At 41.5% G+C, this 71,154-nt stretch overlaps 4 protein-coding genes across 9 annotated transcripts; 2 read left to right on the top strand and 2 right to left on the bottom strand.

The window, feature by feature from the left end:
* The first annotated feature begins 8,272 nt into the window (after positions 1-8,272).
* On the top strand, positions 8,273-8,794 carry LOC128735056 (NPC intracellular cholesterol transporter 2 homolog a-like). The gene is made up of 2 exons (XM_053829530.1): positions 8,273-8,342; positions 8,403-8,794. Exons 1-2 carry the CDS (start codon positions 8,273-8,275, stop codon positions 8,792-8,794), a joined length of 462 nt encoding a protein of 153 aa, XP_053685505.1.
* Positions 8,795-15,593: 6,799 nt separating this feature from the next.
* Positions 15,594-19,512, bottom strand: LOC128745285 (putative cyclin-dependent serine/threonine-protein kinase DDB_G0272797/DDB_G0274007). 5 transcript variants are annotated; one of them, XM_053842338.1, is made up of 6 exons: positions 19,405-19,512; positions 19,131-19,240; positions 18,959-19,045; positions 18,726-18,895; positions 18,516-18,664; positions 15,594-15,957 (listed from the first exon to the last, which is right to left on the bottom strand). In XM_053842338.1, the coding sequence occupies exons 2-6, from the start codon at positions 19,215-19,217 to the stop codon at positions 15,767-15,769; spliced, it is 684 nt and encodes a 227-aa protein (XP_053698313.1). In that variant the 5' UTR covers positions 19,218-19,240; positions 19,405-19,512; the 3' UTR covers positions 15,594-15,766. The 5 variants fall into 5 exon arrangements, with proteins under 5 accessions (XP_053698313.1, XP_053698296.1, XP_053698328.1 ...); XM_053842321.1 differs by lacking the exon at positions 19,405-19,512 and having other exon boundaries at positions 19,131-19,398; XM_053842353.1 differs by lacking the exons at positions 15,594-15,957; positions 19,405-19,512 and adding an exon at positions 16,020-16,304 and having other exon boundaries at positions 19,131-19,398.
* Positions 19,513-37,348: 17,836 nt separating this feature from the next.
* On the top strand, positions 37,349-58,129 carry LOC128745818 (protein TRC8 homolog). 2 transcript variants are annotated; one of them, XM_053842953.1, is made up of 8 exons: positions 37,349-38,128; positions 48,942-49,218; positions 49,283-49,972; positions 50,040-50,181; positions 50,243-50,417; positions 50,806-50,987; positions 56,456-56,629; positions 56,691-58,129. In XM_053842953.1, the coding sequence occupies exons 1-8, from the start codon at positions 37,777-37,779 to the stop codon at positions 57,096-57,098; spliced, it is 2,400 nt and encodes a 799-aa protein (XP_053698928.1). In that variant the 5' UTR covers positions 37,349-37,776; the 3' UTR covers positions 57,099-58,129. The 2 variants fall into 2 exon arrangements, with proteins under 2 accessions (XP_053698928.1, XP_053698891.1); XM_053842916.1 differs by having other exon boundaries at positions 50,791-50,987.
* Positions 58,130-63,683: 5,554 nt separating this feature from the next.
* On the bottom strand, positions 63,684-65,480 carry LOC128735041 (uncharacterized). The gene is made up of 3 exons (XM_053829506.1): positions 65,477-65,480; positions 64,806-64,912; positions 63,684-64,727 (listed from the first exon to the last, which is right to left on the bottom strand). Exons 1-3 carry the CDS (start codon positions 65,478-65,480, stop codon positions 63,684-63,686), a joined length of 1,155 nt encoding a protein of 384 aa, XP_053685481.1.
* Positions 65,481-71,154: the final 5,674 nt, after the last annotated feature.

Below are 71,154 nucleotides of genomic sequence, written 5' to 3'. Positions count from 1 at the left end.
TTTCTTTTCTTTTTTGAGGTAAATTTACATTGACATTGGTTTATTCTGGTTCTAAATAACCATGGAGCTATATATTGCCAGTTGAACTGAGAATTTCATTAGATTAAAACTTTTAGTTTTAGTTGATAAGCTATACCTCTTTTGACGATACCAATCATCGGGATACGAGCAGCCTTATGGAAGATCAGGTAATTAACCTTATCAGGAGCTTAGGTCGTATGCTGACAATAATTATTATGGGCACTGACCACTGACTTTTGGCACGAGAAATACCTTTGTCAAACTGAACGACTTCGCAAGACGCAAGGATTAAAGAACCATTATTTTCGGTAAAAAAATACTCATACTCTGTCTTTAATTTCTTGAATATCCCACACTTTCCAGGTCTTACTCACTTGGTCTAACCATCGAGCACGCTGCGACTGGTATCAAATGATTCGGCATCCTCACAAGATGTTCCGCCTATTGCACTCTTCCAGCTTTAACAACTTTCTGGATTTTGGGTCCGCCGAAGAGCTGCGCTAGCTCGTGGTTCATGCTTCTCCTTCATACACTGTTCTCACATACACCGCCACGCTTGGTTCCTCCTGTTAACAGGTAGGACCTCGTTTTAGACGTATTCACCTTTAATCCAACCTTCACTGCTTTACGTTTCAGTATGTTATATTGCTCTGCAACCTCCCGGAACAGCCTTCCCATAATGTCCACGTCTTCAGGAGAAAAGAAACACCATCGCGTTGTCGATGGTTGTGTGCACTGTCACCATCCATCGTGGCCTCAATCTGTCTTGTCAGCTTCCCGGGAAAGCCGTTTTCGTCTATAATTTTCACGGTCGATAGTATCGTGGCGGCCTTGGGCATTATGAAGATATATCAAAATTAAATTACAGTACTCGTGCGCTAATTGCACGTCCTCCAATCGTACTGTCTTTTAAGGGGGCATAGCACTTTTTATACCATATTTTTTGCCTTATTTCAAATATTTTTTTCTCGATAACACGAAAAGCGAATCGATTCGGGTTTACTGCGTGCTACATATTGCACTTTATACTAATATTTGCAGTTTTGTTTGCATATGTGAACCTCTTCCCCTCTCCCTTACGGCTCCTTGAACATGATCATTCGAAAAAAAAACATGATTTGCGGTACCATGGATTGGCGCTGTGAGGCTTATCCGAATTGAAAAATTCCAAAACGACATGAAAGAATATTAAATTACCTCGTGTTTGACCCATCCTTAAAATCGCTTCCCTTAAAATTCGAACGCATAACAAAATGGCGGACATTCAAACATAAAAGTAAGGTTTTTAGCCGAAAAAAATTGATTTTAAACATTTCTAAAAAATACAAAAATTGTAATATCGAAAAAAGGATGGGTTAAACACTAGATAATTTTGTTGGCTTTGAAACAAAAAACCCGAATTAATCCACCTAGCGGCGTGACCTAGCCTTTCTACTGCCACAATAATAATTATTTAATTTCTCAGGAACATCTATAATTAACTTGACTATATTTTTAAATATCCGTTCCGTATTCCACAAAGTCCTTATTTGCCAGTAAAATTCACAACGTATTGCGAAGAATAATTATATTTTCTTTCCTTGGGTGCGTAAATACTTGTAAGCGTCATTTATGTTATTTGATGAATACCTTATTTAGTTTTATAATCGGTCGGCCTTAACTTTCGGGTTTCAGAGCCACATACGAAACTTGTTTTGAACTGACAATATGAAATATGTGTTCATAGCAGATTTTTTGATATTTTTTTTGAGTGGTTTTAGCCCAAAGGGTAGATTTTTTTTTTTTGATATTTTGATATTAATACCATGCGTTCAAAAATTAGCATCTTTGAAAAACAAGAGTTCAGAAAAATTATTATTATACTTCGCTTTTGAAGAAAAAGGATATCTACAACAAAATGATTAATCTCAAAATTTTACTATTAGTTTGCTTGGCTTCAATTTTGCAATATATCTGAATTAGAAAAAATAACTGAATAGAGCATTAGATATGAAAAAGAGAAATTGAACTTTTTCTTAGCTGGCGCTCCTTCAGATAATTATTTTTGCATGAAAATCAAAACTTAAGCTTCTTTTGAATGTACTTTCATGAAAAGATAGTCATTAGCTTGATCGCATCGTTTTTACAATGTTAGAGGGTTAGGAAAACAAGATGAGGTCGAAAAATAGTGCAAAAACTGCGCCATAAACATGCTTGAGAATCAGAAATATGATCGATATGATTTCCAGTGCTTGTCATTTTTGATTTATTTATTAAAACATGATACATGGCATAAGACATCTGTCCTTTAAAATGTCACTAACGAAAACAAATCTTACAAAGTTACTACCGTGCAACGTTTACTTCCTATTTTTCATATAACATTTCTAAGCTCTGGTATCTATGGATTGAAAAGAGCATATATTGATGCGCAAAATTTGTTTGAAATTTGTATAAATTTATTTGGAAAAATCAACTCACTAGTATTTTTAATCCTATATACCACTATACCTACATGCTTAAATTAACTGCTCTTCTTCGCCTTTGGCTTTTCTTGTTCAATTGTGAGTAACAACAAGTGAAGAGAATGACACTTGAAATTTGAAATAAAATAAAAGAAAAAACTTTTCGATTGAATCCCACTATTTAATATTTATTTGCGACAGATACGTAGTTCGCCTACGACGTGCAGGCTTCATCAGTGTTTTATTTCAAAGCGTATACGTATCTGTCGCGAATAAAAATTAAATAGTGGAATTTAGTCGGTAAAAGTTTTTTTCTTTTCTTTTATTTCAGAGTTCGTATTCCACTTCAAAAACTTCAGACTATTGACATGTTTCTCACTTTTCTTGAATTTCATTGCAAATTGTCATCACATACACATACTTACATACATACATACATACATACATACATACATACATACATATATACATACATAAATACATACATACATACATACATACATACATACATACATACATACATACATACATACATACATACATACATACATACATACATACATACATACATACATACATACATACATACATACATACATACATACATACATACATCGCACACATTGAATACAATCAACATTTGATTGATACGTTTTGATTTCACACGTTTTAACGGTTTTATATACGGTGCTTAAGTGTTAAAGTTTAAATAACTTTTGAATGAACCGTCCGATTTTAAATAACTCGGTTTCGTTTGATAGATCTCAGTAGTAATTTTCAAATAATAATAAAATGTGTGATGTTTTTCATTGAATTAATTCTTAAATGTTACAAAAATATGTTTTAAATACTATGTTTTCACATTTCTTTATGTCACTTTCAAACTACAAGTCCAATCATCATGAAATTTGGAAGTTAAGGGTTTGAAAGGCTCCTCTTTCATATGCAATCAATTTTGTTCAAATCGGTTAAGGGATCTATGAGATAATGAAGTCCCATATTTTTCGTATTTTTATACATAACTTTTGAACTAAAAGTCCGATCAGTATGAAATTCAATAGCGACCAATGGGACACCTAGACCTTTCATTTGACACTAAGAACATTAAAATCGGTCCAGCCATCTCCGAGAAAAGTGAGTGAGATTAAAAGCGTTACATACACACACACACACACACACACACATACATACACACACACAGAAAATGCTCAGTTTTCGAAACTGAGTCGAATGGTATATAACATTCGGCCCGCAGGACCTTCTTTCCATTTCCGGTTTTCCAAGTGATTTCTATACCTTTATACTATATATTTATATAGTAGAAAGGCAAAAAGAATCATGAGAACTGCTTCAGCCGTTCTTGAGATAATTATGGTACCGACTTTCAAAACCTGGTTTCGAGAAAAACGACGTGAAGTTTTTATTCGCCGTGTAATCGCTCCAGACATGCGCGGTACAAATAGCTGTAACTTTCTTAATTTTTGGAATTCATCGACATGACTTGAAACACATATGGTCAAAATGTTAATCTTTCGAAATAATCAATAAAAAAAAGTTCGATTTTTTTAAATTGAAAAAGTACTATGCCCCCTTAATTGCACATCCGCTAGTTGCACGATCGTGCAATTAAAAAACAGTTATCTGTCAAACTACACGTGGTTGCCTAGGTGGTTGCCATAAACAAAAATGCAGCGTGGCCGAATAAAAACTCTCTCTGCATTACGTAGATATATTACAAACAAATTAATACAAATTTTGCTAAACTTCGACGAATTGGACACCTATTCATTAAGCTTTTGGTTCGTTTGTAAAGATTTAAATGTTTTTCTCAAAATCTAGTGCACTTGTGAATGCCTCTGAAGAGTTCTTTACGGTGATAACGCAGTGTTTCCCACCCGGGACACTTTTTTTTGGTTAAAAAATTCTGTGTCTCCCAATTTCGCTATAACTTTTTTGTTTCAAGCAAAAAATATATGCTGTCTTTAGCAAAAACATGCGTAAGTCTTCAAACTTTCAAATGCTTTAAAAAGTTTTGGAATTAAATATTCCGTTCAAAAGCTATGACCAAAAAACAAAAGCTGTTTCATAACCGGGGACATTGCCCTAATCAAATTTTGATGAATTGGATACGTATCCAGCTTTCCACGAGCGGTAATGGCGGCTAATGTATACAAAGCTCTGAAGGGTACAGTTTGGTTTTGACATTCAATGCAGCCACACTTACTGCGGTTACTATGGAAGCCACTACGACTGTTTGTTGAAATGTAAACATTGTTTAATTTTCGCAGACCAGCCGAAGAGGAATTTAATGTAAGGTAAGCGAATTTTTGTGCTTTGTGGCTATCATTTTCTGATACAGTGGTATTCCGATTATATCTACAGCTGGTTTAATCTACATTCGATTTTAGGTACCCCCGATTTTGTCTACCATTTCTACCTCTTTTTTGAATTGTCATTTCAACCATGCGGCATGAAAATTTGGAAGATTTCATGAATTTATGCATAACAGGAAATATTTATTTGTATTTTATAGTTTACTATATGGCATCTGTGGTATGTAATTATACACAGAATGGGAATAATAATGCTGAAGTCAAATACGCAAAGTAAATTTCGTTCATTTTGTAACGCATATTTTTAATATTTCATAACGATCCTTTGTGAGATTTTTTTTCGCTAGGAGCTATGGTTATCACCTTTCTTTCCTTAAAAATCCTAATCTTTTGAACCATTGAACCGATTTTAATAATTTTACTACCGAATAAAAGGAGTTTTTTAGAAAAAAATACGCTGAAAGTTTTTTATGACTGCAACAACATTTTTGTAGGAGCCTTGAAACTCTTAAAATCACTTAAAACATTTAAAATATTAGTTTTTTATTTGTTCACTATACTTTCAATGTTTACATACGATATCAAATATCGTGGCAAGCTAGTTGTTTACAAACGATATCAAATATCGTAAAAATATAAGATATGTGACATTGTCAGTTTTTGAGATACTCTTTTTTTAAGAAATAAAGATGCGAAAATGCAATGGACTCGCGTGGCATTTTTTTTAAGACGTATTTCTTTGTCAAAAACCCCTTTTAGTACAAGTAAAAACAAAAACCATGCGTCTCCATTGTATTCTCGACACTTTATGAAAACTTAGAGTTTCTTTGGTCTACACACCATGGAAACATAAAAAGTGAACGTTTTCAATGTTTTTGCGATAATAAAAAAAAGTTTGGGCCAGTCCAATATTTTTTTCTGAAAAGCTCATTGAAATACTTTCCATTTGGTTTTAACATCATTTAAATCGGTTCAATGGATCAAAAAAACTTTTTTTTAAGAAAGAAAGGTGGAAAAATGGTAACTTTTGGGACCACACTAACTCAGAAAAGGGAACCCTAAGTACCAAATAAAAATACGGATCTAAAATTTACTGTAAAGGAATAAGTACACAAAATTTGAATAAAATCGGAGCAATTTTGAATTTCGAGATGTTCATAATATGGCCTAGTTGACATGCATTATGGCTAATGGTTGATATGAATAAATGAGCCCTATGCACAAAATTACGCTGAAATAATACGTAATTGAAGAAAATGATCAATATTAACAATATTTTTGGTTTATTTAAATTATTTTGGAGCAACTTATTTTTCCCCAAATTTGCCTACTTTCCAAATATATCCGCCAACAATTTTCGGATGGGTAGATAAAATCGGTAGACCACGGTATAACCTTTGCATTGGGTCAATGTGACAATATTTCTGCGAAGAATAGCAACAAAGTTGAGCTTTCGATCAACTAAATTCCTTTTCGTCTGCGAAAACTAAACAATGTTTACATTTTAACAAACAGTCGTATGGGCTTACATAGTAACCGCAATAAGTACGCCTACATTGAATGCCAAAACTGAACTGTACCCTTCAGAAAGTTGTACCTACTAGCCGCCATTACCGTGGAAAGCTGGATTCATTGAGTTTTCAGTTCGCTTGTGTAGCAGATATAGTAGGGCATTAGTTTATATAAGAGTGACATTAAAAAATATATAATTAGCAGATTAGGTAAAATGGATCATTAACATTCGAGCAGTTCACGAATAACCGTTGTCTTGAATAAATGGCTACAATAACCAGAAGTGGGATGATACTCAGTAAACGCGTCGGACGATCAAGGATGTAGAATTTTTTTTAAGGAGCGAAAGATTGCTGGCAATTCCGGAGTTCAAGCCTGCAAAGATAACTACTGTAAAATGGATCCAGAAAATCGACCGAGTGCAAGAAATTTATAATTGGGAAATCAAAGAAGTTCTTCACTACGCAGCACGGCAGCAGTGGACTTTGGAGCAAAATTACCAGTTTAAATATATAAGCAATAGATTTTATGAAACAATCAGAGTCGTTGGTGCGACTCTTGGAACTATCGAAAGCAAGACTAGTGCTGTTGGAGCAGGAACTAGTAAAATCGCCGCCACTGTTGGAGCAGTTAAATCCGTCGTTATAGCAATTAAAACAACGGAGATGATTTTTTTGTGATGAAACCAGAGCCGTTGGTGCGACTACCGTCATGACTGTTGGAGCAGCGTCCAGTGGAATTACCACAACTGTATGAGCAGTTGGATGTGATTCAACAAATAAGATTGTGAATTGTGGAGCTTTTAGTATGGCAGGACGGAATGTTGGTGAGCTTCCACAGAAAAGTTAATGGAGGCCTATGAAGAAGATGTTCACTTATTTTTTCTTCACACCGATGAAAACACAGGATAATGATGTATGATATATAATGTACATCGAGGAAGATGTAGTTTGTCACGATGGCCGAACTGTAGCAGATATAGTAGACATAACGTAGAGCATTAGTTTATATAAGAGTGACATTAACTGTAAAATGGATCATTAGCATTCGAACAGTTCACGAATAAACGTTGTCTTGAACGTTGTTTTTTCCAAAATTTAGTACATGTATGAGCGCATGTGAAGTGTTTTGTAGAGTGATAGCGAACCATGTTTAAAAATAAATATTGGTAACCATCGTGCAATTAAAAACAAAATACACTAGTTGGATCACCTCATTCGTGTAATTAGCGAACGAGTGCTACACATTTCTTCAACTAAAAACCCTGACGTTGCGTTAATCTGTCGCTTAAATTCTGCTCTATTCAAACTTTCCATCTATAGTTATATACTATATATTACGAAAAAAATTCAAAAATACTTGCCAGTTCTGTATACTCTTCACCAGAATAGGAAAATAATATGTCGAGATAGTTTGCTTCAATTTATTCTTGCAAAACAACAAAGTAAGTAATTAAGCTAAACCCAGCAAAGAATCCATGAACATATTTTTCTCTTCCAAGATTTATAATCTTGGAACAACATTGTTGAATTTACGAGTAGAGCAAAATTAATACATATTAGATTAATATAAATTAATAATTGATAATGTTTATGTTGGGTAACGCAATTCATTTTTTGAATTTCTTTCATCGAAGACGCTCATTGATTAATTGTCGCCTTTAAAAAGCATCATCTTACTAACATGTCACAATTTTGCAGTGACATCTATAGCAGTAAGTCATGTGGCACGTGTGACACAAAAATCACCCCATGCATTGCATAGTCAAAATGACAATCTTATCGATGCAATAGCAAATCATTTCTAGCGGGCTTGCTCATGGGTATACTTTATGATACTCAAATCGAGATACGCAAGGGCATCCTGCCACTGTATAAAAGCGAAAAAAATTTCAAAATAATTGTAGTATGAATTTTGTTCTGATCGTTGCTACATCTGGAATCTTTCAGCCTAATAAATAAAATGTACCAGTTTCTGCTTATTGCTGCCCTGGTGCCTGCACTTGTATTAGGCCAAACCCCAGTTCGACAGTGTGAGTACCGTGTCCTTATAAAGCTTGCCATTTGAAAACTATAAACCCTTATACATATAGGTCCCAACGGTGCTAGTCTCCCGGCTACGGTTGACATTAACGGATGCACCGGAACTCCTTGCCCAATTCAGAATAATTCTCCGATTCTCGCTCATGGCTGGGATATTGTCAGTCATGTGGACACCCCAACCTTGACGGCTTACATCAGCGTTCGTTTGCTTGGACTGGAGATTCCGTTCCCGATGCCGGAAGAACTGATTGATGCCTGCCAGGCCGGAACTCCGCCTGGTACCTGCCCATTGTCGGTAGGTCAGAGCTTTGACTACACTCTAGATCATCCCGGCATGGAGCTGCCCGTGGTTGGAGCTACAGTTCAAGTAGAGGTCGGGCTAACTGCTGCCGATGGTACCGATGTTACCTGTGTGGCGTTCGATGCACAGATCTTACCCTAAGCACGACTGACCTATGGATATGGCACCCAATAAATTATTAAACTTTCAAATCTACGTATTAAGGAAATGATATTGCTCAAATTCAGGTGACAATTTTGACAAGTAGACATCCTAAATGAAAATCAAATTTACAATAACTGTAATAACATGCGGTGAATGGAACAATGAATGTTACTTCTGTTTGTCTGTGCTATAGGAGTGACTTCACTCTGCCAAGAAGCTTTACCGGAGTTATATAAAGAACATACGAGCCAGCAAACATCAGTTTTTCAACGGACTCTGAAAATTTTTAAGCACATATGAAATCCTAATTTGAAGTCCACGGATATTTTGGTAGTATAAGCTCGTAGTCTGACGGTCTAACGCATGGAGCTTACTACAACTTCAGGTAACAAATAACACTATCGAAATGATATATGCACGAGTACGAGCTAAAAGCATGGAACGGATCAACACATAAAAAAGTGCTTAACTTGCAAATTTGATCAAATTTCGAATAGGCCACAATCTCGGAGAGCTAAAGGTGGGTCGAAACCCAAACTTGTCTTCGCGATTACACGCTCGTTGGCGACTTGGTTGATTATCTATTTCGTTTGCAGTTTTCTGATCGTATTAATTTTTCTGTTGGCTGCGATTTCTAATGGGATTAAAGTAGTCAAGCCATTCTTCTGGTGAGTAAAGTGTGATTGTGGATGTGGAAATTAGATCAGAACTCAATATTACATTGCTGATAATTATAATCTAACGTCAATACACTAAGTGCAAATGCAAGAGAGGAAGAATCTATGATCTAGTTTGTTCACTTTGGCCACGTGAATATGATGGTGAGTATACAAAAATTGCGTTGCTTGAATGCCTTCAGTTCGAGAAATTGGAAAGAGGGATAAGTCCCAAAAACCTTAGAGCACTTTAGTTGGTTCCTGTAGTAAACTGCAATTCCTCCACCACGTCTGTATGATCTATCATTGCGCACAACACTGTACCCGGCGATACCAATACTCCGATCACTGATTTTCGTAGTAAGCCATGACTCAGTAACACACGCCACTTCTACTTTAGAATTAATAAGAACATTTCGAACTTCGTCCAGTTTTGTAGACTGACGCGCACATAAACTTTGGGCATTACCACAGAACAGAAGTGGAAGTTAACCCTCTAACGGGCAACACCATAAAACGATGCGATCAAGCTAATGACTATTTTATCATGAAAGTACCCACAAAAAAACCTTAAGTTCTGATTTTCATGCAAAAATAATTATCTGGAGGAGCGCCAGGCAAGAAAAAGTCCAATTTCTCTTTTTCTTTTTTCATGCCTAACGCTCTGCCCAGATATTTTTTCAATTCAGATATATTACAAAATTGAAATAATGCATGAAATTTACTCATAGAAACATTTTTTAGGTCAATCATTTTGTTCTAGATGTCCTTTTCCTTCAAAAGTAAAAAAGGGAATATTCGCGCATTAATTATTTTCGGAATTTTTCGGAATTTTTGTTTTTGAAAGTTGATAACTTTTGAAAGCATGGTCAGAATGTTATGATATTAGTATCAAAATGTCAAGAAATTTGTTCTGAACACATTTTGAAGTTTGCCTATTAAAAACAAATTTCGTATGCGGCTCTGGAGCTCCAAAGGCGAAGGCCGTCTACAGACGGTCTTACCCGTTAGAGGGTTAAAATCCAAACACGTACTTGCTACTTTCTGCAGATACTAGCGAACCTGGCAATGGCGAGTCACTTTTTTCCACGAAAATACCCGAACGTTTACGAATGCACACGAAGGCATATGAAAGCTGCAATGCGATTGGTAGCGAGCGTTCTGCTTATACTGCTGTTATTCACTTCTGTGCGAAACCCTTCCCAAAAGAAAAATAAAAGCAACAAAGATTCTGTTGACAGTTTTGATCACCGAATCGTTCGGACTTCCACTTCTGTGCTGTGGCGTTACCGTAACATATGTTTAGCTTGCCAAGGCTGGTAAACGGCTAAATAATGCGTACCGTCGGTGCCTTGTGCACGTGTAGGCATAAAATAGACCCTACAGTGGTCCATAGCCTCTTATTCAGCAACTCCTATTCCTACCGCCTCGTGGTACCAGCCGGGATACGAGCAACTTTGGTGGAGATCGGGTAACCAACCCCGGTGGAAGCCAAGGTCGTATGCTGACAGGAAAGGAGGGCTCTTTCGAGCTTCGTTGGCCTTCCGGCGAAACAGGGGGTTGGTGTAGCAGGCTTTGCGAGCCGTCACCACCAAAAACACTAAAGCACGGAACGAAGAACAAATATATTCTTACTGGAACAATCGCAATAGACCCACGCGACGGTAAAGGACTCGGGACGTGGAACTGCCGATCTCTCAACTTCCAAGGGAGCACTCGAGTGCTCTCCGACGTATTGAAGAGCCGCAAGTTCGACGTCGTAGCGCTGCAGGAGGTGTGCTGGAAGAGCTCAACGGTACGTACGTTCAGAGATGGACATACCATCTACCAGAGCTGCGGCAACACACACGAGCTGGGTACAGCTTACATAGTGATGGGCGAGATGCGGAAACGGGTGATTGGGTGGTGGCCAATCAATCCTCGAATGTGTAGGTTGAGAATTAAGGGCCGATTCTTCAACATAAGCATTATCAACGTGCACAGCCCTCACCTCAGAAGTACCGATGACGACAAGGATGAATTCTACGCGCAGTTGGAGAGTGAATACGACCGCTGCCCAAAACATGATATCAAGATCGTCATCGGGGATTTCAATGCTCAGGTCGGCCAGGAGGAGGAATACAAACCGGTGATTGGAAGGTTCAGTGCACACCAGCGAACCAATGAAATGGGCCTAAGACTTATCGACTTTGCCGCCTCCAAGAATATGGCCGTACGTAGTACCTTTTTCCAGCACAGAATCCACCATAAGTACACCTGGAGGTCACCAAATCGGACAGAATCACAGATCGACCACGTTTTGATCGACAGTCGGCACTTCTCAGACATTATCGACGTCAGATCCTATCGAAGCGCTAACGTTGACTCGGACCACTACCTAGTGATGGTTAAGATGCGCCCAAGACTCTCCGTTGTGAACAACATTCGGTACCGACGCCAGCCTCGGTTAGATCTCGCGCGGCTGAAGCAGCCAGACGTCGCCGCAAACTACGCGCATTCACTCGAAGCTGCGCTGCCGGAAGAGGACGAGCTGGACGAAGCCCCTCACGAGGACTGTTGGAACACTATCAAAACAGCCATCAGCAGTGTAGCGGAGAGCTCCATCGGGCATGTGGCCCGGAATCAGCGGAACGATTGGTTTGACGATGAATGTAGGAGGGTGATGGATGAGGAGAACGCTGCGCGGGCGGCCAAGATGCGCAGTGCCACACGTCAGAACGTGGAAAGACACAAACAGAAGAAGATGCAGCGAAACCGGAGAGAAAAAGCGAAACGGGAGAAAAAGCGCACCCTGGAAGAGCAGGAATATGCAGAGTTGGACCGGTTGCATCGTTCTCAGGAAACACGAAAGTTCTACCAGAAACTGAACGGATCCCGCAAAGGCTTTGTGCCGCGAGCCGAAATGTGTCGGGATAAGACTGGCAGTATTCTGACGGACGATCGTGAGGTGACGGATAGGTGGAAGCAGCACTTCGACGAACACCTGAATGGCGCCCAGGCGGAAAACCATGGCGGCGGGAAAAGCAATTTCGACGGTGCAGCAAACGGGGAAGAGGTGCCAGCCCCAACGATAGGCGAAGTTAAGGAGGCCATCATGCAGCTAAAGAACAACAAGTCTGCTGGAAAAGATGGCATCGGAGCGGGGCTTATTAAAATGGGACCAGAAAAGCTGGCCGTTTGTCTGCACCGACTAATTGTTAGAATTTGGGATACGGAACAGCTACCGGAGGAGTGGAAAGATGGGGTTATCTGCCCGAGCTACAAAAAGGGCGACAAGTTGGACTGTGAGAACTATCGAGCGATCACCGTTCTCAATGCCGCTTATAAAGTGCTGTCCCAAATCATTTTCCGCCGTTTACACCAATTGCGAATAGATTTGTGGGAACTTATCAAGCCGGCTTCGTCGAAGGTCGGTCTACAACGGATCAAATATTTACACTGCGGCAAATCCTCCAAAAGGGCCGTGAATACAGAGTTCCCACGCATCATTTATTCGTTGACTTCAAAGCCGCATATGATACCATCGACCGGAAAGAGCTATGGAAAATCATGGACGAGAACAGCTTCCCCAGGAAGCTCCTCAAACTGATTAAATCTACGTTGGATGGTACACAGTGCTGTGTTCGGATTTCGGGTGGATTGTCAAGTTCATTCGAATCACACAGAGGGATTCGTCAAGGTGATGGTCTTTCATGCCTGCTGTTCAACATAGCGCTACAAGGTGTTATGAACCGAGCGGATATCAACACGCGGGGCACGATATTCAACAAATCTAGTCAATTCGTCTGCTTTGCCGATGACATGGATATTATCGGCAGAACATCTGTGGCGGTGGCTGAACAGTACACCAGACTAAAGCGCGAAGCAGAAAAGATTGGGTTAAAGGTAAATACGTCTAAAACAAAGTACATGCTGGCCAGCGGAGCCGAGGCCGAACGACACCGCTTGGGCAGTAGTATATTGATCGACGGCGATGAGTTTGAGGTAGTCGATGAATTTGTCTACCTTGGCTCACTGGTAACGGCGGACAATGATACCAGCCGTGAGATTCGGAGGCGTATTATCAGCGGAAGTCGTGCTTACTATGGGCTCCACAAGCAATTGCGGTCCCCGTACAAAGTGCACCCTGTACAAGACGCTTATTAGACCGGTTGTTCTCTACGGGCATGAAACATGGACAATGCTCGAGGAGGACCTGTGGGTGCTCGGAGTTTTCGAACGACGAGTGCTAAGAACGATCTTCGGCGGCGTACAGGAGAACGGAGTATGGAGGCGGAGGATGAACCATGAACTCGCACAGCTCTATGACGAACCCGGTATTCAGAAGGTAGCTAAAGCTGGACGGATGCGATGGGCAGTTTAACCGCGTTTAACACTGCTCCCGATATGTTCGTCGAGGTGTCATTATGTACAGGCAACATTAAATATAATAGAGGAAGCAATTTTTAGAGGGCTGCATCATTATAGAGGTAAACAACCCAATTTGACAATTTTAACCCTCAATTGATCAACCGAAAGCTCAATGAACCGGGCACAGTACACTGGTCCAGAGCCTTTTTTGGTGCGCATTAGCTTTGAGCGGGAAAATTTGGTTTTAGATTTATGGAACCTTTGGGAGAGTTTCTTAAAATTAAAAGTTCTATCGTCCAACGGAATTCAAATTTTGATTAAACCCCCTGAAAGTGCAATAAAAAATTTATTTTTCTCAAGTTTCAATATAACACATTGATGTGTTCTGCAATGTTTTACAGCATATTATTACAAGAAATTTTGCTGAAGACAGTAACATTCTATCTCTTCAGCAAAGATAGAAAAATCCTATTTCTCATAAATGAAAAGTCGTTAAAATCAGTTTTTCTATTTTAGCTGTTTTTGTAGTTGTTGTATGATTTTTTCCTGTTTTACAAAGTTGTACAAATAGTAAAAATACACAACATGGCTGAATATAGTATACCTCTATCTTTGCTTGTTTAGGGACTATAGAACTTTTACTATAAAAATACCCTAATTTTGACTCCGAATTACTCGCAGGAAGGTAACATTTTATTCAGAAACTCTCCCCAAAGAATCAGAATAGTTTCAAGCAGGCTGAAAAGTTTTACAAATCATGTTTAAAAGCCCGAAAGGTAAACAAAATTTATAGGCTGACAAAATCGGAATAAAAACCTGATAAAATCGGGGGTAGACAAAATCGGAATCGGAAATCAAACATATGAGCCACTTCGTTGAAACGGTTACGGAAACGAAAACGCGTAAAAAACCGCGTAAATTCCAAAAATCGCGTAAATTCTAAAATTCGCGTAAAAATAGTCGCATAACAAACACACGTAATTAATCCTCAATCCATTACTGTGCTCTTCCGTTTTAAGCCTATTGGTGCTATTGTGTAGTCAAAAGTTATCGGCGCCCGTGACCAAGCGAATGAAATCACACAACATTTGTGGACGTTGGCTTCCATTCTGTGCATAGTGCAACATTCCACTAGCGTGTTGATGACTGTTTAAAGTGCACAGCAGTCAGTGATTTTGCTGAATTCATTTTCACACCTATATCGTTGATGAACAAAATGAATAGCAAAAGGCCTAATACACTGCCTTGGGGGAAAAATGTGCGAGATTTACTAGTCACATCCGTTGAGATTTTTGAAACAAACATCATAAACTGTGTTGACCTTTTGCTTCGAATTTGTTGGCTGCTAGCGTGGCGTGGTGACTACTTCTTGAGATTCAATAATCGTCGATCCCGAAAAAATTCCGCCGACCGTGCTTTTTATATCAACCATACTTTCAAAATTTCTAAAGCTTTTTTCTTGTCACCAAATTTATTGTGTTTTCGCTGTAAGAATTGTCTGCTAGACGTCGTCCAACATAAGCGAATTTTTTTGCTTGCGTCTGTCCGACGTCGCCCGGATAACTCTAGCTTAAATTGGCCACCTCAATGAAATGGACGATTCAAGCTTTTCGACTTCGTATTTTTTATATATTTCGGCCTACTGTGATTTTAGCTCCCTTTGACGTTTTCACAAATCACAGTTTGCTATGACCAAAATTCGATCAAGATCCAGCTTTGCTTTGAAAAACAGCCAATCAATAAATGGTTCATATTCTTTCGTTAAATTTATCTTTTACCTTATAACTCATTCTATTCAGTGATGTATTTTATTTTCATCTCAAACTTTATCTGATCTTCATAACAACCGAATCATTTAAAAATATCTTGAAAGTTTTATGCCACATCTAGCATTAACTACTCACATCGCTACGACAAAAAATCAGCCTTTCAATAAGTTTTCCTTCTCAAGGCCTCCTCCCACTCAGTTACCATCCTTAGCCGCCTGGGAGAGTTCGGCCTGCCGATACTCCATGTAGGTAATAAAACCATCATGGTCCTTATCCATCAGCTCCATGATGGGATCGATCAACGACTGCAGCGTGTCATCATCCTGCGGATGAGCTTCCGCTCGTTGCTCCCCTTCATTGTGATGTTCTTCACCTTCTTTGGCATCTGCAAGCATATAAATTAGCACAAAAAGTTTTTCCAATTTTGAACAATAACTCATGCCCTCTATCCATTAGTGATTTAGTTGATTTAGTGCGAAGTTTTTTTTATTAATACACAATTTCGTGCAACCCTAAAGTTAATTAGTCACTAGCGTGTTTCATGCATCAGTTTAGTTAAGAATTACGCCGACGAGCGGACATATTCGGCCCACTCGATGAATCCGTCGTCATTTTTGTCCATATTTCCCATCACGGCTTCCACGATGGTAGTTAACTGCTCGTCGCTGTACACATGAACCGGTTTTTCGGTGTGCTCTTCCGCCTTATTAGCAGTGCCTTTATGCTCACTCCCTGATTGCAATTGCAAGGAATGGAACCGAAAAGTGGGATAGAGTTAAAAATATACACAGGATGTGTTAAAAAAGACTTTGTTGGAAACTCCCATCACCAAAAAGCAGGACCGACTGTCCTTTTATTTTTTTTGTAAATTTACAATACTTTCAGCATACAAACACAACAATAACATAACAGTTTAGTGACGTCCTTCGGGAAAGTCGTCACGACGGTTCTCGTCAACATCGGAGCGATGATATTCGATATAGTCGATGAACCCGTCCTGATTGGCGTCCATTAGGTTAAGTGCGGAGGTGATGATATCTTCCAACTCTTGGTCACTGTACACACGGCCTGAAGACTTTTTCCCTTTCTTGTCGTCTGTTTTAGTAGATTCGAATGAACATTACACGCGGTTAGGATCGATTATGCACGCACGATTAGTTCGGTACGATGAACGCTCACACCTCACAGAATGAACCTAATTTGTTTAACCACAACCTCCGGTGCCATGGAAACACTTAACAACCATTATGTCATCACATGAATTAAACAGCGAAAATTGAGAATATATGTACAATGAACATTATCAACACTATGCAGTTGTTTGTATTTTTCTCTCCATCTAATTGTGCCGTCAAATAAATCCTATAATTTCATATCATATATGTAGTTACAAAAATACTCGCTCATACTCGCTCTAAGTCATATAAAACTTGTAGACCAACATAGGGAAAAAAATCTGGCCTCCTAGTTGAACGATGTTCCGAAAGAGATTCCACGATAAGTAGAGCTAATAATCTGGAGCTCCTCTTCGATTGGAGCCAAATTTTGTGCTGTAAAACTAAGCCTCGGAATGTTACGTCAGACAGAGCATGTTAAACATGCGTTAGTATGTGGTTTATGGCTCGGCTCGATTGTGTTGATTGTTGATCGGTTGATCGCGTGTACGGAAAAATGTAGTGTATAGAAAAATCAAATCCAGTTCTGTCGGTGACTGCACAGCTCCGGCGATCACTACTGTCGCGGAGGTTCCTGATTTGCTGCTTTGTTTTGCGCCCGCACGAATTCCGGATAGTCAATGAAACCGTCCCGATTGTGATCGTCCGAACTGAGAATCGGATCGATTAACGCGGACAGTTCATCATTGGAGAAGATTTTATCCTGGTGGGCGGGCTGACCGGGCTGTTCCTGGTTTTTACTTTCCTCTGTATTTCAGTTTCGCCAGCGAGAGCCGATTTCGGACAAAACGATCGCATATTTGGGAGGGAAACAGTCGAGAGGATGAAAGATTGTTGTTAATCTCTGCTGGATTAGGGTGGGTTGTACTAATGTGCTCGGGGTTCTTGTAGAATTGGTAGAAATAAATACAATGTCAAACTTGTTAAAGGTTACATTGATCAACATTGTTTCGGCTTTCGATTCAAAAAAAAAAAATAGAGAAAAGGATTGAAGCAGTGACACACGTATTTTGCTTGTGGGTTCGAAATATGGCACACTCAAACTAGCTCTAAACCCTTTTACTTTAGAAGCGCAGTATTTCAATTTATGTTTCATAGTAAAACGTTTTATGTACCACAGCTCAACACTAACTCGTTTTAAAGTCATGCAATATGATTAAGCGAAATACATTGCCTATATTTCAAATCAACAATATAGAAGATTGTGTTTCAGGAGACTCCTTAATCTCCTAAAGTGTGGAACCGACTATTTTATCCAAAACTATCTTTCCTGCTTGTGTTCTATAATTAGGCATATTGATAGGAAACGTGCACCCAAACCCTGTTCAATAAATCGACACCAAAAATGAGATTAGATAATTCTGCAACGTGTGCACGAACGATGGCATTTAAAACGCAATCAATGGGTACACGTTCGACGGTACTGAATTGCCAAAAAAAATGCTATTAGTCGTCTACCGGTTAAAACCACAACCTGTTTGATGAAAATTTTGTGTATGGTACAAGCTAATGAAACTATACTATTACCAATAATAATTTAAAAGTAAAATGCAATAACAGTTCTCACTGATGAAATCTTATCAGAAACCTTATGGGGTTATGGTTATGGTCAGCTCTAGTAGCAGTAGATAAGTCAACAACAAAAATGATGTGTAGGAGGGACAACGAACAGCACAAGTGAACGAAACGGGGTAGAACCAACAAGCACAATTAGCCATGTGGGGTAGGGAAAGTTGATGTTCAAAGTACCGGGAAAGTGTTCACTTACCGTGCCAATGGATTAGAGATTTGATAAGTTCACAGCCGTCCAGCTTGTTGTTGTTGTCCGCATCGTGCATCTTGAAATAGTGGAACTGCAGTTCCTGTTCGCTCATTTTGCTGGTATCGATCGGCACTTCCATGTGCTCGGCAATGTGTCTATTTGGCAAAATGAAACAACATTTATCATGACGCTTATCATTATCAGTCTTTTACTTACTGTTTTTCCTGCTGGAGGTTGTGCGTATTTAGCACTTGCTGGGGCTGGCCTCCTTGGTACTGGCCCTGACCGGGACGAGGTGGCTGTTGCTGATGCTGTTGGTACTGTGGCTGCACGGGAACCTGTTGTTGTTGGAATTGAGGTTGCTGTTGCTGAGGTGGTGGTTGTTGCTGTAGAAGAGGAAAACCATTAGAACTAAAACGTTACCTCAAAAAACATTGTAAGTTCGTTACGTAGTGTTGCTGCTGATGTTGTGGTGGTTGTTGATTGTTGTATTGAGGAGGTGGCGGGGGATGATACTGTCCTTGCTGTTGCTGTTGCTAGAATGGCAAGCGATGGATTTTGGAATTGTTTCATGTGAGCTTTGAATTGAAATTTTTTGAACAAATGGTGTTCAGTACTTACATACTGGTTAGGATTCACACCCGGAACAACCCGCTGGCCAAAAGCCACAACTACAAACAGCACCAAGGTTACCGCAACTCGTTTCATAATTATCCAGTTTGACCACTTTTCTTAAATATACGAAAGAACTTTCACTTTCCTGATTAAGTAATCGTCGCGGTTGGTTGGTTCAAGTCCTTGTACAAGGTTGGAATTTTAAACTTAACTTTGCGCAATACTCCAGGACGTGGAGCTAATCTTGTAGCACACTGCCGATAACACAAACAGTGCTTACCTGTAGAATGTATGTGAGGTCGCTTGCCATGCAAGCCCGACAAAATAATCCACGTATGTTTCTCGGTTCTGGACCGTCTGTCTTACTTTTGGCATTGACAACGCGTAATATTTACAGGTGCAAGAGAGGCGGCATTCGAAATGTCAAAAAATGGCACTTTAACGGATAGTAGGTTTTCGATCTAGAGTTGGCTTTTCGAATTCCTCCTGATGCGTTCACGTGCAGTGATGCGAGCTATTCCCACCAAGTTTACCCCAAGGAACGTTATTATTTATTGTCTCCGTGGTTGTATCCATCTCTTCACGGTTAGTGCCATTAATATATGTCAGTTATGTACATTATCGAATGCTTGTGTAAAGATATTCCCACTGTCTGTTCAGCAGATGCAGATGGGGCGAATCATAAGTATAGTGCTTATCGTGGTGCTTATGGCCTAGAAGATGGCGGGTTCATTTCCCGAAAAAACATGCATTTTTAATTAGTTTACTTATACGAATTAAAGTCATTCGAAATTAAAAAAATATCGCGTTCGACAATGTTCACGGCAAAATACAAATGACGAGTTCAATTTTTTTTAGTTTAAAAATAGATTTTTTTGGCTGCATAAAGGTTAATGTGACGTTGATTCAGCGACTGGAAAAGCATAGCAAAACTCTTGTTCTAAAAATAGAATTGACAGCATTACGCAAATTGAAAATAGATATGTTTTGGGGTCGTTTGATGGTTGTTTCGAACTTCAAATAATTCAACATATAGTGCAGAATGATCGAAATTCTTGCCTAAATTTGATAGTAGAAAAATTCACTTTACGAAGATTTGATGCAGCTATGTTTGTTTACCAAAAGCTGCGCTCATATCCAGTGATTCCGAAGTTTTGGAAAACGGAAATGAAAAATCACGAATTATATCAATGTAGCTAACAGGTTTCCACCATAACATTTGTTGTTTTTCGATTTTATCACACAACATTTGTTAAAAACCTAACAAACATTTTTGTTGAATAATAGCATATCAAGCGCTTGTTGCCCGGTAATTAGCTGTTCAATGGTTGAATAAGCTACTATTAAATAAAAATGTGTGTTGGGAATACAGTGGACCCCCGTTCGTTTGAACGATTCCTCATGCAAACTAACGGGGTTACTTTTTAATTTGAACAACTGGTAACCTGAAATATGCTGAAACCTGTGTGAACTGGCCGCCCTGATCTTTGTTATTGTTTTGGTGGTTTGTTTTAGTTGGCAGTTGCAAGTGCGAATATTGCATTTTCCGATCGGATTTCTCTCTTAATCGTTAGGAAAACGAAATGTGAAACCGATTAAACACGCTAGGTCAGTACACACGAATCGAACAAATGATATCAATGGGGGTCCACGGTATTTAGTCTGTAGTTATATTATCAGTTGCTTTTCTTTGTCAACTAATATCAATCATATTGTTTCTATGCTATTTTCTATTTTAACAGAATACCCCCGTTCGTTTGACCGTTTTTAATCTGAACACTTTTTAATTTTAACCCCGCTGGTTTGTACGATGTGCAAATTAAAAATGGTTCAAATATCATTCTCAACATGGCATCATTTGCCTTCGCAGACAACGCACATAAACACGATTTGTTTGTACTGATCTAGCGTGTTTAATCAAAGTTTAATCAGTTTCACGTTTCGTTTCCCAACGATTACGATAGAAATCCGATCGGAGAATAACATTCGCTGCTTGCAACTGCCAACTAAACGAGACTAAATCAAACCACCAAAACAATGACAAAGAGCAGGGTGGCCAGTTCATACAAGTTTCAGTATATTTAGGGTTGCTAGTAGTTCAAATTAAAAACGAACCCCATTAGTTTGCCTGAGGAATCTTTCAAACGAACGGGGGTTCACTGTATAACTATAGACCAAATCATCATACCGTCAATTGACAGATAGTGGCGCCCTTGTTTACATTTTGGAAAACTTTCTTTTCCGTTTATAGGGAATGTAGCGTGTATTTTAACATTTTACAGGCATAATGGCTTTTAAATTTAGTCCCAATGCTGTTTAAACTCGACTTAAACAACAAACCTGCCGTTTAAACAGCTGAAACTTTTTTGGATTCTACGGTCTGTTTGTAAACAAGGGCGCCAGTATCTGCCAGATGACGTCATCTTGATTTGGTCTATACTACAAAGTACTGCAATCGTTCTACAGTGGACTCCCGTTCGTTTGAACGATTCCCCATGCAAACTGATGGGATTAATTTTTAATTTAAACAACTGGCCACCCTGAATATGCTAAAACTTGTATGAACTGGCCGCGCTGCTCTTTGTTATTGTTTTGATGGTGGTTTAATGTATAGTTAGCAGTTGCGAGCAGCGAATAGAGCTTTCCTGTTATGTGTGTATTGGTGCTTGAAAATGAGGCAAACAACAACAGTAAACAAAAGAGATGCATTCCTTTGTCACCAAGGTACGGAATGAATTTCGTCTTCCGCTGGCTTAAATACCAGCAAATTTTCAAAATATGTGCTTGAATTTGGAACAGGATGGAAAATTTGACCGAAATATGTGCTCTGAAATGCGGCAAACGGAGAAACACAGCTAGTAATACTCCTAAACACGCAACTAAATACTCCTGAATATAAGATTAAGATATAATCAAATATTACAATCGTCTATACTGCTTTATAATTCACAGTCATGAATTGTATATGAAGACATGCACTACTGCAAAACAACTTATTGTTCACTTCGATTTGACATACTCTAATCATTATACAATTCCAATGTGAAATTGACATGAAAACGATTTAATGTGAACTTTCTATTACGAGTTTGTGTTATCTGGGCATCGACGACCTCTACGGTGATCTCCAAGAAAACCGGAAAGCCGTGTGTGATTTGCTAAGGAGAATGTAGCAGCGTGGGGTCATGTAGGAAATTCCAATTGGGCCAAGGTGGGCAGCGCTAAAGCTGAACAAACTGTGCCAGAAGTGTCTGGCGAAGCATTTTGGAGCGTACGCAGTAAAGTGAGCTTGCGGTGTGCTGATTTCAAATACCAGAAAGTAGAGAACTCCCGAACATTGGACTCCAGGGTCACTGCACCTAGGTAACCAATAAGCATTTCTAATGCAAGTTAAATGCAAGCCAATAAGCATTTAAGTTGCCTTAAATGCTATTTTGGCAATATAGGCAGCTACTTTACTGCTACTGTTTTACCTGACTCACTGCGAATATGCGTATTATTGAAATAAAACGTAACCATGCGTTTTATTCGTTTATAACGCATATTCAGTTAATATCGATAACAAACGATTTTTTATAAGTTGTGCTTTTGTTATTGCATTTAATTTGTAAAAAGTTGCATAAATAACAATTCAGTTTCACAATACAATTATTGCGTACTACTGGCACATGAAATATAATGTTTAAGTACGTTATTTTTAGTGATCAAAATTAACGATATTTTCGATACAAGGGCGATATTTTTCGAAACCTTTCGAACCAACACGATCCCGCGAATACAACGCATTTCGCAGTGAGTCAGGTAACACAGTAGCCCTGTTATAGTGCTGACAAGAAGAATTTAAATAGAATTGTGGATGCCAATTTACAACAGTTATGTGAGTTAAAAGGCTGATAAACAGCAACCTGTAGTATAAAATGCCAGGGATGCTAATAAACGATTGATTTACTGCTTATACTAATGCTTATTGGTTACTTGGGAAGATACAGTTGCCGAACAGTGCAATACTCACGTCAGCTACGAGTAGCGATGGAGATTTCCGGAGTGCGTGATCTGTGTCGTCGTCTCTGTCTGTGGAGCAAGGCGATCACGTAGAAAATGTATGAGAATATTTGACCTTGAAACTTCGTTAATTTCCACTCATCTGTGATTGAAAAAGAAAATTATAATAGAAACCATATACATAATTGCTACATCTGTTATATGAGTCGATCGGTATCTAAACCATGAAAATCCATTTATAATTGGCAGAGCTATTGACGTTCAAAATCTTTCATATTTTTGTTAAGGTAACTAGAATCTAAATTATTGAATGACACCCTGTGGTAAGACGTAGTTCTACGTCAAAGCAATACAATGCGTCTCCATTGGCACAATTTTATTTCTTTAACAAAAGGCTAAACAACTTTGCGAAGATAAGGGCGATTCGTTGCTTGCTGTTTTAACGTATTTTGATTTGATCTCCGGACAAAAGTTTGGAAGGAAGATGCGTACAATGTCATACCATTTCGTTGGTGTTTGAAATGATGTTAAATTAACTCAAATTTACTAACTATAAATTTATAAACAAAATTTTTATAAAAGCGTGCACCCTAGCCCTGAATACTTCAAATTTATTTTTCAGCCAGCTTTTCGTCAATTAGCTTTATCATTAGGTTACGTTTTTCGACTAGACAGTCGACAAACTCCTGCTGTATTTCGGTATTATTCTGGCACAAAAACAGTTCTGCTTCATCGTAAAGTTTTTCTCGGAAATCCCAATCTTTTTCCTCCTCGCCAACACTGGATTCGTATTCAGTGAGTTTTTGATGAAACTGCTTGAAGCTCTCTGTTTCCTGCAGCATCAACTGTCGTGTCTCCTGGTTCAAATTGTGACATTTCTCATCCAGATACTGCTGTGCTTCATCACTCAAGTCTAGATCACACGTGGAAAATCTCTGGTCTACCGCTAGTACTATGACAATCTACAATTTATAGGTAGAAGATAGTATTGTTTGAACCGATGCTTTATTGATTGTTGTCGAACTTCAAAAATTAGCACCATAATGCAATTCGTTTTAAATATCAACTTCATTGTAACGAAATATTCTTGTGCACGTTGATTCGTTAAAGAATGATTCACGACTGGCTATCCATTCGATTGGATTGGTTCAAGTACACTCGTGATAGTGTTACAGCCGTGTGGCTGTAAGAGGTTCAATTAGTGATGTATCGGATTAGTGATGTTTGCAACTGATAAGACTGATAAAGGTAGACTGTGATGAGTGAGTGATGATTGTTCTATATGGCTCATATCATTTTGCTTTCAATTAGCACCCGGCTGCGTATGTATAAATTGCAATTAGTATGCTCTGCTAAACTTAGTAATGTTTTAGCTGTTATTGCAAAGTTTCGACAGAGTAACTATTTTGATCTGGTTGCATCTCGGTGCTTGCTTGGAGAGTTCCATTGAAAAGATATTTTCTATTTTTTTTCCTGTCGTCTCTTTTTAACTCTTGTTTTTTTTATTTTTTTACAAATAAAACTAATTAGTTTTCTATGGCAGGAAGACTTTCTATGAATAATGGAAATCTGAATGAACTGGGAAATATCACATTGAGGAGATTGGACTGGTGGAATAGGTTTCCATTTAATAGTTTTGACCTGAAACTTCTTACGATTTAGGATCAGAGTACAGATTTATTTCTTGCAATCAAACGATACCAGTTAATTGTTTTTTGTCATACATTGCGTTATTTACGTTGCATTATAATATGTTGTATCGATGTACCATAAAACATCAACTATTGGTTGCACACAGACTCCGACTATGTTGCGGCAGAAAGCCGCATTATTATGTTCCCTTGTGGTTAGCTATTGTCCAATCAAAAAAGGCTATTGTCCGTTCGATCGAACGTGATACTCAAAAGCTATTCTTCTGAACGTAGAATAAATCTACCCAAGTAACAAGGGTAGCTGAATTGCAAGAGCGATTGCTGTTTACTGGCTGCTTTAAGGCGTTAAAAGATGCATAAAGTAAGCACTTAAATGGTGGTTGAGCAAGCGATGTTTAAACTACTTTAAGTTCTTCAAACCAGCCCTCTCAAAGTAAATAGGCTTAATAGCGGATTTTTCTACTAAACAATCCACTTCTAAACAGCCATAAACATCAATCCGTTTTACGGCTGCTTAAAAGTGTTAAAGTGTAGAGTAGAGGTTTTCATGAGGTTTTCACAGTTTTAAAATTACTTTAAGGCTGCTTAAAAGTGTTAAAATGGCTTTACAAACTACTATCAAGTTTTCAGTCGGTTCACAGCACACTTCGCAATTCGGCTGACAGCAAAAGTTTGTCAGTTATCGACATTATCGACTGCTTTCAGGTGTAACTCCCACTGTCTGTTCTGCAGATGCAGATGGTGCGGATCATTAGGCGTAGCAAGAAATCCTGTTTTCAGAAGCTATGCCGCGATGCGGATTCAAACCCCTGGGGCGGTGCATACCAGGTGGTGATGAAAAAGATGAAGGGATACATCCGCGCCGCAGGAAACCTGCCCCCAAAAGCTGAAAGTCATCGTGGGAGGGCTCTTTCCGCAACACGATCCAGTTTGGTGGCCTCCGACCCCGTACGGTCAATCGAATGATGGCCTCATTCCGGTCACGAATGAGGAACTCATCGTAATTGCCAGGGGTTTAAAAACGAAGAAAGCGCCTGGTCCTGACGGGATTCCAAATGAGGCACTCAACGTGGCGATCCAAGCATATCCCGATATGTTTAGAGAGACGCTTCAGAATTGCCTAGATGTATGCGAATTTCCAGACAAATGGAAAGTCCAAAGATTGGTACTGCTGCCAAAGCCGGGAAAACCACCTGGTGATCCCTCGTCGTACAGGTCAATTTGCCTATTGGACACGTTAGGCAAATTGCTAGAGCGGGTAATCCTAAACAGGCTGACGCCTCTTGTGGAAAGTGATGTCGGACTGGCAAGCTCGCAGTTTGGCTTCCGTAAGAAGAAGTCCACTGTAGACGCCATAAAGTCCGTGGTGGAGAGGGCCGAGAAGCCTATGAAACGGAAAAGGCTCGGCGACAGGTATTGTGCCATAGTTCAATCGATGTCAAAAACGCCTTTAACAGCGCTAACTGGGGTGCAATCGCGTTAGCGCTGCATAGAATGAGGGCTCCGGACCATCTATGCAAGTTGGTTAAAAGTTACTTCGAGAACCGGACGCTGTTGTACGACATGGCGGATGGGACGAAGAAGTACAAAGTGACAGCGGGTGTTCCACAGGGCTCGATTCTCGGCCCCACGCTCTGGAATGCCATGTACGATAGGGTGCTTTCTAGAGGAGGTGGAAATGCTGGCATCGGATGCCATAAGCATAATAGAGGGTTGGATGGCGGGCGTCAATCTACGATTAGCCCACCACAAGACGGATGCGGTGATGATCAGCAACCGCAAGTCGGCCTTAGAGGCCAAAATAATCGTTGGAGGACAGGTGATTGTCTCCAAACGAAGTGTGAAGTACCTGGGTGTTATGGCAGACAACAGGCTGAACTTCACCAGCCATGTGGATTATGGTAAAAATTAAGATTATGGTGGCTTGTGGTAAAGCGTCAACGGCGGTTACTGCGCTGTCCAAGATCATGCCGAACGGCTACGGTTCTAGCAGCAGTAAGAGACGCCTGATGACCAGCGTTGCCATGTCGGTGCTACGATACGGTGCACCGGCATGGGCCCCGGCTTTAGAGAGTAAACGCAATCAGGCATGTCTGAACAAGGTGTTCAGGCTGTTGGCATCACGCGTTGCGTGCGGCTACCGTACCATATCGTTGGATGTGTTTGGGGTTATTGCAGCCATGATTCCCATATGGATACTTCTAGGTGAGGACATCGAGTGCTATAGGCAGAGGAACGTCAGGGACGCTAGGGACAGAGTTAGGCTGGACTCTATTAGGCGTTGGCAGGCGGAATGGGATCGCACCGGTCATGGTAGGTGGACCCATAGGCTGATCCAGAACATATCGTCCTGGATCGGTAGAGGACATGGTGAAGTAAACATTTTCCTTACCCAGTTTCTGTCGGGACATGGATGCTTTAAGAAGTATCTACATACGCGTGGGTGGGTAGGCTCACCCTTTTGCCCCGTTTGCACGATAGCAAAGGAAACGGTGGAGCATGTGATGTTTCACTGCCCACGTTTCAAGACCACTCGGCGGGTGATGCTTGCGGTCGTTGGGGAAGACACCAACGCCGACAACATCGTGTAGAGAATGTGCGCTGAGCAGCGCGCATGGGGTGCCATCAGTAGGACGGCAACGGAGGTGATAACGGAGTTGCAATGGCTAGAACGCTTGCAACGACAGGGCCTGACATAGCTTAGCTAGGGTCAGTAATGGGCTGATTGGGCAGCCCAGGCCCTAGGTGAAGGGTAGTGGCGGTATGAAGTGACAAGGGTGTTGTGTGAACCCATATACGCAACGGATAAGTCGGAGTGCTCAGGCACGTTCTCCCTCCTGAAGTAAAACCTAACGGTAGTTCCGGGAGGGGTTCAGGAACGGGCAGTAGGAGAGTTTTTAGTAGGTAGGCACATGTTGGCACCTTGTGAATCCTATTCGGCACCGTGAAGGTGCTGTCTATGAAGATTTTCTCCCTGCATAAACAATACAAAAAAAAAGATGGGGCGGATCATACGGCGAGTGATTATAGACCAGAAGGTGACGGGTTCAATTCTCGAAAAAACATGCATTTTTATTTAGCTTACTTAGGGTAGATGATCCATTAGTTGCCCTACTAAGCACAATATAACTTCATTTTGCTTGTTTATTGAGGTATATGCACATATCTGTGGTATATGATTCAATTAATGCTTGTGGGATATAAATTTATCAAATACAAGGTATTTGTCACAAGGCAAGACAATTGCTTTCGTTGTACGAGAAGCTTTATAAAGAAAAAATGAATTTTCCGATTCAATTATATTGTACCAACAGTTGCGCTAATGTTTCCTTAATTAAGTTTGATGTTCCTTTAATTGTGGTATTCCATATACATTGCTAGGTTGCTAAGTGAAAAAACATCGTAGCAAAACTATAGATGAGCGCCTATAGTTGTGCGCTCCAACTGCGCGTTGGATTTTGGAAAATTGGCATTTTTGCAAATAATGCTTTAATTTTAAATTGTGTACCGCGTTCCATTTTTTTAAATTTAAAAATAGTTTTTTTTGGCTGCATAAAGATTGATGAGACATTGATTAAGCGACTGGAAAAGCATATTGCATAACTATTTCTCGTTTTAAAAAATAGAATTGGCAGCATTGTGCAAACTGGCTGTTTAAAAGTGCGCAAAATCCTCTATTAAGCTTAATTGCAGCTTTAAAAGCAGCTATCCAGGCGAACGCTATTATTTGTGTTCGTATTATGCGAACAATCTTTTTGACAACTCTGCATCCATCAAAACTGGGCACTTTTCTCCTGTATGGCAGAGTTGCTCTTTCTTTCGTTTACGCAAATGAAGGAGAGCAATAGTTTTGTTTACATTTCGCACATTTTTGCTCTCCTTCTGTGGCGTAAACCAGTGATGGCCAAACTGCGGCCCGCGGGCCGCATGTGGCCCTTTTAAATGATTCGTGCGTCCCACGAACTGATTTGAAAGATGGTGGACTTAGGAGAAAATTTTTTGATGACATAGGAGTCCCTCATTTAATCGTTATGCCTCGTGCATGTTGTGAATCTGAATGCTTTCCGGTTTAAATCTTATGGTGATTTCTAGAAAATGGTTTTTGTTGTTACCTATTTTACATTTTGTTATGCACAGGAATTGCCAGAGATTATTGCGGCCCGCGGCATTCATGGGCGATCTGATTTGGCCCGCACCATGCCTATGCCTGGGCACCACTGCACAGTGGTTCAAACAGCGAAATACGTGATCGTTTGATATAGCACCGAAACGTGAAGTTTTCCGCATATAGTGTCTTTAGGAACATTTCTTGGTATAACAAGCCCCTTCTTGTGAGAGAAGTCTTCGGGTGATTAATTCCCCTAAAAGTGAGATAAGAAATTTATTTTCTCGTACAATCGAGATACAGGGGTAGTATATTCGGCAAAGTTGTAAATATAAATACAAACAACTTTGTCAAAGACTCCATACTTGTATCTCTTCATGGAAATTGTCTATGAAGCGTTATTCATGGACAAACCCTTCAAAACAGTTTTTAAACCCTGACTTATTCTGGTCAACTTTTACGTGTTCATAGTGTTCTAGAAAGTTTATTTTTCTAAAATCAACGTAGAACATTATTATACGTGATTTTCTGAAGTTTCGGAGATATTGAGCTTTTTTGATTGAAAATAGTGCTCTTTGAGCTTAAATATTTCCCAAGGTGGCAAATGGTGGCAGATCAAACAACTCGTACTTAAAAGTACAACAAAAAGATGTGTTGCTTATTTTATTTTTTTTTTGAGGAAAGTTAATTGTTAACTGCTTGTCAATTCGTGTTTTCTAATTAAATAGTTATTTAGTCATTCCGAGAAAATTCGGTCTTCTGTGACTGTTGTTGAAATTCGGCCATTTGGATTTCGGTCATTCGTGATTCGACCATTTGTGTATCGGTCATTTGGTACCAGTCCATTATGAGTGCGATCTTTTGAAAAGACACCAATCGAAGGTATTGAACAAAATAGACTTAAGTAAGTTATTTGGAAGCTTTTCTCTTATTAATTGCGTCAAATAATTTTAAGTCTACATTCATTTTCGACTCGAAAATAGGCGAAAAAATGGCTGGCAACTTAACTTATTAGAAAAAGATTGTCAACATAAACAATATGGCGTTTATTGCATCCGAAGTACATTTTAAATGTTCTATAAACATGACTGTGATGGATTTTTAAAACAACTATAACTTTTGAGGATACAAACAGATACAGTCAATTGACACTTGCTTTTAAAGGTTTTTTGTTGTACTTTTAAGTATGAGTTGTTTGGTCTGCCACCATTTGCCACCTTGGGAAATATTTAAGCTCAAAGTAGTACTATTTTTCATAATGCTCAGTCTCCGAAACTGCAGAAAATTACTTATAATAATGTTCTACAAAAACGTTGATTTTGGCAAGATGAACAACTTTCTAGACATTTCCGTAGATCCCAACAAAACTCTACAGCCGGATGAATTAACAGAACTAATTCTTTCAGCTGCAAAGCGCAGCATTCCGCGGACATCCAATAAAACTGGCAAACGAGCGGTCCACTGGTGGAACAAAGAGGTAAGCGATGCCATTAAAGCTAGAAAAAAAGCTCTACGAAAATTTAAAAAAACGCCATCCGGACACCCACTTAAGGAGACAAGAGCGCAAATTTTCCGTGATTGTAGAAACGAATGTAGGTCTATCATCAAAACTGCTAAAAATGCAAGTTGGGAGGCTTTCCTTGACGGAATAGATAGCAGTATTTCGACATCGGAAACCTGGCGCAGAGTTAACGCCATGTCAGGGAAAAGGAGACAGACAGGAGCAACAATAAAAAAAGAAGATGGATCTTTTACCGATCACCCAGGGGAGATAGCCAATCTAATGGCTGACTATTTCCAAAAGTTGTCAGCTGACTCGGAATATAGTGAAAAATTCCTGAAAAAGAAACAGTGCATCGAATCTACTCCAATCACTGTTGCGGACGCACCTCTATCCTAAAACCAAGACTTTTGTATGGAAGAGCTTTTACACGCATTAGCCAGTGCAAAAGGAAACTCCTCTGGACCGGACGACATAGAATACCCTATGCTTCGCCATCTTCCCCTCTCCGGTAAAATCGCCCTGTTAAAGACCATTAACCAAGTATGGAGCAGCGGAAATTTTCCAGACTCATGGAGGAAAAGTATCGTTATCCCAATTCCTAAACCTGGAAAAAATTCCAGGACTGCGGCTGATTATCGACCAAATCACTAACAAGCTGTGTATGCAAGACGACCGAAAAAATGGTAAACCGCCGACTCATCACCCTCTTAGAAGAACAAGGATTTCTCGATAATCGACAACACGCTTTTAGAAGGGGAAAAGGCACGGGCTCTTATTTCACAGCGTTGGGCCAAATCATCGACAAAGCACTGGAAAGCAACCAACATGTGGATATTGCAACGCTTGACCTAGCCAAAGCTTATAACCGAGTTTGGAGGCACAACATCCTTCGTAGACTAAACCAATGGGGCATCTCAGGTAGACTAGTATCATTCATCGTAGGTTTTCTCCAAAACAGGGAGTTTCAAGTAGCCGTGGGTGGTTCCCTGTCAACACCGCACATAGAAGCCAATGGAGTACCACAAGGTTCAGTTTTGGCAGTTACTCTATTTATAATTGCTATGAACGACCTTTTCAACCACATTCCCCGCGGCATTCACATCCTCATGTACGCAGATGACGTTCTCGTCTTAGTAACCGGTAACACGATTCGCTTAACACGAAGAAGACTACAAGGAGCAGTACGAAAAATCAACAAATGGGCTGACAGTGTCGGCTTTCAGCTTGCCTTAGAAAAATGTACTATATCTCATATCTGCAACCAGAGACACCTTCCATCAAGAAATCCTGTGACGGTAAATGAAAATACCATCCCTTTCCATAAAACGGTTAAAATACTGGGAATCACCATCGATAAACGACTGAGTTTTCAACCACATCTACACAAAACGAGAGCGGAAATTCAGAGTCGTTTAAGGTTAATCAAAGCTATCAGCAGAAGGCATAAAAATGGTAATCGAAGAACGTTAATCCAGGTGGGTAACGCTATACTAACCACCAAACTGTTATATGGAATAGAGCTTACGGGTCGTGAATTTGAAAACTTGACCACCATCCTTAGTCCGTCATACAACAATATGATTCGACTCTGTTCTGGCCTTCTCCCTACCACACCCAGCTTCAGCGCCTGTACTGAAGCAGGAGTCTTACCCTTCGATGCAATTGCAGCTATTACCGCTGCCAGAAGATTCGTCAGTTACTCAGAACGACTACCAAGTCATGAAAATCTTTCCCCCTACCCTCTTCGTCAAATACTACTGAAGTTTCCTGAAATAAAAACATCCCCAGTATCCAGGCTTCCCCGTAATGGACATCGAAAATGGAACCATCGAGGACCAAAAGTAGACTGGTCATTGAAGAAATTACTTAGAGCTGGAGACCCACCTACCAAAGCCCAAACATATTATCTTCGACACGTGGCAAAAAACTATAATTGGCACGACCAAATTTTTACAGATGGCTCTAAACTAGAAAACAGTGTCGGTTTTGGCGTATCAAAAAAAGAATCCTCCCATTTTCATCGATTACCCGAGTCATGCTCAGTGTTCTCGGCGGAAGCAGCAGCAATCTATTATGCCTTAACCACCGATTTCGAATTGACTTCACACACGGTCATCTTCACAGACTCGGCCTCCGTTCTTCAAGCAGTTGAAAAAGGAGCTTCCACCCACCCTTGGGTACAAGCGATTGAATCCGCCGCGACTGAACGAACAACATTATGTTGGATCCCCGGTCACTCTGGAATCAGAGGAAACGAACAAGCCGATAAACTTGCCGCCCTAGGAAGGAGAGGTCAACTGTATAGTCTGGATATCCCCGGACCCGATCTCAGGAAAGAAATTCACAACACTGTACTATTCAACACAAACTGCAAATGGTGGCAACGAAGAGATCTCGTGCTGCGAAAAATAAAAGACAGCATTCAACGATGGGTTGACCGTCCCTCTCGACGAGACCAACAAATACTCTCGCGACTCCGCACAGGCCATACTGGAGTTACCCACCGTGAACTTTTCCAAAGCGGCTGCAGGAATCAGTGCGAGGTCTGCGGCATCCAGCAAACGATTGAACATATCCTCCTCACATGTCCTAAATATGAACTATCCAGAGATGAGTTATTAGACAACGAAACCATTCGAAACATCCTAGCAAACGAATCTTCACGCGAAGATAAAATTCTAGAATTTTTGAAAGTATGCAATATTTATAATGATGTATAAATTGTAATCAACTGTAATTAGTTAAATAGTTTTAAATCTATACCTATAAAGAAGGATTTCTGTCTGTCTGTCTGTCTGTCTGTCTGTCTGTCTGTCTGTCTGTCTGTCTGTCTGTCTGTCTGTCTGTCTGTCTGTTTTGTGTTCCTTATAGAATCAAAAACTACTGAACCAATCGGCGTGAAAATTTGCATGTAGAGGTTTTTAGGGCCAGGAAAGGTTTTAGTGATGGTTAGAGACCCCTCCCCCCACTAAGAGGGGGGGCTCCCATACAAATGAAACACAAATTTCTGCATAATTCGAGAACTAATTAAGCAAATAGAACCAAATTTGGCATGTGGGTGTTTTCGGTGACAAGAATTTATTCTAGGGTAATTTGAGACCCCTCCCCTCTTTATAAGGGGAATTATAACTCCTCTCTCCTTTAAGAGGGGGGGTTTCCATACCAATTTCCTCATAACTCGAGAACTAATCAAGCAAATGGAACCAAATTTGGCATGTGAAGGTTTTCGAGGGCAAGAAAATTTTCTATGTTGAATTAGGACCCCTCCTCACTTTAAGAGGGGGGGCTCCTGTACAAATGAAATACCAATTTCCTCATAACTCGAGAACTAATCAAGCAAATGGAACCAAATTTGGCATGTGTGTGTTTTTGAAGACAAAATTTTTTTCTATGATGAATTGGGACCCCTCCCCACTTTAAGAGGGGGGAGGGGGCTCCTATACAAACGAAATACAAATTTCCTTATAACTCGAGAGCTAATCCAGCAAATGGAACCAAATTTGGCATGTAGGTGTTTTTGGAGGCAAGAATGTTTTCTATGATGAATAAGAACCTCTCCCCACTTTAGGAGGGGGGCTCCTATACAAATGAAATACAAATTTCCTCATAACTCGAGAACTAATCAAGCAAATAGAACCAAATTTGGCATGTGGGTGTTTTCGGTGACAAGAATTTATTCTATGGTAAATTGAGACCCCTCCCTCTTTATAAGAGGAATTGTAACTCCTCTCTCCTTTAAGAGGGGGGGCTGCCATACAAATTTCCTCATAACTCGAGAACTAATCAAGCAAATGGAACCAACTTTGGCATGTGAAGGTTTTCGAGGGCAAGAAAATTTTCTACGGTGAATTAGGACCCCTCCCCACTCTAAGAGGGGGGGCTCCTGTACAAATGAAATACAAATTTCCTCCTAACTCGAGAACTAATCAAGCAAATAGAACAACATTTGGCATGTAGGTGTTTTTTTTGGTGACAAGAATTTATTCTATGGTGAATTGAGACCCCTCCCCTCTTTATAAGAGGAATTATAACTCCTCTCCCCTTTAAGAGGGGGGACTTCCATACAAATTTCCTCATAACTCGAGAACTAATCAAGCAAATGCAACCAAATTTGGCATGTGAAGGTTTTCGAGAGCAAGAAAATTTTCTATGGTGAATTAGGACCCCTCCCCACTTTAAGAGGAGGGGCTCCTGTACAAACGAGATACAAATTTCCTCATAACTTGAGAACTAATCCAGCAAATGGAACCAAATTTGGCATGTAGGTGTTTTTGGAGGCAAGAATTTTTTCTGTGATGAATTAGGACCTCTTCCCACATTAGGAGGGGGGGCTCCAATACAAATGAAATACAAATTTCCCCATAACTCGAGAACTAATCAAGCAAATGGAACCAGCTTTGGCATGTGAAGGTTTTCGAGAGCAAGAAAATTTTCTACGGTGAATTAGGACCCCTCCCCACTCTAAGAGGGAGGGCTCCTGTACAAATGAAATACAAATTTCCTCCTAACTCGAGAACTAATCAAGCAAATAGAACAACATTTGGCATGTGGGTGTTTTTGGAGGCAACCATTTTTCCCATGATGAATTAGGACTTCTTACCTTTTTAGGAGGGGGGGGGGCTCCCATTCAAACGAAATACAAATTTGCTCATAACTTTAGAACTAATCAAGTAAATGGAACCAAATTTGGCATGTGAGAGTTTTAAATGGCAGATTTTTTTTTCTGTGGTGTATTACGACCCCTTTCCCTTTTAAGAGGGTGGGCTTCCATACAAATGAAATACAAATTTCCTTATAATTTGAGTACTAATCAAGCAAATGGAACCAAATTTAGCATGTAGGAGATTTTTGAGTCTTGAATTTATTTTATGATAGTTAGAGACCTCTCACCCCTGTGGTAGGGGGATATGGACTCTCATACAAATAAAACAGAAATTTTGGCGAAACTCAAAAACTAATCAAACTCGAGAAATTCGAGACTCTTCCATAAAACATTAATCAATAACAAGACCACAAAAACTATCTATAGTAACACTAGATCATTCAGGACGAGCCGGTCGCGAGTGTTGCCGGTGACCCGCCGTCGGAAGCGCCGCCCACTGGGGGACTTGCAAAACTCGAGAAGTGATAAAGATCATCCGAGATTCATGATTTATGTACAACACAGGTTAATTTGTGGCAATACGAAGTTTGTCGGGTCAGCTAGTATACATATAAGTGGTGAATGACCCTTGGGATAAAACCACTCAAAAAAAAAAAAAAAAAAAAAAAAAAACTTTCTAGAACACTATGAACACGTAAAAGTTGTGAAGAATAAGTCAGGGTTTAAAAACTGTTTTAAAGGGTTTGGCCACGAAATACGCTTCATAAATAATTTCCATGAACAGATATAAGTATGGTGTCCTCGACAAAGTTTTTTGCATTGATATTTACTACAACTTTGCCGAAAGTACCAAACCTCTATCTCGAATGTACGAGAAAATAAATTTCTTATCTCACTTTTAAGGGAATTAATCACTCAAGGACTTCTCTCACAAGAAGGGGATTGTTATACCAAGAAATTTTCCTGAAGACACTATATGTGAAAAACTTCACGTTTTGGCGCAATATCACACGATCACGTATTTCGCTGATTGGACCACTGTGCACTGGCGTAAACGAAAGAAAGAGCACGGTAGTGTTGCAAGAGAAGAAGGCCAGATTTCTGGATAGAATTAACGAAAGGGCGAATGTTGCAAATGTAAACAAAACGAGTGAGAGTTACTTTTTGCTGGACCAGCATAGGAAAATCAACCCTCACTCGGTTTGTTTACGCTTGCGACATTCGCCCTTTTGTTAATTCTATCTTCATTTGATATATTGTGCTTTGCTAGAAATCTTTTCATTCTCGGAAAATTCATAGCAAGCTGTCAAAATAATTCTGTATTGAGCGAAGCTGACGAATTTTCGTTAATTGAATATCGATATTTTTCACATATCGATACGTATACTCAGCTGAAAGCATAATCGGCAAAATTGCTCGCATCACGTGACGATCTGCATTTTACATTTATTTTATAACACTCCGTATAACGTGTTAACATTTACAGAGCTATTGTATTTATTTATATGCATGCCGAAATTAACTATTTCGAAAAAATCTCTATCGAGATTTCGTCCACGAATATCGATACCAGTTATATCGATACATTATCGCCCAATGCTGAGCTCGCCAAATATTGAAGGATGTGCTTTTGTCCAGAGCTGCCATACAAATAGATTAATTTCTATTGTTTAGATATTTGCATCACCATTCCATACTTTTTAAATTTTGTTGCTATTTACACCAATTTTTATACTTATGATATTCAATGAATGTATATAAAACAGATTTTTGAATATAAGAGGCTAAAAGAAGTTTTTTATGGTAGTTTTAGTTGCTAAAGCATCAGTAACAGTTGCACATATAAACTAAAAAATATTTGGCCACCTTTCCTTGTTCTCGTTGCGGTGATTGACGATGCGGACTACCGCCGCAACAGGATGAAAATTTATGTAAATAACCGCAATATGCAGAGTTGTCAAAAAGATTGTTCGCATATTACGAACACAATTTATAGCGGCCACCATGATAGTGCGTAAAAAGCTGGATAGCGGCCACCATTATAGCGCGTAAAAAGCTGGATATGTACTAAGCTCTTTCCAAAAATACCTATTTTTGATTCTAAAAATGCTTTTTTGATAGACACCGGCAAGACACCGGCTATTCTTTAAAATAACAAAGTTTATTGTTGAACTAAACTGTATTTAAAACAGAATTAAAAAAATATCTGCAACCATAACCATGATTTTATAGCACATGTTCGCTTATAGCAAACCGGACCAAACCCTTGGTCGTCTTGCTGGCGATACCACGCACACTTTCCACGGCTTTGATAAAAGAGAACGTCGGATGGTAAACGTCAAAATTGCCTTGACTCAGCCAAAGTGCGATTTCTATAACTTTTTCGCGACAGCTTAGAATTGTACAAAAAAACAGAAAAAGATATCGGCAAAAGTGTAGCTAAAAGATTGCCAACTCCGGTCGTTCTAGTGGTTACTACTTTATTTTCGTTTGCGACGATTAACCGAGTCTGATACCAACGGAATCTAGCCGGAAGTGGCTAATAAGCAATGGCCTCGAAATACGAAATGTGAAAGTTTTCGTTTTCTCGTATTTTTCTCACTGGTTTAAAAGGAAAAAAATCTCGTTTGAAGTGTCCTAGTAAGACCGTAAAAAGTGAGTTTTTTTTTGAAAACGTAGGATCCGTGTTACCGGTCATAACTGCATCAAGGCTATTGTTGGCTGTTCTTTTTCCGGAACCTTCACCGAGCGTTGGCGGGGTCAAATAGCACATAACTCGGGGCAATATGTCGGTGGTTCGAACAAAAGTCCTCGGTTTGGTGGACGTGATTATGCGAGTTCCCAGCTTGTTTATCATCGATGAAATCCTCAAGATTAGCATGGGACTTCCGAACACGTCATCCAGCGTTTCGAATGGAACGGCAGGGACTGTGACAGATCCTTCCTCTTCGGCGGTCGTTTCCGAATCACTTGTTAACATGACTATAAATGCTACTATGAAGGTAGCCACAGCTGCGGCTTCCGACATGCTGGGAGCAACCACCGGAATTGGACCGGATCACAGTTCCATTAAGGATAACATCGAGTTCTACAAATTCGTGTCGCTGACGACGCTCAAATTTTTGCTGTGCTTTTTTGGTAAGTGTATTATTTTTATAAAGACTAATTTTCTGCAAAGAAAGCGTAAGCTCTGCAACCGAATGAATAAATTGGAGCTGAAAAGGTGAACGAAAAACACAAAGAAAAATAAACAAACAAACAAACGTATTTCATATGAATGTGGAACTGGTTCTACTGCTTATCGGACGAAACTATCATACCGTTCGAAAAGTTTGTACGATTCGATTTGTAAGCAGTGAGCAGAGATGACAACAATAAACAGCATCGGCAGCCTTGGCTAAGTAGCGGTCGGCCGAACATTTGGTCAAACTACAAGCTTGCTTGACTGATGCTCTGTCCTCGATTTGCAAAGACGACGCAGCACGCAGGAGCGGCGATTTAATAAAGTCAGCTTAGCATTAGCCTGCGGCTGCGATGTTCGGCTCGGCAAGGCTTGCTGAATGGAATCACCTGTATGAGTGCACTCCGATAACGTTTTAAAAAAGTTTTACAAATTTTTAATTAATTCAATAAATCAATTTAATTAATTTTTAAGCTCATCAAGGTGGGACAGGCGGTCTGCGAATTAGAGTGCTACCCAGAATATCTCTTACCGGGACGTTACGTTAGACCTAGCATCACAGAATGTGGCACACGACCAAACAACATGTTCGATGTCGAGGAAGCCATCGCCACAAACACAGTGGTTACTCTCTACAAGCCCAATACGAAAGAGATGCGTGTTTAACGTGTAATGATTGGACAAAAGTCTGGACATCACGCGAATGAAATCTCTGCCCACATTCAATCCCTTGAACCATGCTTTCGGCAATACCTTAGAAATGATGGAATGTAGCCATCGTCTCATCTCATCTATATTCCAAGATGTTTGCCAATTGTCGCTCATTAGCGACCTCTAGCGCATGGTACTGTAAAATTCGTTATGAGCAATTGGTCTATCGTAAATAATGCCCTCAATCGCACCCACCTTAGCTAAAGAATCAGTCTTCTCATTACCCGGTATGGAGCAATGAGAAGGGACCCAGGCTAAGGTTATCTTAAATTTTTTGTCTGTTAAAGCACTCAAAAGCTCCCGTATTTTTCCCAGGAAATACGGGGAGTGCTTTACCATCTTCATCGATCGCAGAGCCTCAATGGCACTGAGACTATCTGTGAAGATGAAGTAGTGGTCTGTGGGCATAGTTTCGATGATCCCAAGGGAGTATTGAATTGCAGCAAGTTCTGCGCAATATACGGAAGCAGGTGCATCGAGTTTGTAGGAGGCGGTAAAAGTTTCGTTGAAAACACCGAAGCCAGTGGATTCGTCGAGGTAGGTCCGTCAGTGTAAAACATCTAATCGCAGCTAACGTTTTTAAATTTGTTGAAAAATTTTTTGGGGATCTCCTGCGATCGCCGTTGATCCGGAATACCGAAAGTTTCTTCTTTCCTGATGGTGTCGAAGAATATAGCAGACTTAGATGTACCTAGTGATGCGACAGTTGTGGGAGCATACTGAGAAGGGTTGATATCTTGAGCCATGTAGTCAAAATATAGAGTCATAAATCTGGATTGAAATTGTAGTTCGACCAGTCTTTCGAAATTACCAAATACTGATTTTTCCGTGGAGAATTCGATACCCAGCTTTAACACCCAACTGGACAAATTGTCCAAAGTATCTTGCAACAGTCCTTGCAAATCGTTAACCGTGGATCCTGTAATGGAAACTACGCAATCATCTGCAAGTTGCTTTAACGTGCATGACTCTTCGAGACAACTATCAATGTCGTTAACATAAAAGTTATACATAGACATAAGCCCTGGGGAAGACCCATGAAGCTAACTCGAGATGTGGTCAACAAATTGAGCAAAAAATTATTCAAAACCGGTGAAAGTCCCTGCAAGTGAAGTTTCTCGGTCAAAACTTCCACGTAGACAGAATCAAAAGCCCCTTAAATGTCCAAGAATACGGATGCCATTTGCTCCTTCTGAGCGTAGACGAGTTGAATCTCAGTGGACAGCAACGTTAAGCAATCGTTTGTTTTCGTTGCCCCTGCGAAAGCCAAATTGGGTATCTGAAAGTAATCCATTCTCTTCGGACCATTTATCTAAGCGAAGAAGGATAATTTTCTCCATTAATTATCGGATGCAGGAAAGCATCGCAATCGGCCTATAAGAATTATGATCGGAGGCTGGTTTCCCGGGTTTCTGAATGGCGATGACTTTCACCTGCCTCCAGTCCTGCGGAACAATATTCAGCTCAAGAAACTTATTGAACAGGTTCAACATGCGTCTTTTGGCAGGGTCAGGCAAATTCTTCAACAAGTTGCATTTGATTCTGTCTAACCCTGGAGCAGTATTGTTGCAAGAGAGGAGAGCTATAGAAAATTCTATCATTGTAATCAGGGGTTCCCTTGCGGTTGAGGTTGAGGTTGCGGTGCGGTTGCGGGTGTCGCTTCCTCAGTGTTTAGAAGTGCCATATCGAAGTCGTCAATCGTGTTATGAATCAAGGAGGATCGGTGGTCGTCGTATAGTGACCCCCATTGAGTGCAATGGGAAATAAAATCTCCCAAAATTAGTAAAGGTGCGGGAAGCAATTCTGCAATATCAGAAAGTTGCTTCTGCTCAATCCGCACCGATGGAGGAAACTATATTGAGGCGATACAAAGATCTTTTTCTTTTGCTCTAGCTTGAATGGCGACGACTTCAATATTCGAGAACGAGGGGAGGTTTATTCGGAAGAACGAATAGCACTTCTTGATCCCTGGTAGTACTCCTCCGCTATGTGATCCTCGATCCCGTCGGATGACGTTAAAATCGTGGAACACAGCGATTGTTACGAAGTGGCTGGCTGATTGATTATGGTTTAGAGCGTCGTTCAAGAAATTAAACCGCTAATGGTTCTCTAGCGCAGTTTCGTAGAGACCTTATTAGATGTGTCTTTAACGACGAACTAAGTTTTCGGATTATCAGCGCAAACTATAGATAGGAAATTGGTGAGAGAGAAATAAGTGAACTGTTGGTCGTGAGTTTACGATTAAGACTGAATTTATTATTTTTTTATTCTAAGATAGCATAATAAGTTGCTATCCAAACATTAATCCAAAGTATAGCTACTAGGATTCTTTTGTATGTGATTTTATTGAACATTTGCAATGTATCCACCGCGTAAAAAATGATTCCAGTGTACTCTTAAAAACGAACCAATTCATAGATTACGTAGATTACTGATTCTCGGTTGTTGCTAAGTACTAATCATGATGACTGGCGCTGGCAGGTTAAATGCAATAAAACGAAAGGACTCATATGAACGATAAATATACGCGCAAAACATGGCCTAGACGAATATCTTCGTTTACCTTTGATTCCGATAACCGATGCACGCTAATCTGCTTGAGCATACGGCAACAACAGCGCAGCAATTCATGCGTCCTCGCACCGCAATGATTGTGCACTTTACGCTAAAATTCCAAACCTGGACGAAGAATTGGCATAAAAATGTTCGAGTAGATTTGTCATCGCTTGCATGGAAGCAAGTTCACAGCTATAACACATTTGCCAGTACCTATTGCGTTTTAAATGGATGTTTATATTCACAGTGCATTCAAACGGACTAACGAGCATAGTATGGTTCGTGCAAGCAAATTGCGATAGGTTTTTAAAATAGTCGAAAAGCCAAAATCAGATTTTTTTCTAAAATCAATGAGAAATAAACAGGATAAACGTAGGTTTTATCATTGGTTAATAATAATCATTTGCTTTGAATCGCAATTATTTCAAGAAAATTGTTGAACTTTCTCACACACGTCATGTTGTTTCATCCTCGTTATCATATGTACTTTTTTTGGTCAAAATTGATAATGTGTTACAGTTATTTTTTTTTCGTTGTGTAGAAGCATACCCCTGATAAATGTTTAATCATCCGAACTTTGAACACCGGTCGTCTCTACTAGTCAGCAATCGATTGAGCACTCGAAGACAGACCTGAATTGAAACTGTATCAAAAACCCGTCGACTACCGAATAAAACATAAAAGTTGAAAACCAATCCACCCTAATCCAACTAAGAGTGATTGTATGCTTCTTTTATGTCACCCCATCGTATTTTGTAAGATACGGCTTTAAATCAAGCCCAATTCTAGCTAGGCCATGTCTTGTACAATAAATAAAAAAAATACAATCATTTTAAAATGCATTCAAACAGAGTTTTGAACAGAAATAATGCTAACGATGTCTGATGTTTCTTCCATTGTACATCAAACATTACATATTATAAAGTATTTGCGCCTCCATAAAAAAAGGTTTTTTTTACAAAACTTTAAGTATTGAATCTAAAAATCTTCTGACGGAACTAAACGCTTTCGAATCACTTCTTGTCGATTGCCTGGATCGGGATGCTAAATAAAATAACATCTGCCATTAAACTTCCCGTTGAAGTCGTACAAATTGGTTCAGTTTTCGAATCGTACAAAACAATGATTTAGTTCGGATGTAGCCCAGAAAGCAAATGTTATCGAACTTCTTGGGACGAAGTAATTTGCCTAAATAGTTAAAAAAAATTCGTTCACGCTTCGGTCGATGAGTCTCAAACAGACTTACTTTTGGAATGAAACTAGACGGCTTCTTTTGGTGAAAAAAGCAATCGTCACGTTGTGATAACTTTTAGCTGCTGAGTCATTATTGACTTTTTGCCACCTGCAGCTGGTCGTTTGTGCTACGATGGGATTTGTTATGGTTCAAAATTTTGTCTATTATTTAATACTATCGCAACGTAAGTATTTAAGGGGGAATCGAATAGACTTGTTTTGTTTGTTTTTGGACTTGGTTTCTCATGTCATTCGGTACGTCCATATGCTTATTGCGTGAATGAACGGATGTAAAGCGCGAGTTCGTTTAGATGTTATTCCCAATAAAACTGTTTGCTTGCGTCGTCTTGCGTAATAGCAACTTTGATTAAAATTTGTCTGGTTACTTATACTTTATGACAAATTATGATACTCTCTGAATCTTAGACTGATTTGTTTTCCGCTTTTAAAGCATAAAGGCCACATCGCTATTTCAAACATCCTAGTTTCAGTTGGTAGCAACCACTTGGAGCAGAATTCTGAAGACAGAGAGTCTTTCTGTCAAATCTATAGTAAACAGGTAGTATTGATTTTCGATTAAGTTGTGAATGTTCGGTCTCACGACACGCACTGATAGTTGAACCTATGCGGAAGATAACCTAATATAAATATTGTTGAACTAATTTGAACAAAGTCTACAACACGAATGATGAAAATCATTTCTTCACTTAAGTACCCAGTCTACTTGAATTTTCTGTAACGAAATTTTGCAAATTCAACAAAATCTTGGTAACAATTTGGGTGGTCACAAAGTTACATTGGAACTTCAATTGGGTGGCACTGTCAGTTCAATTGGGTGGCAACTTATTTTTGCGACTCCATACGCCAGTGGCGTATTTCTCCCCAAGGTTCAATCCTCACCTCCCGGATCCAGCAGCAGGTTCAATCCTGTTTTTCTCCCCAAGGTTCAATCCTCGCCTTCGAGAGCTGAAACAAAAGCGCAGACTGTTGGCCAGTCTCCCGTAGCTACAGATATTCTTGTTCTGGGGCCGTACACCTCCGTTTTGACTCCCATTTTTGAGCCGTCGGTATAGAACTTGATTGAACCAGCATACTGGAGCATACTGTGGATCCGTTCGACTATACATTCATCAAATCGCCTTTTCTTTATGGCATTTGCCATTGATAAATAGGAAGCATTATTAAAGGCCCCTTCGATATCGAGAAACACGCCTAATGCTGTTTCTTTCGATGAAAGAGATTTCAATTTTTGACTCGACCGCGTGTAGTGCTGTGATTGTAGATTTACCAGCTTGATATGCAAACTGGTGTTTCGATTATGGATATCTAATCATGTGTTTAGACTGTTTATGAGTACATTATCATATAATACTTTTTCCAAAGTTTTTAACAATATTGATTATAAACTAATTGGTCTGGAAGCTTTTGGAAGTGCTTTGTCACGTTTTCCTGCTTTTGGTATGAAATGAATACAACTTTTATTAATCTCCACGTACACGGAATATGATTTAGTATCAGATTTGTCTTGAAAAGCTCGATTAGAGACGGAAATAGCACCGTTTCTCCGTTTTGAATTTGAGCTGGGAAGATCCCATCTGCACCTGCCGATTTATAAGGTTGAAGAGATTTCACTGCGTTCTCCACCCTAGCGCTAGTGAAGACCAGCCCAGCGAGTCTGGTTGCTATCTCTTTTGTCCACTCAGATCCTCTAAGGTTCCTTTGAGAACATCTTTTACCACAATCGGAGTTCGCGCTGGTAACAACATTGACTGAGAAAGATCCTGGAAAATGAATCATTAAGTCTAGTACTTCTACAGGTGATTTTGTGAACAAATCGTCTCCTCTCTTGAGTGAACCGAGTCCGTTTGAATGGTCCTTTGCAAGAGTCTTGTTAAGTCTTGCCACAATTGGAGTACTTTCAATGCTTTCGCAATTGTGTACCCAAGATTTCCTTTTCGATCGTCCCAGTTTTCTGCTATATTCGGTTAGAGCTCTCCTATATTGAGTCCAATCAGAAGTAATCTTAGCTCTATTGAACAGTTTTCGCACCATTTTGCGAAGCCGTTCGAGCCTTTTGTTTCACCAGGGAACATTCCTAGTTGAAGTAACCCTTTTAAGTGGACAATTACTATTATAAGCAGAGATTATCGTTTCGTTTAAGACCTTTGAGGCCGATTCAAGTTGTTGCACTGACCTAGTCCTTGTAGTGAGGCTGTTCGATTCGAGTTCCAGCGCATACTGATTCCAGTTGGTCTTCCTTGGATCTCGATATGCAGCCTGTGACATTAGGCCACCCACCCATTCGAAAATAATGTGTCTGTGATCAGACAGCGAAGCTTCTTTCGACACGTGCCAGTTTTGCATTTTCTCTGAAATTACTGGACTGCACAGAGTCAGGTCCAAGACTACCTGCCTGATAGCATTTATAAATGTAGGTTCATTGCCTTTATTAGCAATATCGATATTGTTTGACGAGAGGAATTCTAAAAGGCACTCACCTCGATTGATGATGTCGGTGGTTCCCCACAAGATGTGATGGGCATGGGAGACTCACCTTGATGTGTCTGCTCTTTACCAGAATCTCTGTTAGGACCCCCTTGAGCACGTTGTGGAACCTCCTTTTTTGCAACCAATGGCCCCAATGGTGTCCTGATTATCAGGATTCCTGGAGTTTTGAGACTCAGCACCAACGGACCCTTGATCCTCTTTGAGTTCGATAGTACTGGCCTCAGAAATTATCACCTCCATGGGCTGGCTTGTGATTTGACGTTGCCTCGGATTTACTCTCTTCAGCTGAGTCTCGCCAAACCGAAAGTTTATGATAAAGTTTCAACTTGCTAGCTGACGCATAGAAGCCTCATCTGTTGTTAGCAAGCAATCCGCATGTATTCCATTCGGGTTAGTTCGCTGCAGAATTCGCCATTTGTCGAGATTCTCATTTTGACTCTCTATGTGTCTTCTGAGTCTCTCGTCATCGAATGACGCGCTTTGTGGGATGAAAGCATGAAGAATTTCTGGACGCGGAATATTCTTTGCATCCAGAGCAACAAATCTTGCTTCTTCCCATAGTGGAAGGCTAGGAACCACTTTCTTTAACCAATTCCGACCAAATTGTTGCTCTATCGCTACTAATAGAGCATCCTGTATGGAATCTAGCTGTGCCGCACTCAGTTCAGTGCTGGGATAGTCCTCAGAGAGGATCCCAACTCTAAATTGACCTATGGCCTCCCTGTAGGAGCAGTAGCGCAGCCCATGGGAGGCTTGGGGCCTCACCAGTAGTGATGTCCGATTTTTCCAGTTAATCGATTAGTTAATAATCGATTACTTTATGGGTGGCCAATAATCGACATCGATTAATCGGCGCTATATAATCGATTAGTCGAAATAATCGATTGGTTATAACCTTTACGTCCCGATACCAAAAATAAGGATACTTGCAGTTACACTCTCGGCTCTATCTCCATTGTTGTTCAATTGATATCTATGCAACTACTATTTTACCTGACTCACTGCGAATATGCGTATTATTGAAATAAAACGTAACCATACGTTTTATTCGTTTATAACGCATTTACAGTTAATATCGATAACAAACGATTTTTTATAAGTTGTGCTTTTGTTATTGCGTTTAATTTGTAAAAAGTTGCATAAATAACATTTCAGTTTCACAATACAATTATTGCGTACTACTGGCACATGAAATATAACGTTTAAGTACGTTATTTTTAGTGATCAAAATTAATGATATTTTCGACACAAGGGCGATATTTTTCGAACCAACACGATCCCGCGAATACAACGCATATTCGCAGTGAGTCAGGTAACACAGTAACGTTAAAAGAACTACATCAGATTGGTCAGTAAATAGCAACGGGATGGCAAGGTTGTCATCTCCCATATATTTGGTGCGTAACCGACATCACTGGCACTGGCACCCGAAAAATGGCCTGTTCACCCTAAGGTAATGTTAAATCGGGTAACAAAATTTGTTGCTGGCTGTACCAAATGATGGCAGTTAAAGATTAATTAGTTTAGTACAATTTGCTGAACATTCTTGCGGTTTTGTAATATATTATACATCACATAATATTTTTCTGTTGAATGAGTGAAAATACGACAACAGTTTATCCAGTTTTGTGAAAGCAGAATGAAAATAGATGTTCGTTATGCTGAAATTCTAGTGTGCCACCCCGTTGGTAAATAGCAGGTTTTTTTCTTGAGCTGTTTTCTTTTCAGCTGGATACCTTAAGACTTGACCCCTATTTATCGACAGACTTCACATCAGTATTATTAGAGGGCTATTAGGACAGTTACGAAGCTACTGTAACAACTCCACTGATTCTATTTAGCAGCATCGCCGAGATTTGAACATACGAATACGACGACCAGTTTGTTAGATCAGCATCGTACCTCGAAACCAACAAAGCGAAACCAACTAACTGGCTAATCGCGTGTGGTTAATTTAGTAGCTAAGCGCCAGCCACTGTAATAAATTAAATTTGTTAGAAATTGCTAAATAATAAAATTTTCAAAAATCCGGCATAATCGATCGACCAGGCAATCGATTATCTACTAATCGGAACATAAAGCAATCGATTAAAAATTAATCGATTATTTAAACAGATAATCGATTAGTTCGATTAATCGAGAAGTAATCGGACATCACTACTCACCAGTAGACTTCACTCTAGTTCCTCTCCTACGAGCGCAGTGGGTGGATTGCTTACGCACGTCCTATCCCGCTCGTTCTCGAGGGCACAGATTCCTCTTCGGTTTTTTGGGGATCGGCTTTTTTCCGCTGCTACGCAGATCCGATCCACGTGATCTTTTACGTGAAACAGAGTCAGATTGAGTCAACACAAGCAGACCCCTTATTTTCCTTTTCTGTGCTCTAATCGGGTTACTTCTCCACGGAATGCCACTCTCAGTTGGATCTTCCACTTTGGGTCCAGATCGGATTACGACATTTAGTCCGTCGTCTTCGTCGTCTGTCGACTCACAACGAGTCGGCGTGTTGAGGATAGACGAGAAACAGGATTGAACCTCTGCTAATGCATCGTCCAGATCCTGTTCCTCCCCTATACTCATCTCCTACTTCGCGTCTCTGTTTTCCGGCAGAGAGAGGCTGTCGGAGCTCTGTGGATTGTTTTTATTAAGACTCCATGTGGATCCCATGAGTAGCTCGATAAGAGATGGTCCACTGCATCAGTGACCGGCTTAATGCAGCAAGGGCAGATTACTGTGGAGGGCGCCCTGGTACTCCACAGGCTCCGTGTTTATTAAACCCCCTCGACCATTCATCCCTCGGCATGGGCCGCATCACACCTTGGATTAGGGGTTTATATGTGCTGGTTCTCAGTAGCTTCAGGTTCATTTTAACATGCCCTTAAAGAGATCCGTCATTTGCAGGCAGTGTTAATCCCGCACGCACATCCTCACATCGTCTTCCTGCATAACTTATTCGCGAGTCAAATAACTCCTGAGCAATCAGCTGCCCGTGAGACGTATAGCGTTTTTGCTTATTTAATTGGGTTAGTTCCAGTTGGACCACTGAATAAACAAACATTTTCGGGAGAATAAACAAACGTTTTCGGGTTGTCAGTGTATTTGCTTACAGCGGGGTTGAAACTGTGAAAAAAAACCAGAGCGAACCCGTCGTCTAAAAAGTGCAACCCAAAGCGAAACTAGATTCAATCTGAGTGAAAAAACAAACGTTTGACAGCCGTTCGATTGGAACTAGAGTGAATCTAGGTTGGACACACACTCATAAAAACATAAAAACTCATAAGTACGAGCGAGAGTCCGAAAAGGATGCTTGTGCCAGCATGTTCTGTTCTCGGGTGTGCAAGGCAGCAACATGGGACCTATACTGCTTCACTGCTTGGAGTTGGATGCAAGCTGATGTATGCTGATGACTTGAAATTATATTCAGTAGTTCGTTCCATCGATGCTTGTATCCGGCTTCAAAGGCTCTTGGATATGCTTTTTGGCTGGTGTAAGAAAAATTGGCTGCAACCGAGATTCCATCGGACCACCTTTGGTTCGTATGAGCCAGTAACTTCCTGCATCCGGACTTTTTCTACTGTTCAGCTTTTCTACTGTAGCTTATTTGAGCTCAAAGAACCGTCACATCAGATTGTTCAAAAATGTCAATTGATTTCTACAAATAAACAAATAAACTTACATACACAAACACTTATTCAATTTGTAAATTTAAATATTCTTTCACTGAGCTTTTGTGCCTTTGTCCACAACGAAATCTTCCCGCAGGTTGTCTGAGCGCAGCGTGTGTGTTCATGCTGTGGACACGCCACTTAGTCATAGTGTACATGTACATCATCTCGGTGGGTCTGATATTCCTGTCGTACTGGAGTAACGTTTCCGCCCTGTCGGTGATATCGGACGGTCCCAGCCTGCTGGAGGACATCCTGTCGCTCAACATGGAACGGCTGCTGGATCCGGGAGGTGTGGCCCTATCCATACTGCCCCACCTGTTGGCCCAGTGGCTGATGGGGGTCATCTTCGCATACATCCATCTGGGACCAAAGTAAGTCTACGAAACGCAACAATCAACGAGAAAATTCCTCATACTTTTTTTCGTTTATTCACAGATACAAACTCATCCAGAAGGCGTTGCCCTTCAGCTTCCTGATGCCTCTGTTCCTAGCGATGCTACCGCTACCGGCGGTCGTGTTAAGACATTCTCCCGCGTTTGCTGCCTTTTTACCGTTGGTGCTGTCCAAAATTGCCCTATGGAGTTCCTCCTTTGATGTGGTCAAGACAATCCTCAGCGGATATCAGCATGCTCGAAATTTCGCCAGTAACTTTGGCATCTCTGCACTGATCGAAAACGAATGGCAACGATTGAACGTGCCATGTGTGCTGAGAGCGTTCTGGACGATTCGGCTTACGGAACAGTTGATTAGCATGCTGATTAACTCGGACGTCCCGCTCAGGTTTGCTGCAACGGTACAGAGCCTGTTGGTCAGTGGTTGTGAAACGCTGACTGCCGTCCTAGGAATGACCAGCATAATTTCCCTGGTTTGTCACTATATCGGGAAAGCTTTTCAGCATTTTCTACTATCCGAGGATTACGACGAGGACAAATCAATCGGCACGGTATCGGCCATTCTATTCTACATTCTGGCACTGCAAACCGGACTTACCTCGCTTTCGCCGGACAAGCGATTCGTTCGTTTGTGCCGGAATTTGTGTCTGCTCATCACAGCGCTGCTACATTTTCTGCACAACATAGTCGCACCGATTCTGATGTCTCTCAGTGCAGCTAGGAATCCATCCAGGTATGTTGGGATATTGAACTGTTTCCGTTAACTGTTGGAAGACTTCAATGTTTTTCGTTGTGTGCAGAAAACGTCACGCACGAGCTCTGATGGTATGCGCCTTTCTTCTGCTAACCCCACTGGGACTACTCAGTATCCTGTGGGCGCGACACTCGCCTTCAACCTGGCTGCTAGCAGTAACCGCCTTTTCGGTGGAAGTGATTGTTAAGGTATGGTTCCATTTGTTTTTGTGTAGGCTGAAATTGTTATTGAAACACTATCTTGTTTCAGGTATTGGTAAGCCTAGCAACGTACACGCTATTTTTGCTGGACGCACGACGGCAAACATTTTGGGAGAAGTTGGACGACTATGTGTATTACATCCGAGCCTTTGGAAATTCAGTCGAGTTTTGCTTCGGGATATTCCTGTTCTTTAACGGCGCATGGATCCTCATTTTCGAATCCGGTAAATTTTCGTTATTGATTGTTTTGTACATATATTCGACTAACTGTGCTCGAGTTCCGTCACTAAACCGGCTTTCTTTCTGTTCTATACTTTGTTTGCCTATGCCTAATTTTTCCTTCATCTAATTCACACTGAGTTCTTTATTTGTTTACTGTACATCTTTGTCGATCTATGGCTTGATTGTTTTTTTAAGAATTTATTTTTACTTCTTTCCTACCCTACGCATCCTTTGTCCTCCGATAACCAACAAATCCGGTTTTCTTACACTAAAATTTTAACTAATCGCCACGCTATTGTTTGGCGAGTTATTGAACACAATCAACAAAAAAACGCGCACACACACAAATTCGCGTGCACTGTTACTACTACTTAGCTACCATTCCTGTAGGCGGTGCGATCCGGGCGCTGATGATGTGCATCCACGCGTACTTCAACATCTGGTGCGAGGCAAGGGCCGGCTGGGGAGTGTTCATGAAGCGACGGACGGCGGTGCATAAGATTAGTTCGCTGCCGGAAGCAACCCCGCTGCAACTGCTGTCGTTCGATGATGTCTGCGCAATTTGCTACCAGGTAAGTGAAATAGATTCGGAATTTCCGAAGAACGTGTGTTCGTGGTATGTATCAATTAACCTTATAGTGAGCACGCAATTAGATACTGTTTCTGAATGTTAGGTTATGAGCTAAGCTAAGCTCAATGGCAACGGTTTTGAAATGAGTTGAAATTTTATTCAATAATTAAAAATGTTAATTATTAGTAACCAGCTATCAGAAGTTTGACTAATACCGTTTGTGCTGGGAGTTCTAGCAGCCCTCCGTCGAAGAACCAAAGTATGTCTGACATAACGGATGTGTTCCGAGACTTCCTTTTCTATCGCACAGAAGCGACATATATGATCTCGAAGCTTTTCTTCACATGACAACGACCCGGACATAAGTCATAGAAATGTTTGGAGAAACATTCGGCACGACTAGCGGTACTAGTGTTATTCCAATTTGATTCCACTTTCGTACATTCCCATGCTTTCAGGTCCATTTTTTAGGCATTCTCAGATTAGAAACACAAAAATACAGGCCCTGCGAATTGATGAGATGATTCCAGTCGTCAATTCCACAGTGACCTGAGAGCTGAGAATAGGTTCAGCGCAAGCACGCAGTCGAATATTCCAGAATTACTTTAATTTCTGCTTGTTTATAGGATTGATTGAAATTTAACGTTTCAATGATTATGTGAATAGGCACAGAGCAAATTAGATGAAATCTAGAAAAATGCTTCAGAAAGATCATCACGATTAATGGTCGGAGCTCCTGTCGTTCTATGCCGTTTGAATTATCACGATTGGTGGAAGCAGTTCTTCGATGAGCACCTCAATGGCCGAGCACCTGACCTCCAAGAAGTCAAACGAGAAATCGGGTGTCCAACCAACGTAGCCGTAGACCAACGTAGCCGCTGGTAAGGACAGCCTACCAGCAGAGTTTTATGAACATGGCCCAAAAACGCTGACAACGGCTCTGCACTGGGTTATTACCAAGATGTGGGAAGAGGAGAAGCTACCTGAGAAATGGATGGAAGGACTAGTTTGTTCCATATACAAAAAGGGTGATCGGCAACTGTCGTGACATACGCTGGTAAACGCCACTTATAAGGTACTATCCCAGATCCTGTTACACCGGCTCTCATCACAGGGTTTCGTAGGGAATCACCAGGCGGCTTTTATGAGGGTTCGTGCAACTACGGACCAAATTTTTAGCATCCGACAGATCCTGCAGAAATGTTGGGAGTACAACGTACCCATGCATCACATTTCTATTGATTTCAAAGCAACATACGATACAGTCGAGCGAGACCAGCTGTGGCAGATTATAATGCACGAACATGGTTTGCCGGTTAAACTGCTGCGACTGATTAGAACTACGTTGGATCAAATTATGTGTTTCGTGCGCATCTCGGGAACAGTCTCGAGTCCCTTTGAGACGCGGCGAGGGTTGAGGCAAGGTGACGACTTATCCTGCATGCTGTTCAACAATGCTTTTCAGGAGGTGAACCGACAGGCGGGTATCGAAATGAGAAGCACGATTTGCTCCAAGGGTAGCAACCTCCTAGGGTTTGCAGATGACTTTGATATCATAACCCAAAACTTTACTATGGCGGAGGCAATCTACGAGTAAGAGGATCAAAGAAACCAAGCGCATGCCTCCCACGGACGGTAACCGTTAACGGTGACGAACTAGAAGTGGTAGATGAAGTCGTGTAAGGAGATCAAGCGTACCTTCGTACGTACCTTTATCATCGGTACACCTGGAGATCACCCAATCAGACGGAATCACAAATCGACCACGTTCTGATAGATGACTGGCACTTTTCAAACATTACCGACGTCAGGTGGTTAGGATCACTACCTGGTGATGGTAACAACATACGATACCGGCGCCCGCCACGGTATAATCTAGTGCGACTGAAGCAACCGGATGTCGCCGAAAACTACGCGTTATCTCTCGAAACCGCGTTGCTGGAAGAAGGTGAGCTGGATGAAGCCCCTCTTGAGAACTGTTGGAATGCCGCCAAAACAGCATAGCAGAGATTGTCCTGGGCCGTGTGGCACCGGATCGACGTAATGAATGGTTTGACGAGGAATACCAGCAGATACCAGCAGGCTGAGAAGAACGCAGCGCGGGTACAAATGCTGCGTAGAGCCACCCGTCAGAATGTGGAGCGATTCAAACAGATGCGGAGACAGCAAACCCGACTCTTCAAGGAGAAGAAGCGCCACCAGGAGGAGAAGGAGTGCGAAGAACTCGTGCAGCTGTACCGCCTTTCACGACATACGGAAGTTCTATCAGTGACTCAACGAATCTCGCAAAGGCTTCGTGCCACGAGCCGAAATGTGCAGAGATAAAGATGGAGGTATCTTGACTGACGACCGTGCGGTAATAGAAAGGTGGAAGCAGCACTATGATGAACACCTGAATGGCGTGCAGGCAGAAGACCTTGATAGCGGAGGAAGTGACCACATCGGTGTAGCAAGCAACGAAGATGTGCCACCCCCATCGACAAGGGAAGTTAAAGAAGCCATCCAGCGGCTGAAGAACAACAAAGCAGCGGGAAAGGATGGCATTGGAGCGGCTTATTAACACGGACAAGTTGACCGGTTGTCTGCACACGGAACGACCGGGTTATCTACCCTATCTACAAGAAAGACGATGTGTGAACTACCGAGCGATCACCGTTCTCAATGCCGCCTATAAAGTGCTGTCCCAAATCATTTTCCGCCGACTATCACCAATTGCGAACAGATTTGTGGGAACTTATCAAGCCGGCTTCGTCGAAGGTCAGTCTACAACGGATCAAATATTTACACTACGGCAAATCCTCCAAAAGGGACGTAAATACAGAGTTCCCACGCATCATTTGTTCGTTGACTTCAAAGCCGCATATGATACTATCGACCGGAAAAAGCTATGGAAAATCATGGACGAGAACAGTTTCCCCAGTAAGCTCATCAAACTGATTAAATCTACGATGGATGGTACACAGTGCTGTGTTCGGATTTCGGGTGGATTGTCAAGTTCATTCAGATCACACAGAGGGCTTCATCAAGGTGATGGTCTCTCATGCCTGCTGTTCAACATAGCGTTACAAGGTATGAACCGAGCGGATATCAACACACGGGGCACGATATTCAACAAATCTAGTCAATTCATCTGCTTAGCCGATGACGTGGATATTATCGGCAGAACATCTGTGGCGGTGACTGAACAGTACACCAGGCTAATGCGCGAGGCAGCAAATTTGGGTTGGGTTAAAGGCAGGCTTGGCATACACTTTTCGCTTCGATTTTGCTCTTTTGATTACTGCATCTCAGCCAAGCAAAATTTGAAAAAGTGATGTATGGGGCGTTTGTAGAATTTGTTATTATCTACAATATTTCTGAAGTAAGCATTACTGTGCATTTTGTATTTATGGCGCTATAAGGCTGCTACTCTCTTGGTAGCAAAAAGAGCGCTCTTTTTGCTACCAACGGCATTACTGCCCTACAGCGCCGTAAATACTAAAGATAAAACTTCACTTTCTTCAGCAATATTACAGTTAATTAATAGCTCTACAAATGCCCCATACACCACTTTTTCAAATTCTGCTTGGCTGAGGAGCAGTAATCAAAAGAGCAAAATCAAAGCGAAAAGTGTATGCCAAGCCTGGTTAAAGGTAAATACCAGCGGGGTGCTATCCTTATTTTAACGAACGGTGTTTGACAGTCGACTTAACGAAGGGCGCTATTTGCAAGAAATGCAGGAAATAGCGCCCGTCTGACAGGTAAATTTGCTGCCAACCTTGTCGAGATGTGCTGAGGATGTTGGCAACAAAAACATGGCACCCATCGCAAGCCCCTGGTAAATACGTCTAAAACAAAGTACATGCTGGCCAGCGGAACCGAGGCCGACCGACGCCGCTTGGGCAGTAGTATATTGATCGACGGCGACAAGTTTGAGGTAGTCGACGAATTTGTCTACCTTGGCTTACTGGTAACCCAAGTAGCACACTTTTGGCACTTTTAGTTGCAGCAACTTATTTATGACTGAAATTAGTCATATATCGGTTGCCACAACTGTTTTATAACAACTGTGCTAGTAGGGAATGGCGGACAATGATACCAGCCGTGGAATTCGGAGGCGTATTATCAGCGGAACTAGTACTCGGAGTTTTCGAACGACGAGTGCTAAGAACGATCTTCGGCGGCGTACAGGAGAACGGAGTATGGAAGAGGAGGATGAACCATGAACTCGCACAGCTCTATGGCGTACCCAGTATCCAGAAGGTGGCTAAAGCTGGACGGATACGATGGGCAGGGCATGCTGCAAGAATGCCGGACAACTACCCTGTAAAGATGGTGTTCGCCTCAAATCCGGTAGGAACAAGACGACCAGGAGCGCAGCGAGCAAGATGGTTAGACCAGGTGGAACGAGATCTGGCGGAGAGTACTCGGTGTCCGAGGAATTGGAGAGCGGTAGCCCTCAACCGAATTACATGGAGAAACTTTGTTGAACAGGCTATGTCTTAGGACGGCAAGCCGCTTAAGTAAGTAAGTATCCACTCTAAGGGGTTCGTTGGAATCGGCCATGATGTCAGTTTTTCTGGGAGATTTGCGGGTTTTGCACAGTATTTGGCCAGTAAACGAATCTTCCAGCCAACGCCTTCATGCGATTCGTCCTGGGACGTCTTCGATGTAATTGACTGATAATGCACTGCGGAAACGTGCTGCTGCGGATGACCCTGGTTCCAAACATTATGCAATCTTCAATAGTCTGCAGGCAATCTCGTCGGGCGAAGAATACTGTTGGAATTTACCAGGCGTGACAGAAGATCAGCATTACTGAAGCTTGCAATGTTGATGGTCAACAGTTTACGCGATTCCTTCACATTCATCTTCGACCTCTACTTAGAAGTATGCGTCTGACAGATCGATGTGCGAGAAAAAGCGAGTAAAAGATGGTAATCGAATTTTAGGATGTTATTGAGAACTGTAGACTATTTTGGACTTCTGGGTTACACCTTAAGCAATATTTTGTACATTAAATTTGATATAAGGGGAGGGGGGTGGGGGGAGGAGGTACCCCAGCGTGTCTGATCCTGGACGCTAAGCAACACGGCTTGCAGTCGTGCCATTTCCAAGCTGTCAGCCTTAGCCAAACTTGTGCTTTAACTATCCCACCTTGTACTGCAAACTGAAATTGAGACTTCGATGAGCAAACCTAAGGAGAGAGCACCCATGGGAAACCACCTGTCATTTTTTTCTTGTGAGGCAAAAAAAGATAAGCAATTGAAAAATGGGATGCAGGATAATGCTGGCCTAGCGCTACGATCCTGTTGACTCTAACAGTCTTTCCCAGATTTCTGATAATATCACTAATGAAAATATATAGACCGTATTTAATACATTTTACATAACAGTATTTAATACCAGTAGTCAGTTGATTTTTTTCCTTTTCGATAACACCTCACAGACCAAATAAACAAGCAGCATTTCGGTTTCGTACAATTGCAGGAAATGACCTCGGCGAAGATTACTCGCTGCAAGCACTACTTCCACGGGGTTTGCCTGAGGAAGTGGCTGTACGTGCAGGACCGTTGCCCGCTGTGCCACGAAATAATTATGAATCAGGATGGCAAAAACGGTGACGGACCCGAGGGTGACGGAACCGATGCTGTCAACGATGAGGTAGGAATAAGTTTCAGCTTCCTTTCGAAACTAAACATACTGATTTGATGTTTCCAAACAGGACCGTAATCTGCTGTCACCGGGCAACGGAACACCGGCCGGTGCTTCAAATGCCAGTTCCAGTGACAGTTCGTCAGCGAGCGGCGCATCCACTGTGGCGACAATATCCGGCGTTTCGCCTAGCAGCAGTGCCGGCAGCAGCGCCACAATTTCTGCAATCAGTAGCACCAACACCGTCAGCAGCAGTAGTCGAGGCTCACTAGCCGTCAGTGGCTTTCGCATTCCTAGTTCTGCAGCTGCTACCTCGTCCAGTACGTCCCTGCCATCGGCGGTGTCAGGAAACAATACGACGGCATCACCGGCGTCGGATTCAGCCGCTGTCACCGCCGCGGCATTGTCCCATATTATGCGGCAGCACCATCAGCCGCGATCGTCCGCCGAGCGGGAGTTTCTCGACGATCTGGAATGAGCTCGTCACGGTTCGGATTAAGGTACGAAGCGAACCGAATGATGGTGTGATTTATGGGTAGTAGTACTAGTTGTTTATGTTGTACTAGCTTTGCCCCTGTCTGTTTAAATATCGCAGACTTTTATTGGGCAGTTCTATCCTGTGGGTCCTGTATGTGTAGCTTGGACGTTTTTTATCTTCTTGGGGAAAATGCCGGGAGCTTTGCCTTTGGCAGAGAAATCGTTTTAGTCTAATTTTGGGATTGTTTCGTTCCTAGACTGCCGGGAACACATAGTGAAGAGAGGTGAAATGGATAACAGATTAGCCGCAGCAAGATGCACCGGTGGAGGCAAGGGTTAAGTTATTATCATTACGCAATTTGTGTTGCAAACTGGCAGGGAAATCACGACTCGGTCGATTGTTCGGGAAATTAAATTGCTGGGTAGGTTCGTCGCACTGGAAATGCCATTTGTCTGATTCCACTGCAGCAGTTTCTTGTCACCCGCATCAAAATTACGTAAATATGGTTATGGAATAGCTATTGCTCTGCTTTTGTCCGATCAATTGTTAAATAACAACCAGCTCCGTTTCTCTAAACCGATCAACTGATGTCGCTTTTCGTGTACCTCACACCCTTGCTGCTTGCTGGTGAAACGGGCAGGAGAAATAAAAACGTGGCTGCAAGTGATACTTACATCTGTCTAATTTATCTATTTTTATCTTTTTTTTAATGAAATGCTAAAGAGGAATGTAATTACCTGTGGGTGGGACAGCGTAGTCAATTTAAGTTAATGCAGCATCGTTTCGAACTGAAGAAAAAGGGCGTGCTCTGTTATCACCAGACGGTAGTCAAATGTGCATTTTCTTTTTGTTTGTCGATACTCCATTGAATCCATAATTAGTTGCAATTTTTGTGAGAACGCAAAACACAAACATCTCCATGTAAATATGAGAACCATTGACTTCAACAAAGTAGAAGTCTAGTAGAAACAGAAACCATGTGCAAAAAAAAAAAAAGAAAGATAACTTTACATGGAAAATATAGACTAAGTTCTTACTAAAAGTCTGGGCCATGTTCATGTGGTAAAAGTGTGCTCTAATAACCTAAAACATTCCGAAGGGCCGAATATTTCGGACCAAGGTCCCAAGCCTCATTCGTTTCTGACAGGTTAACATCTGCGTGCCATAAATATGCAAACTAAATTTTATTGTCTTCACAAGCCATACGAATGAGAAAACGACAGTCCAATTGACGCATTACTCATTTCAACGAAGGTGAAAACCAGCGAAAAAGCATTGTGCCAGTACCGGTGTGAAAATCCAAAACAATGCAAAAATGTCTTTCTTCTGTATACCCCGTCGTTGCATTGTCGAAAGTGAAGCAAAGTTTCGGATGGCTGTGCTTCGTCCGTCGCCTGCGGAGGGAACGCACAGCAAAAACAACAACAAACGATCAGCCGTAGTAAGTCGAAAACCCATTTCGTCTTCACAGTGTGTGATTTAAGTCACAAAAGCACTCTCGAAAAGTCATGCACAATTTAGCGGGAACCTGTGTGGGGGGTTTCTTCTTCTCGTTTACCGAACCGAGCGCTAAATGCACAGAATATCGCGATGTGGTTTGTTAACTGCGTAATGTTACATAATTGAGCATGGCAGTCCTCAAGCAATTACCGAATTACCGAGATATTTGCGTCGTATCGTTGTCGATTGTTGTTTGGTTAGCTCGAGCTTTTGTTTGAATAAACACATGCAAATTCGCAATAATTTGAAATAATTTGGATTGCAACTCAGCTCAGGAAAACAGATGTTCATGCTCGCTACGGGACACCAAGATCATCATCGGAGATATGAAAGCCCAGAACGTCAGAGAAACAATGTATAGATGTATGTGTAGAGGCATGGAAACAATGTGATCGCGCCCCATAGCCTACACACTGAAACGAACGATAAGAACCAGCGATGCATCAACTTTGCAGCTTTCCCAGAATCAGAAGCACTTTCTTTCCTCGCAAAGATATCCACAAAACCATCTGGAGATCACCAGACATTGACATTGACAGGAACAATGGACCAAATTAACCATATCGATATGAATATGCCGGTTTTTCTCGAACATCACCAACGTACGCTGTGCGGAACGTGCCGATATCGACTCCCTTTACCTCCCATTACCTAGTAGCAGTACATGTGCGCTCAAAACTATCGACGGCATATACCTCGCAACAAGGCCGTCCTCCTCGCTTAAACATTAGGCAATTAGACGGAAACACAGCGCCTGATATGTACCGGACGCTAAGCACACAACAGGAAGCCCAAAGTGCTGGCAGGCGCGCCAGCGGCTAAAACTCGGGCGTAGTGCAGGTAACGCAACTAAACTTGCATCACTGCTACGCGGTCCAGCAGCTGTTGTACCAAGCAGTTACTGAGTCATTGACGGACATTGCCTTCATCTCGGACGCATACCGCATCCCTGCCGGAAACGGTAACTGGGTCTCGGATAGGTCCGTGACGGCGGCTATATGGACGACAAGCAGGTTCCCGGTTCAAGAGGTTGTGTCAACCGCAGACGAGGGATTTGTGGTTGCCAAAGTGGGTAGAGTGTTCTACTGCAGCTGTTATGCTCCGCCGAGTTGGTCTATCGAGCAGTTTACGCGGATGGTAAACCGAGTATCAGTTGTGCTGACTAATGCTGGTGGTTGTGGCGGGCGACGGAAGCGAGAGGAAGACGACCAACGTCGGCACCACAAGTACCTTCAGTAGGAATGGGGCAGAGTCTATCATCGACGTGACATTCGGCAGTCCTGGTCTGATAGGAGACTGGAGAGTAAACAATGGCTACACTTACAGTGACCATCAGGCGGTCCGCTATGGGGTCGGTCAGATAATGAGGAGGCAGGCGGCGAACGCTGATCATTTGGTTAAGGTACTGTCGCGAGCGTGTGATGCCACCATGCCTAGGAAAAGCCGACCTAGGTATGGCAGGTCACCGGCTTACTGATGGACAGCAAAAACTGCGGAGCTCCGCGGAGCGTGCTTTCGTGCGAGGAGAATTATGCAAAGAGCTCGTTCGGACGAAGACAGGGCTGAATGTCGAGTAGCACTTGTTGCTGCACGCTCAGCGCTTAAGAGTGGGATAAAAGCTAGCAAGCGAGCCTGCTTTGAAAGGTTATGTGCTAGTGCCAATGCGAATCCGTGGGGTGATGCCTACAGGGTCGTAATGGTAAAGACCAAGGGCGTGATGGCGCCCGTAGAGCGATCGCCAGAGATGCTGGAGCGGATCATCGAAAGCCTCTTTCCGTGCCACGAGCCAAGGCCCAGGCCTCAGGCCGCTGAGTCGTTCCAGGGCCGACGTTCCAGTATCTCAGACCATAGCGTAGGATGGTCGCCCTCCATGCCGAACATCCAAAGTAACGTGGGCGACGGCGGTTTAGAGTTTGGGGAGGAAGCGACGGTTACGAACGAGGAACTCATTGAGATCGCTAAATCCCTAAAGGTGAGCAAGGCACCGCGGTCAGACGAAATCCCGAATATGGCCATTAAAGCGGCTATTCCAGAGGCTTCCGAATTATTCGGGATGCCTGCAAGATGACCACTTCCCGGACAGATGGAAGCGACAGAACCTGGTCCTTTTGCCGAAGCCGGGAAACCCTCCGGGTGTCCCCTCGTCATATAGGCCGATCTGTTTGCTCGATACTACCGGCAAGATGCTGGAGAGGGTTATCCTTAACAGACTCGTACAGTACATATACTGAGGGTACAAATGGTCTGTCAAGGAACCAATTCGGCCTTCGAAAAGGCAAATCTACGGTGGATGCCATCTCGTCTGTCACTAAGACAGCCGAGGTGGCAGACCAGCGCAAGACGACAGGTATCCGCTATTGCGCTGTTGTCACGCTCGACGTGACTGCACTATTTCGTCAACGCGGTCCTTTAAACTCCTGGGAGTCATGGTCGACGCAAGCTCAAGTTCGTGAGCCACGTCGACTATGCCTGCAAGAAGGCTTCCACAGCTATTTCGGCATTGTTTCGTATTTGTATTTGTATTTTTGTCGATTCTTCTGAAATTTTTTGTATTGTCTACATGAATATGAAACTTAAATCTAGAACAAAACTATTGCAGCATCCTAGACCTTGTCAGTCTTCTACTAAAGACGCGTAAAGAAATGTCTCCAAAGTCAAATAATTCTTCGATCAGCGTGAAGGTGCGGATACATGACGTCAGTGACTCTCTAATGTCTGCAAATTCAAAAGCTGGCATCGGTCTACGTAGCGGGGAAGATTGTGAGGTAGACACCAAGGTAGATTCAAGCAATGGGAATCTGTGAAGTCTCGGGTAATTTTTGTGATGAACCCAAGTTGTTGCGAAGCTCTAGAGATGACAGCAGTATAATGTTGGTTGAACATGAGCTTGTTATCCAACAGAACCCCAAGATCGCTGATCTGATCGATGCGTCCGAGAATAGCTCCGTTTATCCGGTGATCAAATGAGATGGGCGAGATGGTGTCTAATAGCTCTGCGGTATATGGCAGCAAGCCAAGACTATTAGCCAACGTGGTCCAGTCCATACTCAGGTATGGCCGGTGTGGTCATCGGCGTTAGGTACCAAAAGCTATCTAGCTAAGCTGGAAAGCACCTATCGTCTCATGTGCTTGAGAGTGGCGAGTGCGTATTGCACAGTTTCACATGACGCAATCTGCGTCTTAGCGGGTATGATGCCTATTGGCATCATCATTAGCGAGGACGTACAGTGCTTCAACCAACGTGGAACTAGAGGCATACGGAGTACCACAAGATCGACCTCGATAACCACATGGCAGCGGGCATGGTCTGATTCCACAAAAGGCCGGTGGATTATTCGACTTATCCCGGAACTGTCCGGATGGGTCAACAGGCGTCAGGCGAAGTCAACTTCCATCTGACACAAATTCTGTCAGCGCATGGTTGTTTTAGACAGTATCTGCACATGTTCGGGTATGCGGAGTCCGCCGCGTGTCGCAAATGCGTGGAAGTAGAGGAAACTGCGGAACATTCTTTCTTCATAAGCCCTCGCTCCGCAGACGCGAGAAGCAACATGATGGCAGTGGGCGGACAGGACACTACTCCGAAAAACTCAGTCCAAAGGATGTATTCCAGCTCAGACGTCTGGGGAGCGGTCAATGCGGCTGTTATCCAGATTGTACTTGACCTACAAAACCGCTGGAGAGCCGATCAATGACGAATAAGCTAACTACCATTGCCTAACTACCATAGTCTATTAGTTATCTAACAGAGTGCGTTAAAGCACAAAAGCCCCTCTTTGAAGTAATACCGATAAGGTGCTGCCAGGGAGTATTGAGGCTTTTTTTAGGGTTTTAGTGGGTCGGGATCCTCACGCCCCATTAGGGGATCGGGATACCTAACCCCACACCCTGAGTTGTCTTCTCAGGTGTATGATAGTACCGTACCTTCTTAGGTGCTTAGGAGTTTTCCCTACTCGTAAAAAAAGGCGCACGTACTGAATGAAGCTGTACCTTCCTCTGTGAAGCTAGGTGCTTTGGCCCTCAAAAACGGATAGAGCATGATACGCTCGGCCGTCAACGAGGCCGCAACCGCGGAGGAGCCGTGGAGCGGAAAAAAACAAACGTGGAGAAACTATCTAAGCATTGGAGAATTTGGCCAAGTATCGACGAGCGCGGAATGATTTGTCGACGATCTTGAGGAGGAAAAAACGTCAAAAGTAGGATAGAGATCGTGAAGAATGAAAACAACTATTCCCAATGGCTAATGAGACGTGCAAGTTTTATGAGAAGGTGAAGCAAATTTCGTAAAGAATGTGTAGGATCGAGGAGAGAAACCTGGTCACAAACGAGCGCGAGATGGTCTACAACAACAACAATTTTATTAATCAGTAATTTAAGTTACATAGTGTACATATTTACATTTTATTTTGTGACCAGCAAGCTTTACAACAAAGTAATTAATATTTATTATGTCGGAGCACGAGATGGTCTACAGGTGGAAGCAGTCCTTCGATAAGCATCTCAACGGTGATATAACAGAAGAAAATGCAATACAAGAAGTTAACCCAAGAGTGCCTAAAAACGATAATAGTGTGCCAGCTCCCGATCTTCAAGAGAGCCGGCGAGAAATAGGTCAGCTGAAGAACAACAGAGCCGCCGCAAAAGACCGATTCCCTGCAGAACTCTACAAAAATGGTCAACTGCCGGGAGGAATGGATGGATGGTTTGTCCTATTTACAAAAATGGCGATCAGCTAGATTGTTGATTGACGTACCCACGCATCATATATTCGTGAATTTCAGGGCAGCATACGATACAGTCGAGCGCGAAAAGTTAATGCATGAGAACTGTTTTCTGGACAAACTGACGCGGCTGATCAAAGCTCCCCTGGAGCGAGTGATGTGCTACGTGCGTGTTTCGGGGACACTCTCGAATCCGTTCAAATCGTCTAGAGGATTGCGGTAAAAGGATGGGGCAGCCAATTCCTAGGCCTGAATGTCATCAAAATCTTCTCAACACACGAAACACTATTGTACAGTATAAATTACGTTTATTAACAGCTAAAAAAAATCCGTCGTTCTTTCCCAACCCCGTACTGAACCCATCTCAGCCGTACGACAACGTATAGCCCATACTTTCCATCAGTGTTTCCTTGATCGCCGGCTGCAGTGCCTTCTGCATGTAGCTCGTCAACAACCCCCGAACGCCCTTCGAAAAGAGATTATCAATCTCATTGGAATAGGCCTCATCAAGGGCTTCGTTGGTTTCCACCGTCTGCCAGCCGGCACCGTTGCCAGCGTAGGCATTGTACGCAAATGGATTTCTCTCCGAATGTAACGTCCGCCCGTTGTTGGTCTGATCAATGCTGAACGGGGAAGAATTCGACGATAGCGGACGATTCTCGTCCGCTACGTCGACCAACATAGAGGCGGGCGAGAGGAACAGAGAATCCCCATCGGTAAGCTTCAGGATATCCTTATCGCTCAAACCGTCATCCTCGTTCAAATTCATCGATCGTTTGTGTTCCATGTTTCGCTGGAACTCATTACCGTAGTCTTTCTGGTAGAAATTGTCATAGCCGTTTGTTTGGTGTTTCGAAATAAAATGCCGCCTCTTCGAGTTGATTCGATACTTAATCCCGGTGGGCCCTTCGCAACTGTGCGCAAATACCGAAATAAAACCCGGTTCGGAAAAGTGTGAATCCGTTCTCACATTGGCCTGTCTGCTTCGTTCGCCTATCCCACCCGTCGTTAGTAGCGGGATCGTTCGGAACTCAATACCCGCCCGGCGCAACCGCAAAATCATATCACATCGGCCGCCGGATGGGTGCATAATCACTCGACCACTGATTTGCAGGTCCGGAAATTCCAGCTTTGTGTCCAACGTTCGGTTTTGTTCGGTAAACCGACACCGATCTACGACGACCCAGTGCATGTTCTGCGGTATGCGTACTCGTAGATTAGCCACCTCGACCTGGGACGTTGAGGACAGACCTGACGATGGGAAAAACGATGCCGAACCTGGCTGACCGTTGTACTTTTGCTTGTAGTCGGACACGATCTGTTCGATGTCCTCTTCGTAGTTGTTGTAAGGTGAACGGTTGAACAGCGACTGCCGCTGGGTGCCCGTGCTGGAGAAGTCAATCAGCGACTGATAAATGAAAGAAGCAAAAAATGGAAGAGTAGAACAATAGAGTTACTAAAGGCTAGAATTGACAGTGAAACTTACTCCGAATCCTGATCGCTGCTGTGTTCGTTTCATCGTAATATCAAGTGCAGATTCCAACCGGGCTGCACACTTCTGGCTATAGGTGTTGCGTATCGAGCGCGTTCTTCCTGTGGTAGAAGTGAAACAGCTTTGATTAGTATTAGGAATTAATACACGGAAGGTCGTTCTCAATGGAAGCTAATGATTAGAACGTTGGTAGACAATATTCTACCTCAAAAAGTATCAGCGCGAAATGTAAAAATAGGAACAGTAGGAAAACAGTTACCTACTAAATGAAATTGATTAAATTAATTCTTTTTTCTGGATTCTAATCAAACTTCATTCATCACGTGCTGGTCGGAATCCAGAATAGGCCGTGACATTCTACAATCAAACCTCAAATGATTGTCTCAGGATAGCTATTCCGCAATCTCAGCCTGCAAAAAAGACATCATGCGTAGCTAAAACGGTTGAAAAGTCTACGAGTCAATGTTTCTGCGAGAATATTTCAAAAACCAATGTATGTTACTGAAGCGTAAGTTTGTCGTTGCTAGTAAGAAGCACTCGATCACTGACATGAGGTTGAACACCAATTCTACAAAACAAGTTTGGGCTTAGAAAACGTCCAATATTTAGATGCATTCGTGTTTCTTCTGAAAAAAGCATAGTAAACATAATACTGCCAAAAATACCCATTTTCCTAAGGTCAGCAATGATTTGAAATGGTAGACAAAACGGATTCTTTCACGGGCGATCCTTAGAAACAAATTTCTGCGTACATAGTATAAGTGGAGCCGCTTTTGATACCGTTAATCATGCTATTTATTTTGAGCAAACTGGAGAAACTTGTACCGCATGATTTTGTAGATGGTTGGAAGCATATCTTACGGACAAGCAACTTTTCGTATGACTTGCCAACTGCCGGTCATTCGCTTCATTATAAATAGTGGTACTGGTGTTCCACAGGGCAGCAATTTGGGCCCACTGCTTTTTTATCTACATATACGATGCAACGTTGCTGCTCAATGAAGGTGGAAGGCTTTTCTTCGTTGATGACTTGATGAAGATCTGTTTTATAATCAGACAAATCGAGAACTGAATCAAAATCAAAAGAATCAATTGTTATTAAGTGTGGAGAAATGTTGCGTCATCAGCTTTCATCACACTAGATGCGCAATAGAGTCTGATTATGAAATGTATCGGAAGATAATTATATTAACTTACTTGCAAAAAAAATCTACAGTTCTATTAGTCGAACTCTAATCGTAATGGCAAAAACAGTGAAGCTACTTCAGAAGTATGCGCGCTCAAAGAACGGTACCCCGCCGCGTCGAAAACGGACATCGCCCGTTCCGGTATCTACAACATCTTGACAGTTGGCACTGTTGGACAACAATCAGAGGATTGAAGGAAAGCCCGGTTCCGGACGGCCGACGACCAAGGTGCTGAAGAGGAAGACCGAGGGAAAAGTTGCTACATGCGTTGGGTTGGCCGGGAGTGATAAAATACCTGGCGAACATGGACATACATGTCAGGAAGCGGCAGTCTCGTCCACTGGTTTCGGAGCTGCAGGCAATGACGCAGCGGCAGCAGTTGAATAAGATGGTCAAGACGATTTTCCCGGCGAATCGGGACGTGGCGGTGGTGATGGACGACGAGACCTACCTCACTTGGATGGCAACAACTGGCAGGGCACTTCGTATTTTACTTCCCTCACGAAGGAAGTGAACTCCGAGTTGAAGTTCATTTCACACACCAAGTTCCCCAAGAAGATGCTGCTGTGGCTGACAATCATCGAGAAGGGGATGTCAAAGCCGCTCTTCTTTCGCTCCCGGCTGGCCGTGAACGGGCAAATTTATAGTACGGAGTGCCTGCCGGAAGTTGCAAGGCTGCTCGCAAGGGCGTAGATTTTTTTTGCAAATGAGCTAATATAATTACCTTCCGTGGAAAATTTATCAAACTCAATTAACTGAAGTTTTTGGAGCGTCTTAGTAGAATACGAAACCTAAAAATAAAAAATAAGAAAACTTATCCAATTTAATTCTACTATGTGTATTTTATTCACGACAGATACGTATTTCGCCTACGACTTGCAGGCTTCCTCAGTGTCTGTTTTCGAGTTCGGAGGAAGCCTGCAAGTCGTAGGCGAAATACGTATCTGTCGTGAATAAAATACACATAGTAGAATTAAATTGGATAAGTTTTCTTATTTTTTATTTTTTTTTTTTATTTTTAAACTCAATTAGCTGTCTTAGTTTTTTTATCACTATCCAAAAAAAGTCCATTTTTTAAATAATGCTTACGTTACCAGGCGAATATGATGCACCGGACATCCTACCGCAAATCTCGAACGGACTCTAAAATACGCACCATCGAGAGTTTTACGACTCAGAATCATGTTACAGGAAGACTCCTATTCAACGCAACACAACTCCAACTATCCCGTCGCTTCCGTAAAACGACACTTCAATTATTTTGCTAACCATTTTAATTTTGACAAACCATCTCGTATCTACCGACAACAAATTCTTGAACGTGATAATGTAAATGTTAATAATTAAGTAATTTTTAAGTATTCAAATTGTTCGATGGATTATACGAATAAAAAACTAATCACTGCGACCAGTAGGGGAGTGTCGCCGTGGTTTTGAAACTAGCCCATAACTTTCGTCACAAAAGGAATTTTGGAAATCTAAATACATCGTTGCAAAGGTCTAAGAATAAGGTATATTTCCGGAGAGTTTTGAACTGATTGCTTGAAAAATAAAAAAGTTATAGGCTTTTACGTGAAGACAAAAAATGTTGTCATAATCGGGCCATGTTGTACAGATTGGGCCACCGCAGAAAATCTAAGATATACGTATTTAAATTCTATATAGAGACACGAAAAGAATGAATTCCTTGAACAACGGCTCATATAGGTACAAATACCCTATTTTTAATTGTATTTTTGCAAAATTTTTGGCGATCTTGTAAAATCAATATTGCTACAATCGCCTTTTCCGAAGTGTACAACTACAATAAAAAACAACAAAAATCTAGGTTTTTATCGTATTAATTTTGCTTTATTTCATCACATTTTACGTGACTGACATTCTCTAGCGTTTATTGCGCTTCTGCGCTAAAAATTATGGCGGCCCAACCATGACTACTCAAATGGCCCGACCTTTACAAATAGCGCTTCTCTAGTATTTCACCTTAACCTTCCCAAACACCTTACTGGAGGGGATTTTTCTATTTCGTGTGCAGCACAACACACTTCATACATTTTCAAAATTTATCTCGTTAATTGCATTTCATGAATCATTTCTTGAAGAAAAGTTCATTGCGCCTGGAAAACTTTTTTTGTAAGATTTAGTCACTTAATTCAGTACGGGTGTTTTGAATAAACGATTGAAACTCACAATATTGTGAAAAGTTAGCTATCACAGTAAGAAGTTTTTCAATGGTTGTATCATAGATATCATGAGTTACTAAAACTGTAAAATCGTGATGGCCCGACCATAACAGTGGCCCGACGATAACGACAATACCCTACAGTTGACCTATTGTGATATCGCCTGGTGTTTGTTGTAGGTAGCCTACACAGCGTTTCTTTTTGCAAATCGTTATTAAATGAACGATATGCTTTATTATTAATTTATGTGGGTTTATGTGTTTCCTAATGCTTGCTCTATTTTACTCACTGACCAATACATTTAATTATAAGAGTGACTTTGTGCACTGTCAAGAGGCTTCATAGGGGTGATATAGCACGAAGGAATGGTAATGAGAGGCCTGAGGAAAACTCATGCTAAAGTCACTTCGGCCCATTTTGTACGGTAATTTTGAAAAATTCAGTAATCCTCTATGACAATAACACCTTTATGCTGTATTCCGACGGATCGGTATTTTGATCGAAAGAGGAATTCAATTACCTAGTAAAATCGAATTGACTAACAATTTGATCAAAACATTTTCAATTTCAATTGAGAGTAAGCGTGTAAAACTGTTCACTGAGATCAACCGCGCACTTGTTGACTCTATTCTTTTGTTGATTTTTCACTTCTTTGCGAAAATAAAGCCACATAACAATTATTAATTAACAGAATTACAGAGAATAATTAAACAAAAGCAAAGCCTAGGTGCTACATTCCGTTATCGAAACTTGACCTTCTTTTTTTATACGACATACTTCACAGCCAGCTGTTACAGTACAGGACAATTGCAGGGCCAGTTGCTACGATCCTTTTGACTCTAACAGCCTCTTCCAGCTGAGATTCGAACACACGACGACTGGCCTTTTAAATAGGCCAGCATTTTACCTCGAGGCCAACTGGGAGAATAATTACTTTGCTCAAATACTTTGATTGCCAATCTAGACAGTTTTTCAAAAATTTCTACATTGTGCAATTTTCTTATCACAAAAAAAAGCAATTATGAAAGAGAGTCTACTGTTTTACAATTATTTGTTCATATATTTCTTAAATATTCGATTTAATTCCTTCATATCCGGGACTGTGAATATTTGGGCTATTCAGTCATGTTTGGAAGCAATTATCTTTACTATTGGAGTAGGGTGCTGGATGGATTCGACTGCGGCGGGTCATCTTCTACTTTCCGGACATATGGACAAGAAATCAGCTTTATAACCAATTTTGATGCGAATTACATTCAAACTAACCTGGTATTGACATTAATGGATTGTCTCTTCGCTATCGAGGAAAAGATCATGTTAGAAAACTACTATTTTTCACTATTTGCTCAAAAAATAGAAGTCCTCTTGGTTTTTCTACCAGTTTTGAGTAGGACGAAGAGAATCTGCTGACCGCTCGGAGTAACTACTTGAAATGTTGAGCTGTGCAAACTATTTCCAAAGTGAAATAGTTTATAGTAGGTGGGTAGCTCTTGCACACGGCTCAAAGAATACATGCATAGATTTTTGTAAATAATTACTGTCTGTCGTCCATGATAAACGAAAGAAATCTTGCTTATGCCGAAGTGCAGTTTTCGTATGACGAACTCCCGCTGAAGCATGAAAAATTGTTCCACTGAGAAATGTAAGTTCCGAAATATTTATTCGGGCTGAATGGGTATACATGTACAGGCAAGATGTGTCCGATTTATCTGGTGTAAAAAACTTGAGTACTTGCTGATTAATTCCTTTAAAAACTCGTGATAAAGTATGGATCGTGTTTACGTATGTGGAAGACGGAGACGGACCGTACTAGATATTTCTTCTGGCACAGCATGATGTTCGTGGAACTGATCTTAGTGGCATCATGAAAATGTCTCAAGACGTTTCGGTTACATCATTTCCTCACCTATGGCTATGTTCAAAACGAAAAAGTATAACAAGAATATCCAACCGTGAGTGTTCATCTTCTTCACTTGTCCATAAATCACAGCACCATCACAGATCAATTAGTTCCAGCATTTTCCTCACTAAAGCATCGTGCTTCCAGAAGTCTCCCCGATTACACAAAATCGAACAGCGTTACAGTTCGTTCCGGCGACGCGCCAAATTCCGCATCCGATTCCTCGCGATGATCACAACCAACTGGCGACGACAACGACGCTTGAGGATATCAACGAAGCTAGGTTAGATCTTTTCTGGACTGGCGGAGATGCAGCAGCATTGTGCATCGCCATCACCGCCACCATCCGCAATCACAAAAGCAGCGGCAGCAGGCCTAGCTACAGTTGAGTTGGTATGGAAACGAACGGGCGGAAAAAATCATGCACTGGAAAATGGAACCCTTCAATGCAGCGTCGTGTTCCATCGTATCCCATAGCACGCAGCAGTAGGCGTCGCAACATAACCGATCCCCCTCTAACGAGAGCACAATAATTTTCTGTTGTGGTTACACTTCTTTTGCATTGAATGCATTGGTAACTAATACAACGATATGTATGTTGCCGTCTCCCCCAGCAAAGCGTAGATATACGAGACGTGGCGGTTGCTTTGCGCTGATGATAATAATTTGGTGGCGCCTATGCTTTAGATACAGTGCCTTCCACTTTTTGAGACAATGTATTTAATTAATTACTTGGACTTGGTCAACTTTTGGTTTGGTAATGGTTTTTATCTTGCGGATTTTTTCTCCCTACCAGGCATTGGAATTGGACAGTAAAATTCAAAACAATCAATCTGGAATCACGACAAACCAAATGGGATCAGGCTATAATTTTATTTCAATCATCAAACAGTACGTTAAGAGCCATGGACACCAAGGCGTGCCAAACTTACAAACTTCAACGGAACTAGAAGAAATTAAAAATCAATAAACTTACTAAAGTAATTTCTGCAGCTGAAAGTTCACAAAGGCTGCTGCCTTTTGTAATGAGTAGTTTTAACGGCAATGTGTTTTCTTTCTTTATTTTGATGGCT

The sequence above is a fragment of the Sabethes cyaneus genome, chromosome 1, assembly GCF_943734655.1.
Source record: "Sabethes cyaneus chromosome 1, idSabCyanKW18_F2, whole genome shotgun sequence".
Classification (NCBI taxonomy): Eukaryota; Metazoa; Arthropoda; class Insecta; order Diptera; family Culicidae; genus Sabethes; species Sabethes cyaneus.
Note: the sequence above shows the minus strand (reverse complement) of the source record. Positions and strands in the feature narration are given on the sequence as shown.

Bases quoted from the DNA above. Each gene is read 5' to 3' on its own strand.
- LOC128745818 (XM_053842916.1), top strand. From the start codon at position 37,777: ATGTCGGTGGTTCGAACAAAAGTCCTCGGTTTGGTGGACGTGATTATG. The intron at 49,219-49,282 runs GTAAGTCTACGA...GTTTATTCACAG, and splicing joins TACATCCATCTGGGACCAAA to ATACAAACTCATCCAGAAGG. The intron at 50,182-50,242 runs GTATGGTTCCAT...ATCTTGTTTCAG, and splicing joins CGGTGGAAGTGATTGTTAAG to GTATTGGTAAGCCTAGCAAC.
- LOC128735056 (XM_053829530.1), top strand. From the start codon at position 8,273: ATGTACCAGTTTCTGCTTATTGCTGCCCTGGTGCCTGCACTTGTATTA. The intron at 8,343-8,402 runs GTGAGTACCGTG...TTATACATATAG, and splicing joins CCAAACCCCAGTTCGACAGT to GTCCCAACGGTGCTAGTCTC.
- LOC128745285 (XM_053842338.1), bottom strand. From the start codon at position 19,217: ATGAAACGAGTTGCGGTAACCTTGGTGCTGTTTGTAGTTGTGGCTTTT. The intron at 19,046-19,130 runs GTAAGTACTGAA...TTGCCATTCTAG, and splicing joins GTGTGAATCCTAACCAGTAT to CAACAGCAACAGCAAGGACA. The intron at 15,958-18,515 runs GTAAGTGAACAC...ATATGCTTGCAG, and splicing joins ATCTCTAATCCATTGGCACG to ATGCCAAAGAAGGTGAAGAA.
- LOC128735041 (XM_053829506.1), bottom strand. The intron at 64,728-64,805 runs GTAAGTTTCACT...TTCATTTATCAG, and splicing joins AGCAGCGATCAGGATTCGGA to TCGCTGATTGACTTCTCCAG.